Consider the following 72,089-nt stretch of genomic DNA (forward strand, 5'->3'; position numbering starts at 1 on the left):
TCTAATATATACTTTGAGGACTATAACTGCTTATTTATTGGCAAACCCTACCTATAAATTTGTTATACTTCTAAATTGATCCATCACAAAATTAATAATTACAGATTTGATCTCTACATATAAAATAAAGTTCACACTTTAATTTGATATATTACGGCATAATATACTCTTAATAGTATCAGATCACTTCTAACTAGATCCAATTAATCTGAAAGTTTTTCATGTATAGTAATTTATACATATAGACCCATATAGTAAATTTAAAACCCAATAATCTTCCACTTAAGCTATATTTGTTACCTCATAATTATGCATTAAATAACCTTAAGAGTACTCAAAATTTTGCTATCATTACTTGAATGCATCCCTAAACAATCTCGTCCACCAATCATATCAATATAGGATCAAAACAGTCTTTACTACATTTGTCGTAATTAAACCCATCAGTTGTCACGTATATCAATATAATTTAATGAGATCAAGCATAGATGTGTAGCATGGAAATTATATGCAATGTGATCCAAGTATATCTATTTCCAACTAGTCCTACTTTAACTTTACTGAGATCAACTATAAAAAAACTCAAAGATAAAATATAAACAAAAACAAAAATATTATAACTGAAATTAATTATAAAATCCATAAACCAAATCTAAAATGTAAAACTTATGACATGTCTGTATTGTAAAAACAACTATTGTATGAAATTTCCACTGAAATTGTACATCATCAAAATGTACTACACCCATACGAGTAATGTACTTATAAAAGACCTTAGATTATAATCCTTTTGTGAGCGGATCTGCATCCATGGAGTTTGTCCTGATGTGTTCTATTGATATATGTTTACTCTGAATTCTCTCTTTGACAACTAAAAACTTGATATCTATATATTTTTATTCTGTTGAGCTTCTGTTGTTATTAGAATACATAATTGTAGATTTATTATCACAAAATAACTTTAACGGTCTTTTTATGCCATCAACAATGCGCAGCCCAGTCACAAAATTTCACAATCATGTTCTATGATTAGACACCTCATAACATGCTATAAACTCTGTTGCTATGGTGGAAGAGGTTATAAGTGTTTACTTAACACTATTTCAAGAGATGGCTCCCCTAACAGGCAAGAAGATATAGCTTGATATGGACTTCCTACTGTCTTGGCATCCAGCGAAATCAGAATTAAAATAACCAATGACCTGCAACTGATCTAATCTCCTGTATGTGAGCATGTAATCTTTTGTTATATGAAAATAGTGCATAACGCGTTTGGTTGCTTTCCAATAATCCATACCTGGATTGTTTAAATATCTCCATAACATTCTAACAGTGTACATAATATCCGGATGCGTACAAACCTATGTATAGATAAGACTTCCTATAGCTGAAGTATAAGGAATTTTTGTATCTTTTTAGTCTCAAAGTCATTATTGGAGCATTGACTAAAAGCAAACCTATCTCCTTTAGACACATGGGTGTTACCTGGTTTACAATCCTACATATCAAATCTCTTAAGAATTTTTTTCAATATAACTCTTTTATGATAATCCAAGAATATCCCAAGAGTAATCCCGATGTATCTAAATCCCTAATACGAAATAAGAGTCCCCAAGATCTTTCATATGAAATTTCTTTATCAGAAATCTCTTAGTTTCATGTAATAAGCATATATTACTGCTGGCAAGCAGTATATCATCGACATATAAAACCATAAAAATATACTTACTCCCACTGAACTTTTGGTATACACAATCTTCTACTACATTCATCTCAAAGTCAAACGAGATGATAACTTGATGAAATTTATGATATCATTGACGAGAAGCTTGCTTAAGTCCATAGATTAATTTCTTTAGTTTGCAAATCATTTTCTTCGCATCGCCCGATACGAAATTTTCTGACTGCACCATATAAATCATCTCATCAATGTAACTATTAAGAAATGTTATCTTAATATTCATCTTATGTAACTCAAGATTAAAATATATCATTAAAGCCATTATAGTTCTAAAAGCGTCTTTCGATGAAACTAAAGAGAAAGCCTTTTTATAATCAGTGTCTTCTTTTTGTATAAAACCTTTAGCAACAAGATGTGTCTTATACCTTTCTATATCGCTATTTGAATGCATCTTAGTCTTAAAAATCTATTTGTAACCAACAAGTTTTGCACTTTCAAGTAATAGGATAAGATCCCAAATGTCATTGTCCTTTATGAACTCAATATTTTCAATCATGACATCAATTCACTTCTGAGAGTTAAAACTTTCTATAGCTTTTCGAAAGTTGATTGAATCATCTTCCATCATTTCAATATGAGCTCATGTTCTTGAAGAAATACAATATAATCATTTGGAATTGCACTTATCATCTCTCTAATGGATCTTCTTATGGCATTAATTATTGAGAGTGTGAAGTTTGTTATTCTAGAATAATTTCTTGAGTATGAATGGGAGGTATTGTGATATTGTCTTGATCTAGATTTGTTTCTTAAGTAATGCAAGGTATGAAAACCTGATCCTGATCATTGTCAAAAACAACTGAGGGAATATTAATAAATTCATCTTCAAATATAAGGTCCCGAACTCTCTTTCCCCTTGCAAACTCAATATCTTCAAAGAACTGGGCATTTTTTGTCTAAAAAATTGTCTTAGTAACAGGATCATAAGACTTATAATCTCTAAATCTTTCAAAATAGCCCACAAAATAATAAGTTATAGTTCTAAAATTTAGTTTCTTTTCATGTGGCCTATAAGGCCTAGCTTCAGTTGGACAGGCCCAAATGTGCAATTATCTCAAACTAGACATCTTACTTATCTAAAACTCATACAACATGTTTGTAGTTGCTTTAGTTTGAACTCTGTTGAGTAAATATGTTACAATTTTTAATGCTTCTCTGTAGAGTGATTCAGGCAAGGTAGAATGACTAATCATACTCCTCACTAATCCTTAAGTGTTCTGTTTCGTCTTTCAGCAACATCATTCATGCTAGGCAAACTCAGCATGGTGTCTGTGGGATGATACCATATTCCTCTAGGAATCTAGCAAACAATCCTGGACGTTGTTCACCCGATTCGTCATATCTATCATAGTATTCACCACCACGATAAGATTTAACAACCTTAATTCTTTTGTTGAGTTGGTTCTTAACTTTCGTCTTAAAACTTTTGAGTACATCAAAGGACTGTGATTTCTCATGAATGAGATAAATGTAGTTACATCTCAAATAGTCGTCTATGAATGTTATGAAGTATTATTGACCATTCCAAGAAGACGTAGGGAATGATCTATAAATATCTATATGAATCAACTCCAATACATCTATAACTTTGTTGGCACTCAATCTTCTGATGTTTGTCTGTTTTTTCTTGATGCAATTGACACATTTTCAAAATCTGTAAAATCAAGAAGATCAATAATTTCATTCGACACAAGTCTCTTTTTTCTCCCTTTGGAGATATAACCTAATCTCTTGTGTCACAATAAGACAGAATTCTCATGGGCTAATTTAAACTTGACACCTCATGTACCCACATGTAAGGATTCATTATAAGAATTAATTGTATCTAGCAAATAAAGATTATCATGAATTGATAAAGAACCATTACCAACAATATTGAAATGATAATAAAGACTAAATATTTTATTTCTAAAAGAATAAGAATAACCAAATTTATCTAATACAAAAATAGAAATCAAATTATGTCTAAATGACAGTACAACATAAGTTTTTTTTTAAATTCAGATAATATTCAATTCTTAATAATAATCTAAATGCGTCAATTGTTTACACCTCCACTAGTTTATCATCGCTGACATAAATGAATATGACACATTTATTTAGCTTACGGCAACGAAGGAAATCCTGTATGGACACAATGATGTGAATAATGGCACTAGAATCTATCCACCATGTGTGTCTATGTACAGATGTTAAATTAACCTCAGAACAAATAAAGTTAAAAAGTACATATTTCTTTACGCGTCGTACATGATAGTTGACTCATTACTTTTTCTGATGATCTGGAGCTTTACAAAAGAAACAGACACTGTTATTTTGTTCCTTTTGCTGTTTCTTCTGTTGCACTAGAACTACAACAGTTTTACCTATTTCTTTTTTCTTATTCTTTTTGTCCTTTAAGATCATAACTAGATGACCACTCTCTGTTTTCTCATACTTTTAACATTTCTTCCTCTTGAACACAGTATGAGATGAGCTCATTGAGAGTCCGGTATTCCTTATGATAGTTGTAGCTCACCTTGAAATGACTAAAGTGTAGAGGAAAAGAGATCAAAACCAAGTACACCAGTAATTCTTATGATAAATCCAGTATGAGTGCTTTGAGCTTAGTATGTATGTGAGATATTTTCATTATATACTCTCTTATATTTTATTTCACTTTATATCTCATGAAAACAAGGTTTTCCAAAAATGTACAGTCTTCGACCTTATCACTCCTAGTGAAACGTTGTTCGATGGATGCAAGGAAATCTTTAGCTGAAGTTATCGCATCAGACATAGTGCCCCTAAAAACTTTTGGAATGGATTTTTATATTACAAATAAACTTATACGGTTCGATCAATCCAATCTTTTAAACTCCCTCTTTTCATCAAGGGTACTATTAAGAGTAAGTGGAGTAGATGGATCAACCCGTAAAGCCCAATCCAGATCTATAACTCCAAGAACAAGCCGAATATTATTTTTTCATGTCTTAAAGTTTGTGTTGTTCAATATCGGGATGAAATTAACACTCACGGTGATACTTCCAGTAGAAAAAAAATTTGAGCTGAGAACAAACAAAATTCAGTAAATCAAAACTCACATTAACCCTTAAACTGTAAACAATAATAATGAGTTTAAATATAGTCAAATCCCATCTTAAGATATCAGATACTCTGTTAACACTCTATCCTTAGACAGAATTTTAACTTGTAAGTGATATCTTATAATAGAAATTAAATACTGACAGTAAGAACACACATCGATCAATAAATATTCTTTTGGATTGATTTATAATTCACATGCAAAAATTGAATAACTGTCACATATTTATTACCTCCAATTAGAGTGCAATTATATTAAACATTAACATTCATTTGGGTATGTTAACATTAACATAAAATATACTCATATAACTGTTTTCATTCTAAAATAAATCAACTTAATACAAGATATGTCACTTTGGTGATATGTTGTATAAATTGATTCATTTCAGAATCGATATACATACACCAACATTTAAATCCAAAATTATATCGAATTTATTCTGCATAAGAAAGAAAAATATCCATAAATAATAATAAAAATTATCCAAAAAATAGACCCCTTAAATTCTTTTTTTTTTTGTCAAACTGTTGACCGGTCAAACATTGACTGTTTGACCGGGTTGGGTCAGATCGAATCGAGTCGAGCCCCACCCAAACCCGTCTGGGCTTTAGGCCCACTCACACGCAGGCCTCCCCTCTGCTCCTTTTTCCTTTTTCCTTTATTTTTTTTTATTTGTTGTGGCTGTAGCCATAGCCCAAATAAGAAACAAAATAAATTTTACACCATTTAGGCCCACGGCCCGAAAACCAAATCAGAAGAAGAAACCTTAATTTTTTTTTTCTTCTTTTCTTTACTTTTCTTTCTTCTTCTTCTTCCTTCATGCGGCAGCCCTTCTTCTATGCACACCATGACCAGAAGGCCGCGTCTGCTTCACTGGTGCGACCTCTCGATCACATCACACCATGCAACTTCACAACTAAGACCGGGAGGCCGATCAGCCTCCCTTTGTGTGCATTCTTTTCTTCTTCTTTCTGTTATATATATATATACATACATATGAATTCATATAAATCCATTATTTATTTTTCTTAATGTATAAAACTTTAAAAGAGAAAATACAATATCTATAAAAAAAATTTCTTAATTTAAATTTTTGTTGAAAAAATTAATTTAAAAATTCAAAACTAAAACAAAATCAACACAAAAATTATATATATTCCAGATCCGAAAATAAAATACAACCACATGTATCTGAATCCGAAAACCAAAAAGAAACTTGAATCTCAAAGATCCAATACGAGATGCCTCTGATATCATTATTAAAATTAAATTAAAGTAGATCTGAAAATAAAACCGTAAACAAATCTCGTACTAAATCAAAAAGAATAAACACAGAATTGTACGTGAATCAATAGCAGAAGAAATCTACACGTCATGTGGTAGATCTTTTAAATTAGCAAATAGCCTTTTGAGTTCTAACACTCTCTCTATTTATGGTGATGAGATATCAAAATAGAAAAACCCTACATGTAATTTGAGAACAATAACTACCTATTTATAGGCAAACCCTACCAATAAATTTTTATATTCCTAATTTGATCAATCACAAAATTAAGAATTATAGATTTGGTCTCTACACATAAAATAAAGTCCACACTTTAATTTTATGTATTAAGACTCAATATACCCTTAACCGTATCGAATCACTTCTAACTGGGTCCAATTAATATGATAGTCTTTTATGCACAATAATATACACATATAAACCCCCATGGTAAATTTAAAACCCAACAATTTTAAATTAGAAAAACACAAGTTACAGTTGAACTTTACACCTTGACAGATAAGCTATAGTATTTGATAGAATATGGGTTAATATCTGAACTTGACACCTAGATAGATAAGTTGTAGTGTTCAGGGAAACATGAGTGCTATATTAGTTCTGTGCCTTGATAGGACAAGTTGCAGTGTTAGGAGAAACGTGAATGATTGGTGAATTAGACACCATGAACAACTAATTTGTTACAATACTTTGGAGAAAGTAGTGAAATCTTAAGTTGTTGCCTTGAAAAAGATGTAGGCACAAGTGGTATGGTCGAACCTCTATAAAAGAGTTTGCACTCTTTTTCCTATTCTCTTTACTTTATATTGTTTGCCATTACTTAATATCACGAATGTACTCATATCACAATATGTATTCATATCATAATACGAACTTGAGAAGAAAATAAAAACACTAGTTGTCCTCACTTATTTACATCTTTATTAATCATTTGTCAGAACTTAATTACTAAAAATTTTGTTGGATTTGCCAAAATATTCTAATCTTTTGTGCAAGTTAAGGCAATCACCAAAATTAATTCAGAGGATCCAATTAACAATTCCAAGCCGATTAATCTTTAAATCAATACCAGCAAACAAAAAAATAATCACAAAAATAAAAGGACATAGGATTTATGTGCAAAACCCTCCAAATGTAGAGGAAAAAACCATGAGATAAATTTCGAATTAACTTCACTATCACAGAATTCAAGTACACAATATTCTGGAGAAAATACACAAATTCTTCTATAACAAACTTAATTCTCTTGAATGATCACACCAAAATAATTAGAGATAATAATTCTCCAAAAACTGATTTAAAAATACCAAAGAAAAATTATAAATCTTTGTCAACAATCATTGTCTCGATTTTTGTTCATGTAACCAAACAAAATCTTCCTTTTCTGCTTCCTCGGTACCCGTATGCAGAGAAGAAATAATTTGTTTTGCTTTTTATTTCTCTTTTTTTTTTTTTTTTTGGAAAAAAAGCCTTTATCTCCTTCTCGGTTTGTGTCTGTGAGAATGAGAGAGAACCATTTTTTTTTTCTATTTTTCTAATGCTACTGTGCTGCTCTCCTTTTTTGATTTACGTGCAGCCTATATATTTGTGTGTGGGAGAAAACTGTTCCCACTAAAAAGCTTACAACCCTATTTTTTTTTATTTTTCTTTTCAAATTGACTAATTTGCCATTGTGGAATGGACACAAAAACGAACAATCTCTCCCTCTAGCCTATGAAGAGATGTCCACCATGCATACCTTAATTTTCAATTAGTCCCACTTTCTTAGTGTAAGACTGATGTTTGTCATGAGTGATCAATATAGTCAACATATCAGCTGAATTTTTATTAATGTAAATCTTTTTTAATAACATTTCTTTATTATTCACCACATCTCGTATCTAATAGTCTCTCATATCAATATACTTAATTTGACAATAATATGTGACATTATTACTCAAATTTAGAGCACTTTGACTATTACAATTCATTAGATACTCATCTTGCTTCAAACCCAACTCTTTAAGAAATCTTTTCACCTAAAGCATTTCTTTATATTCTTCAGTCAAAAATATGTACTTTATCTCAGTTGTAAGTAAACCAATATGTTTCTACAATTTAAACTACCATAATACAACTTTTCTTGCAAAAGTAAACACATACCCTGAAGTAGACTTTATGCTATCAAGGTCACTTGTCATATCTGCATATGTTTATCTCTCTAGAATTGATTCTGAGCCCCTAAACATAAACACATCTTAAAAATACCTCTCAAATATATAAAAATCTATTTTACTACTTTTCAATGACTCTTACCAAGATTAGAAAAAAACCTGCTTACCAAACCAATAACATGAGTAATATTTGGTTGGGTGCAAACCATAACATATATCAAACTCCCAACTATAAAGGAGTAAGAAATAACTGTCATTTCTTCTTTTTTCTTTTGAGTAGAAGGACATGATTTTTTACTAAGTATGAAGTGATTAGTAAACAATGTGCTACCTTGCTTAACATTTTTTATATGAAATCTGTTTAGAACCTACTCAACATACCTATCTTGTGATAACCATAACTTTTTATCTTTCTTGTCACGTATAATATGCATACCCAAAATCTATAGTGCTGGTCCCAAATTTTTCATATCAAAATAGCCAAATAATTTCTTTTTCAAACCATTAATCTTTATAGTGTTTTCTCCTATTATTAATATATCATCTATATAAAGTAAAAAAATGACAAACTTACGATACAGAAATATCCTGAAGTACACATAATGATTTATAACTATTCTAGTGTAACCATGACTAACCATGAAAGAATTACATTTCTTGTACCACTATCTTGGAGTCTGCTTCAACGCATACAAACGCTTCTTCAACTTACAAACTATGTGTTCTTTCCATTTGACTTCAAATCTCTCTAGTTGATCTATGTAGATTTCTTCATCTAAATCACCATGAAAGAATGTTGTCTTTACATATAACTGTTAAGCTTAAGATCTAAACTAGCAGTCAAACCAAGAATTACCCGAATGGAGCTCATTTTCACAACAAGAGAGAATATCTCATCAAAATCAATCACTTTCTTCTAATTGAAATCTTTTACTACCAAAAAAACCTTATATTTCTCTAGCTTTTCACTGTCCATCTTAAACTTGTATATCCACTTGTTTTTCAAATATTATCTATCTTTTGGAAGCTCAACTAACTCATAGGTATTATTCTTCTTCAAAGAACTCATATATTCTTGCATTGTTTTCAACCTCTAAGCTTTTTTTTTTTCATGGTTCTGAACTTCTTGGAAGCTTTCTAGCTCCCCTCTTTAGTAACTATAATGTACTCAAAGCTGGAATATTGGTAGAATGATGATGTATTATCATTGATCATTTAAGCTGAGGTTCTTCTATAACCTGAGGTACAAGAGGCTGTTCCCACTGCTAAACATCATATAGTATTAACATATCATCAAACCCTTGATCATTATGTAACTCTCCCTCATTTGTTGCATCTTTGTTTTAAGGAAAAATAGTACAGGAAGATGAATATCTTCACTTGTAATCTTCTCTGATGTCTCAAACTTTGACAAGGTCTTGTTCTCGTCAAAAATTATATCTCTAGATCTAATGACTTTCTTTTTCACTGGATCCCATAATTTGTACCCAAATTCCACATCTCCATAACGAAAAAAATACATAGAATTATCTTATCATCAAGCTTCTGTCTCTACTACTTAGGCACATGCATAAATGTCTTGCAGTCAAATACCTTCAAATGAGAATAACTGACATCCTTCCTAAGCAATACTCTACGAGGAATCTCAAAATCTAATAGAGTTTATGGAGATTAATTCATCAAGTAGTAGACAGTTTAGAGTGCTTCACCCCAACATAACTTTGGTAGATTAATCATTTTCAACATACATCTGACTTTTTTAAGGAGGGTTCTATTTTTTTCTTTCAGCTACATCATTATACTGAGGAGTATCAGGTACTATTTTCTCATGTCTGATTCCACGTAGTAGGCAGTAATTCTCAAACTCCTTTGAAGTATATTTACCACTATTGCCACATCGAAAACACTTATACAATGTTCCTTTCTCTCTTTCCACCATGACATAAAATTGCTTAAAATATTAAAGAACTTGGTCTTTTATTTTCAACACAAACACTCAAACCTTTCATGAAGTATCATCAATTAAAATAAAAAAAAATCTACTATCTCTTATGGTTTTCACATTAATAGTGTAACGCCCACTAATTTTATAATTTTTATTATTAATTTATTTATTTATTTTATTTTATAATTTTTGAATTTTAATTGATTTATTTAATTTAATTTAATAAAAATAAAATAATAATAATGATAAAATTGGGTAAAAATATTATTTGGATTTAATTGAAATTGATTTTGAGAAAAAGGGGTGAAAATTTAGATTATGGGGGTATTTTTGAAAAGAAAATCGGAAACTGGGGGTCAAAACGCAATTTAGAAAAATTGAGCCCCGTCAGCACCACGTCAGCAGCCACGTCAGCGGCCCAGTCAGCAGCCCTGGCCAACCAGGACCTGCCGCGTGGCAAGACCACGTCGATCCGGGAACGAGCCACGTGGGCGATCCACATGCGCGCGATCGAACGACCCAGATGCATCCCCGCGCGCACGGACGGTCCAGATCAAGCGTGCGCACGGACGGCCCAGATGCACACGCACGGACGGCCCAGATGCACGCGCACGAACGGCCCAGATGCACGCACACGGACGGTCCAGATTCAATCAAGTACGAACGGTCCAGATTCAATCAAGATAGACGGCTGTGATTAAAAGGCAAAAGGGTATAAATAAAACCCCCACACCTGACCACAAAAACTCTAGCCGCCTGCCCTCACCGGAGAAGACGAACCAGACGCCGGAGGAGCCGGCCGCCGCCACCCGCCGCCGCACCGGGGAGTTTTTCGACCGCTGATCGAGGTAAATTCATACCCCCGGCTCGTTTTTCAATGCTGAGTTCCCCTGTGGCCAAATCGGAGCCAAAATCCTGGCCAAACGGTTGAAAAACACAGTCGAAATCCAGCGGCGCCGCCGCGCCCCTCCTCGGTTTTTACCTCCGATGAGGCCTTTCCCGGCCTCCGTTTGATACAATTTTTATATCACCGTGATCACCATTCTTTTCTCTACAGGTTGATCGGAACCAAATTACTAAAACACGAACCTCGCCAGAGAGCCGCCGCACCCGAGAGCACCGCCGCCGGTAAGCTTTGGTTTTTCGTAACTTTTTGGCCCCCCGAGGGCCCTAGGGTTGTTTTATCGCAGGGACCGATGCAAGTGTGGCTGAATTCGGCCAGAAACGACCGAATTCGACCAACCCGAGGCGAATCGCCGCCGCCCGTCGCTGGAGCACGGCGGAGCTGCCGTGCCGGAATTGCGATATTGGTCGAAAGGGGCCCTGGGTCTAATTTGGGATTTTTTGGGACACGTGCAGGTACCAGTAGTGCGTTTCAGTTACCCGGAAAAAATTCAGAAAAAATTAGGGATAGCATGTAGGCGCACTGTAGAGGCAAATTCGGACCCCGAAAATAAGTAAGGACCCCTCACCTTATTTCCTATCACGGTATTAAAGTTCAATAAATGATAAAACGGTACTTCATGAATCAATAGATGTGTGAAATTGTTTAAGGTCGCTAATGGAGCCCGAGTTTGGTGTGTTTGTCGGTCAGCTGTTGTTTGGCCTATTTTACAGTTTTAAATGCAGTATGAGGTATGATGTTTTTATTTCATAGTTTCGTGTGCATATATCACTGTTTTATTGATTATGGGTTGAATGACTGAGAACCCGATGTTGTATGTTGTCTTGTTTGGCATGAACTACTGGTTTGTTTGTTTGTGTGTGATTTGATGATGCTGGCTGAGGAAAAGGGAAATGAAAGGTTATGTAAATTGATAATTGTATAATGTGGTCAGCCTGACTAGATATCCTGGGAGATGGTAGACGGACAGGGTCCGTAGGGAACCCTACCAGGATTGTGGTCTCTCATACCGGACGGGGTATGGAGACCTTATGTGTTTTGGCGCCCATACCGGACGGGGTATGGGGACGGTCCGTTTCACCCTCATACCGGGCGGGATATTGAGGTTTATAGTTTTGGCGCCCATACCGGACGGGGTATGGGGACGGCCCTGGAATCTGATTACAAGTGTTAAGGATTCACGGGTAGCGGGACCCCTATGGATCCCCATGGATACTAGTAGGCTGGTAAATAAGGAAAAATATGTTGTGTAATGATTGAATTACAAAATGCGTGATAAGTATTATGTATACAGCTCATATGATTTCATGATGATGATAACGTTATTGCTTTCGTATATTGTTTTATGAATTTCACCGAGGTAAGTGGATAGTAAAGGATTTTATTGTTGATAAAAGAATTTGTTGTAAATTATGCTCCATTGGTCTTTTTGTGTTTTCTACCCACATTTACCTCCGTGACGGTGAGATAGTGTGATGTCTTTACTGGGCTGGTGTAGCTCATTCCTTATTTAATCATTTCAGATCAGGAAGACATTGTTCCCGAGTCCGTTCCGCAGGAAGATGGCGAAGGGGACGCTTGAAGACTCTATTGTTATATTTATAGCTTTTATTTTCGAGTTTCTCTTTTAGTTAGTTTGTTCTTTTATACTTTGAGCACGTTTTTTGTTTTAGTGTAAGGGATGTTAATCAAAATTTTTATTACGCTTCCGCATTTGACCTTTTTAATACACATATTTAATTTTAAAATCCTGGGACCGTTACAGTTGGTATCAGAGCCGCATTTTCTCGGACCCATCCCTTACACAATAGTGCCTTAGAGAAATACTCACCGATAGATCGTTACTCAACCATTCCTTGTGAATGCAGGTACACGAAAATGAGGAGAGGAAGGTCCCCACTAAACCGAGCGGCCCAAGATAATTCACTTCGGGAGGATTTAGACAGACTATTTGAGATGGTGGAAGCTCTCGTAGCTGCCCAGCAAAGGTGAGAGGAGAGAAGGGAGTTATCCGGACCTCCTCCGCTATCGCAGGTTGAGCCCCTGCTACAGCAGGCTGATCTCAAGCCACCCCGGTAGGAGCCTGTTCCTCCACAGTACCACCCGGCACCACAGCCATGGTACCACCAGGCACCGCCACAGCACATTCTAGTACCCCCCACCACATCAGTAGGTGCCACCACAGGGCCCCCTAGTTCACCCTCAGCTGGCCCCAGTCCCTCTACCTCGGGACCCCGCTCCTTCCTTGATCGACCCCGGCTTCATAGAGAGGTACAGAAGACTGAACCCTTCTACTTTTGCAGGGGGATCCTCTTTTGAAGAGGCCCAATACTGGCTGGCAGAGACTGAGAGAGCTTTCGAGACCTTGGGAGTAGTTCCTGAGCAGAGGACTGCCATTGCCTCTTACATGCTGGTAGGGGAAGCAGTACGCTGGTGGGAGCTCAAGCGGACCACCCTGCCTACACCAGCTACTTGGGAGTAGTTCTTAGTGGCCTTCCACGTGGAGTATCTCCCTAAACACATCCGACACCTAAAGGAAATAGAGTTTGCTCAATTGGTCCAGGGAAACATGACAGTGTCGGAGTATGCCCGTAAGTTCCTGGAGCTGGGCCGATATGCCCCGGAGACATTGATGGATGAGGGCCGAAAGGCAAGAAAATTCCAGTGGGGTCTCCACCCGGAGATCAGATAGCACTTACTGGTAATGGAGCTCAAGACATATTCAGCAGCCCTAGCAAAGGCGTAGATCAGAGAAAGGAGCTTTGACACCCACCCTCAGCTAGCGGGGAGTTCCCGACCCTCAGCCCCGCTCCGCAGGCCAGCACCTACCGCGCTTGTCCAACCCAGTAAGAAGCCCAGACCCGCCATCCAGGCCCCTCCTCAGGCTACGGGGGCAGCACGTGGAAAGATCTGCCAGCACTGCGGCAGGGATCACGGGGACAGACCCTGCTACCGCCTCAACAACACCTGTCGCATATGCGGCAGTGCCCAGCACTATGTAAGGGAATGCCCGAGGAACCAGAATCAAAGAAGGCCTCTAATCCAGGGCAGAGTTTACAACCTTACCCAGAAGGATGCCGACGCAGACCCGGACATGGTACATGGTATGTATACTATATCTGGCCACATTGCTCATGTTTTGTTTGACACTGGTGCATCACATTCTTTTGTTTCACATGTTCTTGCTTCCAAAATTTGTGTATCACCTGATAGACTTGATTCATTGTTGCTTGTATCTACCGCTGGGGGGGAGACATTGTTAGGAGAGGTTATCTACAGGGCATGTGCCGTGGAGATAGCAGATAGGAAACTGAGGGTATACCTGATAGAGTTAGACATGGAGGATTTTGATGTAATCTTAGGAATGGATTGGCTAGCGGCGTATCACGCCACCATAGACTGCTTTAACAAAAAGGTTGTATTTAATCCTCCCAACGAGGAGCCATTTACAAGTTAATAAAGTCATTCAGTACTGATTTTCCCTGATGGCAAGTTTTCTTAATTCCTAGTGCCTTAATCTTGTATTTTCTCTAACTAGGTAAACCCAAGAAAGAAGTTTGTATCCAAGAGATTCCAGTAGTCCGAGACTTTCCAGACGTATTTTTGGATGAACTGCCCGGTCTACCAGTGGACAGAGATGTCAAGTTCACCATAGACTTACAGCCAGGTATCCAGCCCATCTCGGTTGCTCCTTACCGAATGAGCCGCATTGAGATGGAAGAATTAAGGAAACAGATCACTGAGTTACAAGACACTGGTTTTATTAGACACAGCATTTCCCCTTGGGGTGCTGGAGTCACTTTTGCAAGGAAGGGAGATGGAACGTTGAGACTGTGCATTGATTACAGAGGGATAAACAAGGTAACAATTAAAAACAAATATCCTCTTCCCCGGATTGATGACCTTTTCGATCAGTTGCAGGGTGCACAGGTCTTTTCTAAAATAGATCTATGATCAGGTTACCATCAGGTAAAGATAAGAACAGAAGACATCCCCAAGACGGCATTCTGAACCAGGTACAGACATTATGAGTTCCTGGTCATGCCGTTTGGGCTAACCAACGCCCCGGCCATCTTTATGGATCTAATGAACAGGATCTTCAGAGAGTTCTTGGATCAATTTGTCATCGTGTTCATCGATGATATCTTAGTCTACTCAAAAAGTAGAGAAGAACATGCTCATCATCTTGCCCAAGTCCTACAGGTCCTCAAGGAAAAGAAGTTGTATGCAAAGTTGAGCAAGTGTGGATTCTGGCTTGAGCAAACCACCTTCCTAGGACATGTTATATCGAAGGAAGGAGTATCAGTAAACCCCGAAAAGGTTGAAGCGGTACTTGGTTGGGAAAAGCTGACAACAGTTAAGGAAATTCGCAGCTTTCTAGGGATGGCAGGTTATTACCGCCGGTTCGTCGAAAGGTTCTCTAGCCTAGCAGCTCCTCTAACCCGACTCACAAAGAAGAATGTAAAGTTTGAATGGAATGAGGACTGCGAAAGGAGTTTTTCAGAATTGAAGAAGCGACTGACTACTGCACCCGTGCTGGCTCTACCGAGTGGATTAGGAGGGTATACAGTTTATAGTGATGCCTCCTATATGGGTCTGGGTTGTGTACTAATGCAACATGGAAAGGTTATAGCATATGGGTCCAGACAACTAAAGAATCATGAGAAGAACTATCCTACCCTTGACTTAGAGCTTGCCGCAATCATACACGCTTTGAAAACCTAGTGCCATTATTTGTATGGAGAGACCTTTCAGATCTATACCGATCATAAGAGTTTGAAGCACATCTTTACTCAGAAGGACCTCAACATGCGTCAGAGAAGGTGGATGGAACTCCTCAAAGACTATGATTGTGATATCCTATACCATCCAGGTAAGGGCAACGTGGTAGCCGATGCCCTCAGCAGGAAAAGTGCAGGCACCCTAGCCCATTTGATGGTTTCAGAATGCAGGTCAATTGGGGTCACGCAACAGGTTCAACTGCGAGATCTGAAGAGGGCCACATGTTTGGGCCACCTAGCAGTCCAACCCGAGTTAATCCAAAGAATAAAGGAAACCCAGTCAGTTGACCCCACCCTGGTCGCCCGCAAGAAGGATGTAGAACAGGGAGGGAGCTCAGAATTCCGAATATCTGCCGATGGAGTACTTCGTTTCCAAGACAGGGTGTGTGTCCCAGATGACAATGAGTTAAAAAGGGACATCATGACAGAGTCCCATGGCTCGAAGTTTGCCATACATCCAGGAAGCACCAAAATGTAACCAAGAATGCGACCCCGGTTTTGGTGGCATGGGATGAAGAAAGACATAGCCGACTTTGTATCTAAATATTTGGTATGTCAGCAGGTCAAGGCAGAGCATCAACGCCCAGGTGGGTTACTTCAGCCTTTACCGATCCCGGAATAGAAGTGGGAATATATCACCATGGACTTCGTATCGGGGCTACCCAAGGCGCGTTTAGGACACGATGCCATATGGGTAATCGTTGACCGACTTACCAAGTCTTCCCACTTCCTAGCTATCAGGATGACCGATTCATTGGACAAGTTGGTAAGGATGTATATCCGGGAGATATTCAGATTGCATGGGGTTCCAGTAACAGTAGTTTCTGACAGGGATCCCAGGTTCACCTCTCGGTTTTGGAGTAGCTTCCAGCAAGCTATGGGAACAAAGCTATTTCTTAGTACTACCTTCCACCCCCAGACTGATGGACAATCAGAGAGGACAATTCGTACGCTTGAGGATATACTCCGAGCTTGTGTCCTTGACTCCGGGGGCCATTGGGACGACCATCTACCCCTGATAGAGTTTGCCTACAACAACAGCTACCAAGCAAGTATCGGCATGGCTCCATAAGAGGCGTTATATGGGCGCCCGTGCAGGTCACCGATTTGTTGGGAGAAAGTGGGCGATAGAAGATTGTTCGGCCCGGAGTTGGTAGAGGAGACCACGTCCAAGATAGTTAAAATCAAGAAGAACATTCAGACAGCTCAGAGTAGGCAGAAAAGTTATGCAGATATCCGGAGGAGAGACCTAGCGTTTGAGAAAGGCGATCGTGTGTTTCTTAAGGTCACTCATTTCAAGGGAATTAGTAGGTTCGGCAGGAGGGAAAAATTAAACCCCCGATATATTGGACCCTTTGAAATCTTAGACAAGATTGGTACCTCTGCCTACAGACTAGCACTGCCTCCCGAGCTCTCCCGAGTTCACAACGTGTTTCACGTATCTATGCTATGTAAGTACAACCCGGACCCTTCTCATGTCTTGGCTCATGAACCGCTTCCACTCCAAAAGGACTTGTCTTATGAAGAAGTACCGGTCAGTATCACGGACCGAGAGAGCAGAATACTCCGCAACCGGGAAATATCATTTGTAAAGGTCGTGTGGCAGAACCACACGCCCAGGGAGGCTACTTGGGAACTGAAATTAGAATTTAGAGCCCAGTATCCCCATTTGTTCGACCAAGAGTAAGAGACAAATTTGGGGGACCAAATTTCTTTAAAGGGGGGAGAGTTGTAACGCCCACTAATTTTATAATTTTTATTATTAATTAATTAATTTATTTTATTTAGTTTATTTTATAATTTTTGAATTTTAATTGATTTATTTAATTTAATTTAATAAAAATAAAATAATAATAATGATAAAATTGGGTAAAAATATTATTTGGATTTAATTGAAATTGATTTTGGGAAAAAGGGGTGAAAATTTAGATTATGGGGGTATTTTTGAAAAGAAAATCAGAAATCGGGGGTCAAAACGCAATTTAGAAAAATTACGCCCCGTCAGTGCCACATCAGCAGCCACGTCAGCGGCCCAATCAGCAGCCCTGGCCAACCAGGACCTGCCGTGTGGCAAGACCACGTCGACCCCAGAACGGGCCACGTGGGCGATCCGCGTGCGCGCGTTCGGACAGCCCAGATGCGTCCCCGCGTGCACGGAAGGCCCAGATCAAGCGTGCGCACGGACGGCCCAGATGCACGCGCACGGACGGTCCAGATTCAATCAAGTACGAACGGTCCAGATTTAATCAAGATGGACGGCTGTGATTAAAAGGCAAAAGGGTATAAATAAAACCACCACACCTGACCACAAAAACCCTAGCTGTCTGCCCTCGCCGGAGAAGACGAACCAGACGCCGGAGGAGCCGGCCGCCACCACCCGCCGCCGCACCGGGGAGTTTTTCGACCTCCGATCGAGGTAAATTTCATACCCTCGGCTCGTTTTTCAATGTTGAGTTCCCCTGTGGCCAAATCGGAGCCAAAATTCCGGCCAAACGGCCGAAAAACACGGTTGAAACCCAGCGGCGCCGCCGCGCCCCTCCTCAGTTTTTGCCTCCGATGAGGCCCTTCCCGGCCTCCGTTTGATACAATTTTTATATCACCGTGATCACCATTCTTTTCTCTACAGGTTGATCGGAACCAAATTACTAAAACACGAACCTCGCCGGAGAGCCGCCGCACCCGAGAGCACCGCCGCCGGAAAGCTTTGGTTTTTCGTAATTTTTTGGCCTCTCGAGGGCCCTAGGGTTGTTTTATCGCAGGGACCGATGCAAGTGTGGCCGAATTCGGCCGGAAACGGTCGAAAACGGCCAACTCGAGGTGAATCGCCGCCGCAAGCGGCGGAGCCACCGTGCCGGAATTGTGATATTGGCCGAAAGGGGCCCTAGGTCTAATTTGAGATTTTTTAGGACACGTGCAGGTACCAGTAATGCGTTTCAGTTCCCTGGAAAAAATTCAGAGAAAATTAGGGACAGCCTGTAAGCGCACTGTAGAGCCGTATTCGGACCCCGAAACAAGTAAAGACCCCTCACCCTATTTCCTATCACGGTATTAAAGTTCAATAAATGATAAAACGGTATTTCATGAATCAATAGATGTGTGAAATTGTTTAAGGTCGCTAATGGAGCCCGAGTTTGGTGTGTTTGTCGGTCAGTTGTTGTTTGGCCTATTTTATAGTTTTAAATGCAGTATGAGGTCTGATATTTTTATTTCATAGTTTCGTGTGCATATATCACTGTTTTATTGATTATGGGTTGAATGACTGAGAACCCGATGTTGTATGTTGTCTTGTTTGGCATGAACTACTGGTTTGTTTGTTTGTGTGTGATTTGATGATGTTGACTGAGGAAAAGGGAAATGAAAGGTTATATAAATTGATAATTGTATAATGTGGTCAGCCTGACTAGATATCCTAGGAGATGGTGGACGGACCAGGTCCGTAGGGAATCTTATTGGGATTGTGGTCTCTCATATCGGACGGGGTATGGAGACCTTATGTGTTTTGGCGCCCATACCGGACGAGGTATGGGGACGGCCCGTTTCACCCTTATACCGGGCGGGGGATTGAGGTTTATAGTTTTGGCGCCCATACCGGACGGGGTATGGGGACGGCCCTGGAATCTGATTACAAGTGTTAAGGATTCACGGGTAGCAGGACCCCTATGGATCCCCATGGATACTAGTAGGCTGGTAAATAAGGAAAAATATGTTGTGTAATGATTGAATTACAAAATGCGTGATAAGTATTATGTATACAGCTCATATGATTTCATGATGATGATAACGTTATTGCTTTCGTATATTGTTTTATGAATTTCACCGAGGTAAGTGGATAGTAAAGGATTTTATTGTTGATAAAAGAATTTGTTGTAAATTATGCTCCATTGGTCTTTTTGTATTTTCTACCCACATTTACCTCCGTGACGGTGAGATAGTGTGATGTCTTTACTGGGCTGGTGTAGCTCATTCCTTATTTAATCATTTCAGATCAGGAAGATATTGTTCCCGAGTCCGTTCCGCAGGAAGACGGCGAAGGGGACGCCTGAAGACTCCGTAGTTATATTTATAGCTTTTATTTTCGAGTTTCTCTTTTAGTTAGTTTGTTCTTTTATACTTTGAGCACGTTTTTTGTTTTAGTGTAAGGGATGTTAATCAAAAATTTTATTACACTTCCGCATTTGACCTTTTTAATACACATATTTCATTTTCAAATCCCGGGGCCGTTAAAAATAGGACTACACACATCATAGTAAACTAATTTAAGAATATTCTTTTTTTATTTCAGATGAACTACTAAAAGAAATTCTATTTTGTTTACCATACAAATAATTATCACAATATTTTAAACTCATACATTTAACAAAGGGAATAAGAGACTTTTTTCCGACAATCTGCAACCCTTTTTTCACTCATATGAGCCGTCTTTTTATGCCACAAATATGGTGAATCATCATCTTCAGCTGCATTCAAAGCACCTCTAATAGTATTCACCTAAGTCTTGTAAAGTGTATGACACAATTTGCCTCTAGCAACCACAATTGAATATTTAGTGAGTTTCCATCGTCTATCACCAAATAGATTGTAATAACTATCTAAGTTAAGAGTATTAGTTGAATCAGATTAAGACGTAAATCTGACACATGCTGCCGTTCTTTAGAGTCAACATGTAACCAACATCTGTCTGCATACAAGTATCACCAATATCCACAATATCTATAAAATTGTTATTACCTATCTTCACTCTGCCAAAATTCCTTACTTTATACATAATAAAGACATCTCTTTTGGGTGTAGCATGATAGGATATTGCAGAATTAACTACCTACTCAGTATTAGAATTAATGACGTGGCTATGATCCTCAACAAATAAAAGTACAACCAGTTCTTTACAATCATCAGCTATAGTTGTAGTAATATTATGATCACTTATCTTTTTCTGATTTTTCTCACTATTATATTCTTTTTTTTCAAACCCTGCAGTTTTTTTTCTTCATATATATCTTTTTGTCGCAATGATAACAACTGAATTTTTCTTTCGACTGTGATTTATATATGGATTTATATTGCCCCTTTGAACCTCTACTTTTACTTCTACCCTGCTATCTATTGTTGTAATAAGTGTCCCTGAAGCCTCAATATCCATATCTTTTTTTTCTAATCTCTTCATTGTACAGACTATTTATTACTACATATAAAGACAAAATGTCATTTGGAGCATAATTATTAAGAGACAGTACCAAGATTTTATAACTGTCTGGCGAAGAACTCAATAGCAATAATGTCTGTAATTCATCACCTAGAGCTATTTTTATTGTGTACAACTCATTTACCAACTCTTAAAATTTACTTAAGTGTTCTGTAATTGATTGTCCATATCTCAGTTTCAGATTGACAAGCTTTCTAATGATAGAATTTTTATTTTGAGCATTTTTTCTTTCGTAAATATTTTTTAATTTGTTCCACAAAATCTGTGCATTCATTTCTTTGTTTATATAATAGTAGACATTATTATCTACCCACTTTCAGATAGTTTCTATAGTATTTCTATACATTTTCTCATAATTATTATATGATTTTTTCATTGACTTAGCAGTTTAGAAATTAATAGGATCATATAAATCTTTAGAAGATCTTTTATTTTTTATTTTCAAATTGAATAATTTGAAAAAAAAAATAATTTTATTATTGTACCAATAAATTTCTCCATCCTAATTCACAGAATTAATCGCAGACTATAAATCAATCGACAAACCAATCAACTTGGTTTTGATACCACTTGTTGGATCTATCAAAATATTCTAATCTTTTATGCAAATTAAGTCAATCACCAAAATTAATTCGAATCAATTTCACTATTATAGAATTCAAATATACAATATTATAGAGAAATACACAAATTCTTCTCTAACCAAACTTAATTCTTTTGAATGATCACACCAAGATAATTAGATATAATAATCATCAGAAAAATTGATTCAAAAATACAAAAAAAAATTATCAATATTTGTCAACAATTACTGTCTCAATTTTTATGCATGTAACCAAACAAAGTGTTTCTTTTCTGCTTCCTCGTGCATAGAGAAAAAACAATATGTTTTGCTTTTTGCTCCTCTTTTTTTTTTTTTTTTTTTTTTTCTAAAAAGGAAGTATTTCTCTCCTTCTCGATTTGCGTGCGTGAGAGTGAGAGAACCAAATTTTTCTGCTTTTTTGATGCTGTTGTGCTGCCCTCCTTTTTCGATTTATGTGTAGCATATATATATATATATATATATATATGTTGTGTGGAAGAAAACTGCTCCCACTACTAAAAAACTTACAGCTCTAATTTTTTATTTTTTTTCTTTTTTCCTTTTAAGTTGCCTTTGTGGGCTGGACAGAAAAACCAACATATTTCACTATTATTCAAATAATTTTATACATATTTTCTTATAAGTGAACTTATCGAATGTTACATAAAAGAAGAAATTAGGAAATTTGCTCAAAAGCCTTGAAAATTTTAATAACCTAATTCAATCCCTAGGGTTGTCCTATACTTGGGTAAGTAGAGATTAATTTTAAAAGTTAACCCAATATTATTTCTCAAAAATTAGATTTGAAAACAATAATGAATGAACTATTAAAATGAGATTCACTTAGAAATATAGTGATAATTTTGTAGAAATTTATTATTAGGTAATTATTTAAAATTTTAAAAAATTTAATTCATCTTCTATTCTTGAATTATCTTAGAATCGGGACAACACTAAATGATATGTAAAAAGTAATGCATGTTTTAAAATAAATTTGTCAAAAGACATGATTTATAAGATCAAATTAGATGAATATATTAAAATTTTAAATAAAATGACAATATATTTTTCTTCATTTCTTGAGCATTCCTTAATCCTTTTTATTTATAAATAAAATATTTGAAAAAATAAAATTATAATTTTTTTTTACATTTTTACGTATTATAAGTAAAGATTAGAAAAATTTTTGTTGAGGATTCTTGTATTGAACATAAATAAATGTTTAGTGAGTTAAACATTATGAAAAGCTACCTTATTTTTTAAGAAGTTAAATAAAATAATAAAAATTCAAGTAATTGGCTTCAGAAAAATGATACAAGTACAAATGGTGGACTGAATCTCTAGAAACTAAGTTTGCACTCTCTCTTAAAACTTGATATATATATATATATATTACTCGATATTGCTTTATCTTTCATTTTAACTCATATATATTTGGGAATTTGCACGTAAAGCAAAATCTTTGATTAGTATTCATAAATATAATCATTATTAATTATTATTCATCTTTTTGGGACTTGAATACAAAGTGAAGGGAAATTATTCATACATTTCACAGATATCATTAGTAAAAATATTTATACAAAGAAATTTCTTTTTCTTAAGGCATATATTACATACAAAGATTATTAAGTAATTACTTGAAAGTTTGAAATTTTGAAAAATCTAATTTATCTCTCCCTCCAGATATGTAGACCAACACTTATTTTACTTTAAAAGCATATACTTTACTCTTCTTTCAAAACAGTGAAACATATTGTTTATATTCTGTACATTATTTATTATTATTATTATTATTTTTTTTCGAAACGTAATGTAAATTAACTTGTAAAATTAGGCAAAGGTTACGAACAGTTGAAACATATGATTCTCAGTTGATTTGTGCTGTACTTTTATATTTTTAAAAATCACATATTTATTAATAAAGTTGAATTAATTTTTTTATTCAGTTGTAGCATAGAACTTGAACACGTATCATCAAAACACCATTAATAAATTTTAATTGAAAAATTGAATTAGTTTAAATTAAAAACTTGAGTGTAAATCATACCCAATAAAATTTAAACTGTATTATCTATAACTTATTTGTTATAATCTAAACTATCAATCTTACTATTTAAAAAGCTTTAAATTTTTTTTAAGAATCTAAAAAGTTAAAACTAATAATAAAAACTATAAAAAAAAGAGGCATCCAATCATAATCTTCACTTACGTGGGTGACCGGTCAACAGCTACCAAAAAGAAAATTACAACACATACGTGGAAGCATCAGGACCGTACCATAATTTATGATTTCTCCTATTTTATTTTATTTTTTGAAAATTTCTGATTTCTCCTAATTAAAATCACTGAATCTTTCTTTCTAATCGGGAAAAAAAAAAAAAAAATAAGAAAACAAAATAAGAATCTGTTTCTCTTTCCCCCTTTCAATCTGTAGATGGCAGATGTTATTCCGTTATCTTCGTCTTCGTTTCACTCACTTCGCTCCTCCACTTCGAACTCTCTGCAACCGCGTCTGCCACTCAATCTCAATGTAGATAAGAGATTATATTCGCTTTCTTCTTCTCGTGGTCTTGCTCGTTTTTCTTCTGCAACCAGGAAGCAGTTGCTCTCTTTCAAGGTTTTTTTCTCTTTAATTTTAATTTTTTCTAATCTATGTACGTATTGTTCAAATTACGGTCATATTATGAGAGCTCGTTTCTGGAAACAATTTAAGAGTTCGCTTTTCATATAGATAAGCGATTTTTTATTGTTTATGCTCCAAAGGATCGGTGCTAGAGTAAAATTAGGAAAAAAATAATCAATGTATATTAGGAGCTTCCTGTGCAAAATTTGAGCTGAAACTTGGTGACGCCTGTAAAGATTTGTGATGTTGCTTGTTTTGGCTTAGTGGTGCCTTGCTGATGCAGCTTCGGCGAGTTTTGGGCTTTGTGCTTCAGTGTTGACTATTCGTTACCTTTTGTACTCAATAGTCATGGGAATTGCAATAACAAGAAATTAACCTGTTTAGGGTCTATATAATGTTTCACTAATTCAGATTATGAAACTTCTTGCTTCCTTCCTCTTGCTAGTAATTGTTCCCACTCACTACAACTTTTTTGTTTTCAGTCTCAGCATAAAGGCTGTTCTAGGTTCTAGTTCTTTTCTTTTTTTGATATTTTGATTTTAGGATTGATTATGAGACTTTTAGTGAATGTTTCTTATTTCATCTTTTCAGATCTCTAGTTTGGTATTAAGGTCCCATTTGCTACGTTTTCCATTCTGTTTCTTGCTATTTCGTAATTATCATTTTATTTTAGTAATTTGTATTTACAGTGACAACATGATTTTTTATGTCAAGATTATCATCAGACCTACTTTATTTCGCAAAGAAGAAAAAAAAAAAACAACTTGAATTGTTTGGTACAAAAGTTCGATTCTCACTTTGGGGCTCCTGGAGGTAACTTAAATACAAAAAATTGTCACAATAATATATCAAGATTAATATAAAAATTGCAACTTGGAATTAGCTAAGAAAGAATCGGGAGATGAACTAAATGATCTATAAATGTTGAATATAAATTGTGTTCAATCATTCTAAAGGATTTATAGCAGTCGGTTAGATGCATCAGCCATTTTTGGGGGTAATAAAACAGAGTGATTCGTTATTAAATTTCATTTAACAATAATATTATGCTCTCAGTTTTGGAAATTTCTCTTTTTTTTTTTTTTTGAAATAAAGAGTGTGAAATAATATATTAACAAGGTATTAAAAGGGGATACCACTCATTTACAAAAGATTTACAAGTGTTTTTGAGTGTCAATGCATTCTCAAAATTCACATCGCTAATAATGTCATGAACAAACAAAATAAAGCCAAAGTAATGTAGTCTTTTATCCCTTAACCTATGCTCAAAAGCTCTATAGTTTCTTTCCTTCCAAAAAATCCTCGGGTATTTCTCGTGATTAACTTTTCTTCTTTACTTGGGAACAAACCTTAAAGGCCCATTGATTTAATTTCAACTAGATTCCTTTCAGATTTATTTTCTTAATTACTATATTGCTCTTGATGTATAGAATATGACTACAATTTTAATGTCCAAATCAGTTCTCTCCTACCTTCAAAATCTTGAAGATGGATTTCTAATTTTTTATTTGGCTAAGTATGGCTAATTAATTAATCAAAAAGCGTATAGCTTGAAGTGAAAATAGAACTAAAATATTATCCGCATTCTAATTCTAATTTATTTCTACTTTTCTAATTCCTATTTTCATGAAGTTAATATTTTGAATATTTTGTGACAAATATAGCGTTAAGTGGTGATCTTTACTGAGAATTTAGCTTGTAATTGTTAAATATGAATTTAATTGTAGTTGTGAGGTCTGAAATGAATTGCATTACCAAAAGGCCTGGACCAAATTTGTCCATATCTCCTCAGCTTTGTTTCTCCGACTGGAACTTCCTGTATCTTGATTTCTAAGTGATACTTACCTTTATAAATAACAAATTTACCTGTAAATAGCTGTTACTATCAATCCCCTAATAATTTTATCATTTTTTAAACTTGAAGCATGTGAAAACTAATGAACTTCATTGACTGATTTGTCATGGTCTCTGCTAAAGAGAATTTGCATGTTTTGATGCACGCTATCCCACCTTGTTACTGCTAATATATTTTTTTCTGTCATGACTTTTTGCTACAGGCACAGGCAACTGTTGCTGAAACCAACCAACCAAAGTGGTGGGAGAAGAATGCTGGACCTAATATGATTGATATTCATTCTACTCAAGAATTTTTAAGTGCCTTAAGTGAAGCTGGAGATAGGTTAGTTATCGTAGAATTCTATGGAACCTGGTGTGCTTCCTGCCGAGCATTATTTCCCAAGGTATCTCTTCTTTGTTAGTTACTATTTTCTTTATGGTATATTAACTTTTTTAGGTTATAGACTCTAACCCATCATTATTTCACTATGTGAATAACCAGTAAATAATCCAATATGTAAGTACAAGATGGCAGTGTGTGTTTGTTTTTTCCTTTCTTTTTTTGTCTGTCATGCTAGGATTAAGAGTTTGTTTGATATAGTGCAAAAAGTTGCCAAACTACAATTTGCAGAAGTCTCCTTTGCAGCATGAAAGGTACATTAGTAATAGAAAAAGGAAAATCCATAAGGTGGAAAACCAAGTGTTTCGTGCTGTCCTATAGCTGTTTATTTATTTTTATTTTATTTTTATATGTTAACCAATTACCTATAGATATAGTAGTTAGTTGTAACTAGTAACAAAAGTAGCAAACTCAGAAATCACTGCAAGTTTGGGTATTTGTTGTTCGGATTGTCCCTTCATAACTTCTTATTGTAGAAAATGCTGTAATAAATTAGGTATTTCTTATTCTCCATTCAATACACAGAATGGAATATTCTCAGTAGGTGAGGTGGTATGGTAACAACATAAATCTGTTATCCCCTTTCCTCACATTCCGGAAAAGATGCCAATTTTTCTCTATTAAAAGCACCATTTGGTGCCTGAAAGAAATAAGAGAGAAAAAATGAGAATTTCTTCACAAACTGTTCATTCACAAAACTCTTCATGGTATTAGAGCGCCATTTATGATCCGAGAGCTTCCTTCAGCTGAGCCAGAATTCAAATGACCACAGACGAACTCAATTCCTCTTCTCCCGAAGTCTCTTCGGGTTCCTACCTCCCGCAACTCCAAACCACAACCTAGTTGAGCAGGCATCATCGTTTATCACGGGGCACCAACTGAATGGACAGAACTACCTTCTATGGTCAACCTCTGTCGTATTGTTTATTCGCGGCAAGGGCCGCGATGATTACCTCACAGGTGAAACTGTTCCTCTCGCAACCAGCGATCCAAGTTTCTGCGTCTGGAAAATAGAGAATAACATGGTAATGTCGTGACTTATTAACTCAATAGTGCTCGACATTGGTGAGAACTTCATGCTGTATGAAACAATAAAGGAAATCTAGGAAGCGGCTCACGAATCGTACTCCAGCAAATATAACGTCTTCACTATCTTCGAGGTGGAGTCGACTCTCCATGAGCTGCGTCAGGGTGAGTTTTCTGTTACTTAGTACTTTAGTTTACTAACCCGAAGCTGGCAGCAACTGGATACTTTTGAGGAGCATCAATGGAGTTGTCCAAATCAGCTCGGACGTTCAAACTCTTTGTAGAACAGAAAAAAATCTTCAAATTCTTGATGGGGCTCAACAAAAGTCTGAATGAGGTTCGTGGACAGGTATTGGGAATGAAACTACTACCCAGCATCCGAGAAGTGTTCGTGGAAATCCGGAGAGAAGAGAGCAGGAGACAGGTGATAATGGGAGAAGCTCAGCCTATCTACTATGCCGAAAGTACCCCAGCACTCACCACGCGGTCTGATTCCTGTGGAAAGAAGGGAAGGCCATACTGTGATCACTGCAGGGAACTCGGCCATGTCCGCGAGAAATGCTGGAAGTTGCACGGGAAACCCAATGAGAATAAGGCCAAAAGAACAGAGAGCAATAGAAACCGTCAAGAAAATATTGCTGCTTCCACTATTGAAGAAAATGTTGCAGAAAGCAGTCCGTTCAATGCTGCACAAATGGAGGTCCTTCAACAATTATTCAAGCAAAACTGTTTACCTACTCAGCCCGTGTGTGCTTCAGTGGCACAAAAAGGTAAAGCAACAATTGGTTTGACAACATGTTCGTCAAAACAGGACACATGGGTGGTTGATTCTGGAGCATTAGACCATATGACGGGTAATGTATCCCTATTTTACAATTACAAAACATCAGATGAGGATTTCACAATTAAAATTGCAGAGGGGTCAATCTTCAGAGTGGCTGGAACTGGTTCCATTGTTTTAACACCACAGTTGACCCTTCATTTAGTGCTTTATGTACCAAAATTAGACTGCAATTTACTATCAGTTAGCAAACTTTCTGGTGATCTAAACTATGTTGCTAAATTTGTTTAAAAAATGTGTGAATATCAGGACTTGAAATCGGGAAGGACGATTGGCAATGTTAGGATGCGCTCAGGCTTGTATCTTCTTCAAACAGACTCTTCTGGAAGATAAATTCAAACGGTAGTATGTACTAACTCTGTTTCTGTGAGTCAATTAAATAATGATCATGATATCATATTATGACATTATTGCTTAGGTCATTCAAACTTTTTGTATCTACAAAAGATGTTCTCCTTAGAATAAAAATCTACTTTTGTTTCAATGTGAAGTATGTCAAATCTCTGAACATAGTCGAAACTCTTTTGCAAGTTTGCCATATAAGCCTTCCAAACCGTTTGCATTAATTCACAGTGATGTTTGGGGATCTTGTAGAGTCACCAATATATCCGGAAATAAGTGGTTTGTATCCTTTATTGATGATCACACTAGAATTACTTGGGTCTTCCTAATGAAAGAAAAATCGGAAGTAGGAGCCATTTTCAAAATATTCAATAGTATAATCCAAATCCAGTTTCATACCACTATACAGATACTTAAAACTGATTATTCCTGTGAATATTTTGAAACCACTCTTGGGAAATACTTTGAGGAACATGACATTATTCACCAAAGTTCTTGTGTATACACCCCTTAGCAAAATAGTGTAGTCGAACGAAAAATCAGACATATTCTTGAAGTTGCCAGATCCATTATATTCACTACCCATGTTCCTAAGTTCCTTTAAGGAGAAGCAATACTCACTATGACTTATATGATAAATTGAATGTTTTCCCGTATTTTGCATTTTCAAACACCTTATGATCTTCTCTTTCAGAACTTTCTTGATTCACATATCTTACACTTACTGTCACTTAAAGTTTTTGGGTGTTCTATCTTCGTTCATATCCACTCACATCTTCGGGGGAAACTTGACCCAAGAGCCCTTAAGTGTATCTTTGTTAGATACTCATCGAATTAAAAAGGATACAAATACTTTTTTTCGGATATATGACGATTCTATAATACAATGGATGTCATTTTTTTTTAGAACCAGCATTTTTATCCCATTATTGATATTCAGGAGGAACATTCTACTTAGAAATATCAAGTGTGGGATGTTAACATCCCTTCCATCTACCCACAAAATTCACCTCCTCTAAAGTCTGATCCTGAACTAGAACCTGTAGCAGAAACTGAGTGTACACTACCTGCAGTAAATGAGCTGCATGTCTATACTAGAAGGAATAAAGTTCGTGGGGAACAAGTACTGAAACTAACCAGGACTTGCCATGAATTCGTACCCACTCCATTGGTTCAGGAATCAACAGGTAATGAGGTACTTGTTACTGACTCTGCTACTGATATTGACTTATCTATTGCTGTGAGAAAATGTGCCAAATTATGCATAAAATATCCCATACAAGATTATGTATCATTTGACAATTTATCTCTAAAACATCATGCATTTGTGAGCAAACTAGATAGCAGTTCTCCGGAACCAAAGACAGTCTATAAAGCTCTTCAAATACTAGAGTGGAGAATAGCTATTCAAGAAGAGATTAGTGCTCTTGAGAAAAACGGGACATGGGAATTGTTTGAGCTACCTTCAGGAAAACGACCAGTTGGATGTAAATGGATATTCACGACCAAGTACAACCCAGATGGTAGTGTAAATCGACTCAAAGCATGCCTTGTGGCTAAGGGTTTCACTCAATCCTATGATATAGACTATTAGGAGACATTTGCTCCAGTCGCCAAGCATAACACAATAAGGGTGGTACTCTCTCTTGCATCAAATTTTGATTGACTCCTTTGTTAACTGGATGTAAAAAATGCATTTCTGAATGGTGATCTAGAAGAAGAAGTGTACATGAATATCCTACCAGATTTGGAAGTAGAAGATTAGTCTCACAAGGTTTATAAACTCAAGAAATTGCTGGATGAACTCAAGTAATCCCTAAGAGCTTGGTTTGACAGATTCACAAGAGTTGTAAAACATATTGGGTATGAGCAATGTCAATTAGATCACACTTTATTTGTCAAACATTGTATCTCAGGTAAAAGATCAATTATGATTGTGTATTTAGATGATATTATTCTCACAGGAGATCATATTGAAGAAATTCGAAAACTTAAAGAGTTTCTAGCCAACGAATTCGAAATTAAAGATCTTGGAATACTCAAGTACTTCCTAGGTATGAAAATTGTTCAGTCTAAGAAAAGAATTTCTGTATCACAACGGAAATATGTCCTGGATCTCCTAAAAGAAACAAGAATGCTTGGTTGTAAATCTGTAGATACGCCTATGGATCCAACAAAGAAACTGAGATCTACAAAATGTGAGAAGAATGTTGACAAAGAGAAGTATTAGAAATTGGTCGGGAAACTAATATACCTGGCATACACAAGACTAGACATCAGTTTTGTAGTTAGTATAGTAAGTTAATTCCTGAATCAACCGTTAAAAATACATACGAAGTCCGTGTACAAAATTTTGAGGTACCTAAAAAAGACACCGGGTCAAAGGTTATTTTTCCAAAAGAAAATAAATAGGGATATTGAAGTCTTTACTGATGCTGATTGGGCAGTGTCGATAACCGACAAGAGATCCACTTCTGGTTACTGCACATGTGTGGGGAAATCTGGTCACATGGCGCAGCAAGAAGCAGTTTGTAGTATCCCGTAATAGTAAAGAATTTGAATTTCGAGCACTTGCACATGGAATTTGTGAAGGGATATGGTTGAGAAGAATACTATTAGAATTAAAGGCATCTATTGATATTTCTATGAAAATATGGTGTGACAATCAATCAACAATCAGTATGGCCAAGAACCCAGTACACCATGACAGGATCAAATATGTAGAGATAGATCGACATTTCATTAAAGAAAAGATTGAAGATGGAACCATAGCTCTAATGCACATCCTTACCAATCAACAAGTTGTTGACATCCTAACAATAGCACTACCAAAACAGATATTTGATAATATTGTATCCAATCTAAGTTTACTTAATATATACATGTAAATTAGATTGAGGGGGAATGTAGAAAATGCTGTAATAAATTAGGTATTTCTTATTCTCTATTCTGTTATACAGAGTAGAATATTTCCAGTAGGTGAGGTGGCACGGTAACAATAGAAATCTGTTATCCCCCTTCCTCACATTCCGGAAAAGATGCCAATTTTCTTCTATAAAAAGCACCCTTTGGTGCCTGAAAGAAATAAGAGAGAAAAAAAGTGAATTTCTTCACAAAACTCTCCATTCACAAAACTCTTCACTTCTATATATATATATATATTGGGCTTGAAAGGCTTCAGGTAACTGATACTGGACAGACTCAACATATTCTGGGTGGCATCTAATTCACTCAACTGGAACAAGGGTTACAGACCTTTTCGGTTTTGTCTATCCTTCTTTGTTAAAGTATATTAATAATCTTTAAGAGGAAATTATTTCAAAAAAAAAAAAAAAGAAAATCTTGAAGAGGAAATAAAAAGACTATTTCCTGATATCTCAGGTGATTGTTGCTTGAAGAGAAAACTTCTAAAAATAACATATTACCTATCAAGATACTATTCCTGAACCTGTTCTTTGAGTATTGTCACAATGCTGACCTGATATTTTCTTGCAATGCATGTTTCAGCTCTGCAGAACTGCTGAAGAACACCCAGAAATACTATTCTTGAAAGTCAATTTTGATGAGAACAAGCCTATGTGCAAAAGTTTGAATGTCAAGGTGCTTCCTTATTTCCACTTTTATCGTGGGGCCCATGGACAACTTGAATCTTTCTCATGTTCACTAGCAAAGGTGGGTACTTTATGGTCTTTATACCTCCCTCCTACAAGCCTGCTGGGATTTGTTAATACTTACTTTAAAACCTCGGGGTTATTCTACAATGAACATTGATAAGTTAGAGAAAACAGCTGTGTTTAAGTTGGTTGGAGACAAGGTAGAATGTCATGATTGTATTAGAACTACATGCCTCCATTGGCCTATTCGAACAGTATTCATCAAAAGGACCTTTATTGACCTGTTGAATAAGAAATTCAACAAGCGGACTATTGAAATCTTTTTTCTTTTGTTTCTTTAATGTAAATTTATCTTAGCTTATATGCATGTAATACTCATAGATAAGATTTGGGGCTTAGCTTGTTATACATCTGATTCTTTTCCAAATTATCTGCAGTTTCAGAAAATAAAAGATGCAATTGAAATGCACAACACAGAACATTGCAGTAGGAGTCCACCAAAGGGGGTTGGAGATCTAAGTCTTGAATCTGTCTCTGCTCCAGTTGACAAACTATCTGGGTCAACTGAAACGTAAAATTAAGCATTTATCCTTTGACATTGAGTACCATATATATCTCAGCTAATGATCTTCCACTGTTAGATATCAACAACTAATTTGTGATTATGTTGGTATTTTTCCAGTAAAAGAATAGCTAGCAGTTATGGTTGCATTCTTTTTAAATTCTGTGCAGGCGCGTGATGTATTTAGCTTCAGACCTCGACTGGAAATGAAATTTCTTTTTCTCAATGTTTAAGTATCTAGATTTTTGCTTTCTGGAATCCTCTATGGAGTACTGATTAAGACGATGTTCTGTAAAGAATATTTTATTGGTGCCTGATATGTTGGATCTTCAGAGTGGGAGTTTCATTCATGGTGCATGTAAGAGGAGGAGCAAGAAAAAAGTGTCAATTATTGGGTTTCTTTTGAGATAAAAGTTAGTAGTGATATAAATAAGACGCCAGGGGGGCATAACTCATGTACAAGAAAAAAAAAAATTTACAGATCTTTAAGTATATCTACAATGGTATCTAGATTATCAAAAAAATTAAGGTTGTGGCAAAAAACAGTGGAGCCAAAAAAATGAAGCCACTCATCCTTGATAATAGCAAAATTAGATTCTTTGCTTTCAAAAATCCTACAATTCCTTTCTTTTCAAATAATCTAAAGATTTGTTAGGGGAATAACTCTAAGTTATCTATTGTTCATTTTGATGCCTTCCCAACCAAGTAACTCAGCCTTTAACAGACCCAGAAATGACTCAGAAAAATACTAAACAATTGTAATCATTGTTCAAAGTTCGTAGAAGAATGGGCACCAAAGGAGAAGATGGTTGTACGACTCCATATTCTGTTTACACATAGTACACCAGTTAGCCAAAACAATTCCTCTTTTCATGAGATTATCAAGCTTAAGAATAGCACCCATAGCAGCTTCCCAAGCAAAGCCAGAAATTCTAGGTGGAACGAGAGAGTTCCAAATAATTTTATAGGAGAAGTCAAATGTAGAAGCATTGTTGTCCGTCAAATTCCTGTATAGAGACTTAATAGAAAAGGAGTCTTTCTTGCATGAATTCTAGCTTAATTTAGCAGTTTTAGTGCCAGTTTTGATAGTAGACAGTAGACGAAACAGGTTTTCATATTCCACCATTTCCCAATCTTTCAAAACCCCATAGGCATTTTCAATGAGCATAGTTTTGACTCTAGCAATAGTATAAATATAAGGAAATTGGTTTCGAAAACTCATTTGACCACACCAAACATCCTGCCAGAAACGTATCTTATCACCTTTCCCAAACACCAACTTGGAGTTGTTAAGAACAAGCATACTAGAATTCCAAACGCTCTTCCAAAGACTAAGGCCGAATGGACTCTTGTCCATAGTAGCAAGATTATACACATCACTGTCAAACTATTTACTTACAATAACTTTCTTCTAAAGACTGCTTTTGTCATTCCAAAACCTCAAAGTCAACTTTTTATGTAAATCTTTGTGGAGGCCAGTAATGGATTTGAGGCCAATACCACCAATTTGTAATTTTTTTCAATTATTTCCAGTTTACCAAGTGAAACTTTTTATTTAAATCATCATCCTCCTAAAAGAAACGACATTGGATGGATTCAAGACGTTTAACAATTTTCTTAAGTATAGTGAGCACTGAAAGATAATAGATAGGAAGATTAGACAATATATTTTTTGTGAGTCAATCTTCCATCTTTGAATAAATATTTACTTTTCCAGTAAACCGACATGTTTTGAAAGGTATTAATAACTGGCTCCCGAAAAATGTTGTCTTTATAGTTGGCACCAAGAGAAAAACCCAAATATTTTAAGGGAAGATGAACAAATTTATAGCCAAGTATATTAGTAAGAAAATCATCATAATCAGAATTTTTTCCAAGCATAATTAATTTAGATTTTCCATGTTGATTTTAAGACTAGATACTGCCTGAAAACATAAGATGCATAATATTTCTGACATTAGCTTGACAAAAGAAGAAAGTGTCATCCGAAAAGAATAAATGAGAAAATTCTGTTTGCTGACTATTTTTGACCACAAGAATGCCCCTCTAACATTCCTAAGGATCGAGCTTGCAATACAAGTTTATTTTGTGCTTCTATGTCAATGATAAATAATAAAGGGAAGAAGGGGTTACCTCACCTTAAGTCTTTAGAAGCCTTAAAGAATTTTGACAAGCCTCCATTGATCATCACAGCAAAATAAGTTTGTTATAATACATTCCTTGAATCTAGCATTTCTATTTGATTCCAAACCCAAACTTCTCAAGCATATGATCAATAAAATCCCAAGAGATATGGTCAAAAGCTTTCTCCATGTCTAGCTTACATAAAACGCTTTTTTTTTTTTTAATTTCTTATAACATCATCAACTATTTTATTGCCATAAGAAAAATATCTGTAATTTGACGTCCATAGACAAAAGCTTGTTGGTTATTCCCAATGATCGAACCCATGATTTCAGACAATCTATTCGCCAACACTTTTGAGAGGAGCTTATAAATACAACTAACCAAACTAATTGGGCAAAAATCCTTAATGTTAGAAGCATTTTTCTTTTCTAGAATCAAAACCATAAATGTGGAATTAATAGATTTGACAAATGAGGAATTCATATGAAAGTTTTTGAACAATTCCATGGTATCATCCTTGACAACACCCTAAAATATTTAGAGAAATTTCATATTAAAACTGTATGGACTCGGTGTTTTATCACCCTCACAACTTTTAAGGTAATCATATATCTTAGATTCAATAAACCGAGTTTCCAATTGAGAGATGACTAAATCATCTAATTTGTTAAAAATAAAGGTTATTCAATTTCGGTCTTTAGGAAGACTCTTCGATGAACATATTCTGGAAATATTGACATGCATTGATGCGGAACCAAGGATCAATTAACTTGATCAAGAACTTTGCATATAATATTAGTATTCAAAATCATAAAACCCTCAACAAATGCTCCCTACTTGATCTACATTCAACATGTGAATGTCAATCAAGTTAATTGGAATAATTTGAATTGATTAAAAATGCCACAAGTATGAACTTGATAAGTTAGAAATCAATTCAAAAAAAAAAATTGATAAAATATCATAAGGATTTACCATGATAAGTTAAATCAATTCCTACTCAATAAGAAGGTTGACGAAACCTAACTAGTTAAAAACTAAAACTTCATAGTTTTATTATTTTCAAAATTAAATGATTATAATTGTGAATTGAAGACTTTATAAAGTAGGTCATATGCATTATAAGGAAATAAATCTCCCAAATTAATGGTAAAAATTACAAGAAAATTAAATCTTGTTTTAAATGAGAAAGTAATAAAAATTAAGAAAACTGACCAGAACAGATTAGATCTTCCATTTTTAAATGAGAATATAATAATTAATTGTGAAACAACTAGAAGAAGTAAATATGGTTAATTAAGACTGACCATGAAAGAAGCAAAGAGGCCACTCATATCTTTCCTAAAATATGAGGATTAATTATTTAAGGAATTAGATTTGATTTTTTCTTCCTTTAAGATATCACATGGTTTAGGAAGAAATTTTCTTCTTAGTTGATTCTTCTTTTAAAGAAATTATTTTTCCTTTCTTTGCTTACAGCATCCCCTTCCTCTTTAAAAATAATTTGTCCTCGAATCAGACACTTCTTATGTCAGAGTTTCACCAATTCTATTTTTTTTTTTTGAGAAAATGTCATTGGCTAAAATGTTATATAAGGCATTGCGAAAATCTGCAAGGAATGGTTAGTAAAACAATAACACTCTTTTACTAATTTCACTCGTGTTTTACTCAACCTCCTTCCTTCAAGTTGAATGTGAGAATTGAATTTTCTTGAATTAAGTTTTGTTTATGACACTTTAAGTAAATCATACGGAAAAAAAGTGGTAAAATAATTTTAAAAGTAACAGTTCAAACACACAGATGAAGATAGTGTGTGTTTTATGTATAATGTTAAGTAATTAAGGTGCAATTAATTACTTAGAGATATAATGGAACAAGAACATAATGAAAGAAAAAAAAAATTAGAGTGCAAGAAAAATAATACAAATATTATATTTTTTGTTTTTTTATGTGTAAGAAATGATGCAAAATATTTTTTTTTAAAATATGAAGAACAAAAAAAAATATAAAGATAAAAGTGCAAGATAGTAAGATTTATCTTGAGTCTAAACTTTGATACTAAATGATGTAGAATCCAGAATCAATTAACGTGATAAAAAATCCTCCATATAACATTAGTTTTGAGAATCATAAAATCCTCAACAAACTATCTCTAATTGATTGACATTCAACATATGAATATCAATCAAGGTAATTAAGATAGTTTGAATTGATTAAGAATGGCTCAAACACGAACTTGATAAGTTAAAAATCAATTCAAAAGAAAATTGATAAAACGCTACAAGAACTTATCTTGATAAGTTAAATCAATTCCCACTTAACAACAAGGTTGACGAAATCTAATTAATTGAAAACGAAAATTTCATAGTTTTATTATTCTCAAAGTTGATTGATTACAATTGTGAGTTGAAAACCTATTTATAAAATAGGCCATGTGCATTACAAAGAAATAAATTTCCCAAATTAATGATAGAAAATACAAGAAAACTAAATCTTATCTTGAATAAAAAAATAATAAGAATTAAGAAAACTTTGATTAGAATAGATTAAATAGGATCTTTCATTTTTAAATGAAAATATAATAATTAATTGTAGAGAAATTAGGAGAAGTAAAGAGGCCACTCATATCTTTCCTAAACCATGAAGAAGTCTTCCCTCTTACCTGATTCTCCCTTTAAAGATATTATTTTCCATTTCATTGCTTACATTATCCCCTCCCTCCTAAAAAATGATTTGTCCTCGAATCAGACGCTTCTTATGTTAGGGTTTCACCAATTCTGCTTTATTTGAGAAAATGTTATTAGCTGAAATATTGTATAAAGTTATTGTAAAAACCTGTAAAGAATGGTTAGTTAAAAAATAACATTCTCTCACGTATTTCACTTGTGTTTTACTCAACCTCATTCCTTCAAGTTGAATGTGAGAATTGAGTTTTCTTGAATCAAGTTTTGTTTATGACACTTTAAGTAAATCGTACGGAAAGAAAGTGGTAAAATACTTTTAAAAGTAACAGTTCAAATACACAGATGAAGATAGTGTGTGTTTTATATATGATGTTAAGTAACTAGGGTGTAATTAGTTAGTTAGAGACATAATGGAACAAAAGCACAATGAAAGAAAAAAAAACTTAGAGTACAAGAAAAACAATACGAATATTATATATTTTTATTTTTTTATGCGTAAGAAATGATACAAGGTATTTTTTTTCAAATATGAAGAATAAAAAAATATATAAGGATAAAATATGCGAGATGGTAAGATTTATCTCGAGTCAAAACTCTGATACTAAATGATGCAGAATTCAGAATCAACTAGTGTGATCAAAAATTTCGCATATAACATTAGTATTCAAAATCATAAAATGCTCAACAAAGTATCCCTAATTAATTGACATTCAACATATGAATGTCAACCAAGGTAATTGGGATAGTTTAAAAGATATCATTCTAGCCAAGATCTGAGGCAACAAATCAACGGAAAAATATTCTTAAAATCTTGGGATAACCTAAAAATCAAGGAAAAAGATCCTAATCAACAAAAAGAAGAAAACCCAAGCTCTTTTTCTATAAAAGGGGTGGTTGCCAAGTAGATCCTTCATCTTTCTTCTTCCTGACACCGCACGCAATAGCTTTTGCTGCTTCTGCAATTTTTTCTTCATCTTTCATCTTTCTTCTACTCTTCAAGAAATCATTTGTGTTAAAAAGTCCACCATGAGTGGCTAATTTATTTTTCTTTTCCTAATTGAGATTTATAAACTCTAGTGATGTATTTGTGAGGTCGAATTGGTTTAATCTATATTTTATTTAAATCTTGATATTTATTTATTTTCTATACCTATACATATTTTTGGTCTCGAACTTGTTTGAACAGGGCTCATTGAATGTTACAATGGCAGTAAGTAGCTAGCCAAAACCCTCAAATCCGTATTGTTTGAGTGGTTCCGGTACCCAGTAGCGATCAGTTCACATAGACGAATCCGGTAACTTGAATCAGGTTCTTCTAGTTCTCAAGGTCGTTGACAAGTTAAATCCTATGGACATTCCCAGGACTGTTTGACATTAAAGAACCACTAATGAACATTTCTTGGTTAGTTTAGAAATAAGAAAGGATTGCTTGTGAGAACATTTCCGATAACTATAACTAGTTTATTATAGTTTGAATAAAATAAATCCTTGCATCTATGATCAATTACCTTGCTAGAGCTAACTATTTCATCAATTAGGAATTCTTCTTATAATTGTTTTACTTTCTAATTTGTAGCTAAAAGTTTGTTTAATATTATTCTGCTCATTTTTTATTTTATATTTTGCGTATTGGATTCTATAAAAACCCTTTGTTTACTTGTTATTCATTGGTTAAGGAAGAAAATTGAATTCCAATTCCCTGTGGATTCAACCTTTCTTACCACAGTATAATATTATTTTATTGGTTAATTAAGAATTTATTTTTGGTGGATTCGACACCCATCAAGAAATCCAAATCTTCTATTGGTTTATGATAATTAAAGATATAATTGATTAAAAATGACTCAAGCACCTACTTGATAAGTTAAAAATCAATTCGAAAGAAAATTAATAAAATGCTAGAAAGACTTATCTTGATAAAATAAATAAATTCTCATTCAACAAGAATGTTGACGAAACCTAACTAGTTGAAAACGAAAACTTCATAGTTTTATTATTTCAAAGTTGATTGATTACAATTTTGAATTAAAGACCTATTTATAAAATAGGCCATGTGCATTACAAAGAAATAAATTTATCAAATTAATGGTTTGAAATTACAAAGAAACTAAATCTTGTCTTGAATAAGAAAATAATGAGAATTAAGAAAACTTTGACTAGAATAGGCTAGATAGGATCTTTCATTTTTAAATGGAAATATAGTAATTAATTGTAAAGGAATTAGGGAAAGTAAATAGAGTTAATTAAGATTGACTATTAAAGGAACAAAGAGGCCACTCATATCTTTCCTAAACCATGAAGATTAACTACTTAAGGAATGAGATTTGATTTTCTTTTCCTTTAAGATATCACATGGTTTAGGAAGAAGTCTTTTCTCTTAGTTGATTCTCCCTTTAAAGAAATTAATTTCCCTTTCATTGTTTACTTCATCCCCTTCCTCCCTAAAAATGATTCCTCCTCGAATCGGATGCTTATTATGTTGGGTTTTCGCCAATTTTGCTTTATTTTAGAAAATATCATTAGCTGAAATGTTGTATAAGGTCATTGTAAAAATCTGTAAAGAATCGTTGGAAAAAAAAATGACATTCTCTCACGTATTTCACTTGTGTTTTACTCAACCTCATTCCTTCAAGTTAAATGTGTGAATTGAATTTCCTTGAATCAAGTTTTATTTATGACACTTTAAGTAAATCTTACGGAAAAAAAATGGTAAAATAATTTTAAAAGTAACAATTCAAACATACATATGAAGATAGTGTGTATTTTATGTATGATGTTAAGTAACTATGATGCAATTAGTTACTTAGAGACATAATGGAACAAAAATATAATAAAAGAAAAAAAACTTAGAGTACAAAAAAAAAAATACAAATATTATATTTTTTTATTTTTTTATGCATAAGAAATGATGCAAGGTATTTTTTTTTTCAAATATGAAGAATAAAAAAATATATAAGGATAAAAGATGCGAGATAATAAGATTTATCTCGAGTCTAAATTCTGATGCTAAATGATGTAGAATTCAGGATCAAATAGCGTGATCAAAATTCCCGCATTTAACATTAGTATTTACAATCATAAAATCCTCAACAAACTATCCCTAATTAATTGACATTCAACATATGAATGTTAACCAAGGTAATTGGGATAGTTTGAATTGATTAAAAATGACTCAAGCACAAACTTGATAAGTTAAAAATCAATTCGAAAGAAAATTAATAAAACACTACAAAGACTTACCTTGATAAGTTAAATCAATTCTCACTCAACAAGAAGGTTGACGAAACCTAAATAGTTGAAAACGAAAACTTTATAGTTTTATTATTCTCAAAATTGATTGATTACAATTGTGAATTGAAGACCTATTTATGAAATAGGCTATGTGCATTATAAGGAAATAAATTTATCAAATTAATGCTAAAAACTACAAGGAAACTAAATCTTGTCTTGAATGAGAAAATAATAAAAATTAAGAAAACTTTTACTAAAATAGGCAAGATAGGATCTTTCATTTTTAAATGGAAATATAGTAATTAATTATAAAGGAATTAGAGGAAGTAAATATAGTTAATTAAGATTGACCATTAAAGGATCAAAAAGACCACTCATATCTTTCCTAAAACATGAAGATTAACTATCTAAGGAATGAGATTTGATTTTCTTTTCCTTTAAGATATCACATAGTTTAGGAAGAAGTCTTCTCTCTTAGTTGATTATCCCTTTAAAGAAATTAACTTCCCTTTCATTGTTAACATCATCCCCTTCCTCCTTAAAAATGATTCGTCCTTGAATCGGACGCTTATTATGTTGGAGTTTCGCCAATTTTGCTTTATTTTAGAAAATGTCATTAGCTGAAATGTTGTATAAGGTCATTGCAAAAATATGTAAAGAATGATTAGTAAAAAAATAACATTTTCTCACGTATTTCACTTGTGTTTTACTCAACCTCATTCTTTCAAATTGAATGTGTGAATTGAATTTTCTTGAATAAAGTTTTGTTTATGATACTTTAAGTAAATCATACGAAAAGAAAGTGGTAAAATAATTTTAAAAGTAACAGTTCAAACACACAGATGAAGATAGTGTGTGTTTTATGTATGATGTTAAGTAACTAGGGTGCAATTAGTTACTTAGAAACATAATGGAACAAAAGCACAATGAAAGAAAAAAAAACTTAGAGTACAAGAAAAACAATACGAATATTATATTTTTTATTTTTTTATGTGTAAGAAATGATGCAAAGTATTTTTTTCAAATATGAAGAATAAAAAAATATATAAGGATAAAATATGCGAGATAGTAAGATTTATCTCGAGTTTAAACTCTGATACTAAATGATACAGAATTCAAGATCAACTAGTGTGATCAAAACTCCTGTATATAACATTAGTATTTAGAATAATAAAATTCTCGACAAACCCTCCCTACTTGACCTACATTCAATATATGAATGTCAATCAAGGTAATTGAGATAATTTGAATTGATTAAAGATACTACAAGTATGAATTTGATAAGTTAGAAATCAATTTGAAAGAAAATTAATTAAATGCCATAAGAATTTATCTTGATAAGTTAAATCAATTCCCAATTAACAAGAAAGTTGATGAAACCTAACTAATTGAAAACTAAAACTTCATAGTTTTATTATTCTTAAAGTTGAATGATTACAATTATGAATTGAAAACCTATTTATAAAGCAGGTTATGTGTGTTACAAGGAAATAAACCTCCCAGATTAATGGTAGAAATTATAAGAAAATTAAATCTTGTTTTAAATGAGAAAATAATAAAAATTAAGAAAATTTTGACTAGAATATGATAGAATGAATTGTCCATTTTCAAATAAGAATATAATAATTAATTTGCGTAGAAATTAAGGAAAGTAAATATGATTAATTAAGGCTGACCATAAAGGAGCATAAAGGCCACCCGTAGCTTTCCTAAACCGTGAGGATTAGTTAATTAAAGAATGAGATTTGATTTCCTCTTCCTTTAAGATATCACATGTTTTAAGAAGAAATCTTTCTTTTTAGCTGATTCTCCATTTAAAGAAATTATTTTTCTTTTCCTTGCTCATATCATGCACTGTCTCTCATTTCGGTATTACTCTCAATTTTGGAATTACCAATAAATAGTTCTTCTACACAATTAATACTTCAGCGTTAATTTGCAAGATAGTGGAAATATTTTGTATTTTTGTCCCCCCTCTTTAAGCCACTTCTCCCTAACTTTTTGTTTCCAAGAAATAACTTTAAAATTGAGCTTGGAAGCTAAGTCCCTTTTGAGGTTGTTTTATCTTTTTCTATCATAAAGGATAAACCCAAGTTAGACTCGACATTTTCCAAAAAATCCAGTTCCTCTATGAGCCCACTAATATGATTCTCCTCTGCCTTTTTCACATCTTTAGCACAGATTTTTATTTTTTCTTTTAGAGTTTTGAGTTTGTAGGCAAGACAGTAGTTAGGAGTTCCTCTTCAAAATGTATTTTTCCACTCAGAATTGATCACGGACTTGAAAATTTCAGATTTAAACCATTTATTATCAATCCAAAATAGAGTAGGACCCCATTTAATACTCCAAGGATAAAGATAAATAGGAAAATGATCAGAGAGAGGTCTAGTGAGTACTTTTTGTGTGAAACCTAGTGAATTCAGGAGAATATCTTGACAAACAAGGAATTTGTCAATTCTTAAGTAGGAGGGGGTTTCTCTGTAATTGCACCAATAAAGGATTGGAAGTCTTGAGCTTCAGAAACAGAGAATTGATTGCTGCTCCTCTCCCATCTTTTGAGAATCATGTTGAAGTCCCCTCTAATCATTCCCTTATTACCCCATTTATGCATATAAACAGAAATTTCTTCTTACAGCACTGTCTACTCAACATTATTACCTCTACAATACACATTAGTAAAGAACCATTTAATATTATTAACAGAACTGTTGAAAAGACAAAAGATTGATGTTTCTCCTAGGAGCCGATCCTTATATTCCACAATGTCTTTATTCCACATAACTACAATATCTCCAGCGTTGCCCTTGGTAGGACTAGAGAACCACGTAATAGAATTCACCTTCCACAAACATTTTATGATGTTCTCATTAATATTTTTGAATTTTGGTTTCTTGAAAAAAAAGATTGTTGGTTTCCATCTAGACAGACAGCCCTTTATAATGTTTCTTTTACTTGAATCATTGATGATCCTAACGTTCTAAGAGATGATTTTTTCAATCATTTAGTGATAGATCCCAGTCAGAAGCCAAAGTATGATTGATAATTATTCTACTTGAGGTGAGAATAAAACCATTGATTTGCTGAATAAATTTTCCTTCACCTGCTATTCTCATGTTTTTTTCACCTACTTGTTCTGCTTCAGTTACGTGTCTCTGTGATCCACTTTAGACTACATATCTCGGGTTCCTTCTCGGAACTCTTTGTGATTTTCTTACTCTTAACATTATTTTCCCTTTTTACAGGAACCTTGTCTTCAAGGTTCAAATAGTTTCCTATGTGGCATCTTCCTTGTTGCTTTGACTCAGTTTTTTTTTTTTTTTTTTCCCAGAACCTCATCCATGGCTTTGATTCTCCACCCATATTTCCTAGAGAAAAAAAAAAAATAAAAATACCACATCCTCACCAAACTTCGAGAATGCTTGTTGAACACCATCCACTAAAAACTCAATGTGCAGTTATCACAACAGCTCTCAACTTCCAACACGTTTTGCCTCCCTTCCCTCTCAGACTATTTGTTTTTGTTTTTGTTTTTTAATTTGTATGGTCTTACTGTACAAGGTCATCTCATAATCAGAAATTACTTGAGCTTGAAAAAGAAGCTCAAACCTGCTCAGATAGTATGGAGAAGCTTCACAACCAAATTTCAATCAACTCTCCCACGTTCCCTCTGCCATCAAATCCAAAACCCATCACATCCTCAAGTTTTTTTCTCGTCATCTCTTTATCCCCTTCAGGACCCGCGTTCTCATCGTCAAAGCTTCCATTCCTGACGACCGTCGCCGCTGCCGCCACCATCCATAACAACAAAGGTGCTTCAATAGTGAAATAGTAAGTTTCTGTATTCAGGTTGCACCTAAATTCCCCAAATTTTTTAAAAACTTCCAAATGTCTTTCCTTTACACAACTTTGATAAAGAAGCTATTAACTCATTGAGAATATCTATGCTTAATAGACAATTCTCCTTTTCCCCAACCTCCTTAATTAAATCCCCAAAAGCATAGACTTTCCTCTTCCTCAAACTAGTACTATCACCATGAACAAGAGCTTCCGTAACAGACTTTGTCAAATTGAACTCTGGCTTCTTCATTGCTCACTTGAAAAACATAATCAAATTCTCTCCCATAATATATGGAGTTCTAAGTACTTTAACAACAAATTCTTAATGCAAGTTCCAATCCATACTATCAAGGCGGGACGCCAGACCATCGCCAATGGAGCTTTGTAAAAGAGACAGGAGATTTTCCAGTTTCTCCACGTGAATCTCATACACCTCCACTATTTTATCATCAGTACCAATAGTCTGCACTGGGCATCATCCAAACTCGCAGAAAACTGTTTAGAAATAACATCTCTTTCATCATTTCTATCAATATGGAGGTTACCATCTTCCCTAGTGCCTCCCTCTCCATGTGTAAGAGATCTCCATATATCTCTCGCGAAAGCAACTCTTTTTGTATCGGAGTAGAAAGTCGGTCAGCCCCCATCACTTTTCTCCGTGCCGTCGTCGCAGTTCGATCGCGTCTGGCCCGGTTGGCTTGGGGCATTGCTGCTGGATTCTTCTCTGTTCAACACTAAAGTGTCAGTGAGTCGTCAGAGGGTGTCCTCGAGCTGGTGGAATATGTCAACGAAACCAACCTCCATTCTGCTCAAACGGTCCTGCAACCTTCCCAAACTGATTTTTAGGTTTGTTATCAATTGATAGGTCCTAGTTAGAAGCCAAAGTGTGATTGATAATTATTCTACTTGAGGTGAGAATAAAACCATTGATTTGCTGATAAATTTTCCTTCATCTGCTATTCTCACGTGTTTTCACCTGCTTGTTCTGCTTCAGTTGCGCATTTCTTTGATCCATTTTAGACCGCAAATCTCGGGTTCCTTCTCAGAACTTTTTGTAATTTTCTTGCTCTAACATTTAGACACTGATGAATCCACCAAATTACCCCCTTCCATGTTTTTTCCCTTACTGTTATAATTTACTGAGCATTGGAGACGCTTCAATTCCCTTGACCCCACTTCCTGTTGTTGTTTCTTTCATTTACATGACTGTAGACTAGTAGCAACCTTCTTACTGTTTCTTTCTTCCGACTCAGCAAGCAGAGGTAAAGCCTTATTCTCAAAACCATCATAAGTGACGCCAAGCATTTGGCTAATGCCTTTGATATTTTGAATAACTTACGAGGAATAAATCTGAGTGTCTTTCCACTCCGCAGGCACCTGAGAGACCGGATCAACCATTACAAATTCTTTAGAGGCCAACAAGGGGGAAGCAGCAGGTTCCTCGTTAAGAGCCAAAACAAGTGATTTTTCGGACTCAGAAGGTGGGGACAACGGCTCAAAAGGTTAAGTAGACACAGAGAAAGGCAGAGCAGCTTCATTTAAAATTTCCAAGTTAAGAGAGTTTTCACAGTGAGGGATAGAATCAAGATACCTATTTTTGCCATATCATCGAGTTCTCCTTGCATAAAACGCGGCTCTAGAGGCAATCCAGTGGCATTTTATTGTGAAGTGATTCTCGATTCTGTGCATTTTTCCGTTTAACACATTGTTTAGATCGTAGTAAATTATAGAATTTTAATGTATAATATTATACGGATGTGAAAAAATCATGTTTGTTTCAACTTTCAATGGTAACAAATGGTTTCTAATTGGCAAATTTAAGATAAATTTTAAAACTACTGAATCGGTGCTATGTGACTGGTAGATTATTTTTTTTTCCTTTTATACATTCATATAATATACTTAATTTTATTTTTCTTTACATAATTTATTATTTATTTTATTAAATATAAAAATTTAATTTGTAATAATTATTTATTTAAATACAAAGATAATTATATCGGTAAATAATTTAATTTCTTTTTTATTATATATAACTTCTTAAATAATAAGTAGTATTAAATTATTAATTTAACTAAAAATATAAATATATCATCCTATCATCCAAACAAAAATATATTATTAATATATAATTATTCGAATATAAAAAAAATTTACCATTCACATCATAAGCCTCTATTTGACTTTTGGGCTTTTTATTCTGGACCCAAGTATCTTTCGGGCTTCTTTGTTGGTTCTCACATGGTCCGCGTGAAGTAGGGCTTTTTTGGAGTGGGCTTAGGTGGAATGGACCCAAGGTTCCCCCCCGCCTAATATAGCAAAATGGTTCCCTTTTTGAGTTTTGAATTTCGAAATAGCCGGGTCAGATCCTTTCTTCTCCACCTGGGGTAAAAGCATGCAGCCCGCTTTTAGAACGTCTGCGAAAGACTTCCCTCCGATTGTCTCAAACAGAACACGCACACCGCATTTGCATTGTGGACAATTAAAGAACAACGAACATTAAGGGATGTCATCCAAATCTTTGCAACCACCAGGAATGAACACTGGTCTAACTGGCTTGGCTTTTTCGAATGGATTCACCAGCGGAACTTCTATGAGTTCGAAAATGGCTTTCATCATGCGCCACCACCTTCCCGCTTGAAAACCTTCCAGGATGAAAATACGTTTGACAGATTTCCCATTTTCCTCAGACAAAACTGTTGAGTTTGTTATTTGATTTAGTCAAGTTTGTTAATAAGTCCTATTCTATAGGAAGTAGTTTCGTATTTTGTTCTAATCTATTAGCTATCTTAATGGGTTGTTAGTAAGTTAACTTTAAAAGTTCATTTCTGTGTAACAAGGCTATATAAAGGCCTGTAGTTTCCTTTAATAAAACAACTTTTACAAATCATATGAGTGTTTCTTTACATTTGGTATCAGAGCCATATAACAGGGCCTGATTGTGAGTGTTTGTGTGAATAGAAAAACTGCAGATTTTTCTATTGAGTAAATAGAGTCAAATAATATGGCAGAAGGCAGTAGCAGTGGATTTGTACAACCGGCCATTCCCAAATTTGATGGCCATTATGATCATTGGGCGATGATGATGGAGAATTTTCTTCGTTCAAAAGAATATTGGGATCTCATTGAGAATGGGATATCAGGGGAATCAAATCAGCAGACTGAAAAGTTGAAAGATTTAAAGGCAAAGAATTACCTTTTTCAAGCCATTGATCGAACTATTCTGGAAACTATTCTCAACAAGGACACCTCAAAGAGCATCTGGGACTCAATGAAACAAAAATACAAAGGCTCCAACAAGGTGAAGAGGGCACAATTGCAAGCACTTCGGAAAGACTTTGAAACACTCCGCATGAAGGAAGGCGAAACTGTTGACAACTTGTTTGCTCGTACTCTCACTATAGCTAATAAAATGAAAGCTCATGGTGAGACAATGAGTCAAACAATTATCATTGAGAAAATCTTGAGGTCCATGACCTCAAAATTTGATTATGTGGTATGCTCTATCGAAGAATCCAATGATTTGGATACAATGACGATTGATGAATTGCAAAGCAGCTTGTTAGTTCATGAACAAAGAATGAATGGCCATCGTGAAGAGGAGCAGGCTCTTAAGGTCAGTCATGAGTACAGTTACAGAGGTAGAGGTCGAGATCGTGGCTCATTCAGAGGAAGATGTCGAGGAAGAGGTCGTGGTGCCCAACAATTCAACAAAGCTAATGTTGAGTGTTTTAATTGTCATAATTTAGGACATTTCCAATATGAATGTCCTCAAAGGGATATTGGGGCCAACTATGCCGAACTAAATGAAGAAGAAGAGCTGTTATTGATGTCGTATGTTGAGCTTAACCAAGCACAAAGAGAAGGGATTTGGTTCCTTGACTCCGGTTGTAGCAATCACATGAGTGGGAATAAAGAATGGTTCTCCGATTTGGATGTCCACTTCAGGCAAACCGTGAAGCTAGGGGATAATTCAAGGATGTCAGTTATGGGGAAGGGAAATATTCGGATGCAAGTCAAAGGAATCACTCAGGTAATATCTGAAGTTTATTACATACCTGAGCTGAAAAATAACTTGTTGAGTATGGGGCAGCTGCAAGAAAAAGGTGTGTCAATTTTAATTCAGCATGGAAAATGCAAAGTCTTTCATCCTAGTAAGGGCCTGATTATTGAGTCTGAAATGAGTGCAAATAGAATGTTTGTTTTGCTTGCAAACATGAAACCTGAAGTTACTACTTGTTTTCAAGCAGTAACAGAAGATGAGAATTATTTGTGGCACCGCAGGTTTGGGCATTTAAGCTTCAAAGGCTTGAAAACTCTTCAAAACAAAAGGATGGTGAATGGTTTGCCTTCACTCACAGAACCTCAAAAGCTGTGCATTACCTGTTTAGCCGGAAAACAACACAAGGAAGCTATTCCAAAAAGAAGTCTGTGGAGGGCAACACAAAAACTTCAGTTGGTGCACGCTGATATATGTGGTCCTATCAAACCTACATCAAATAGTAATAAGAGGTATTTCCTAAGTTTTATTGATGATTTCAGCCGTAAAACTTGGATTTATTTCTTACATGAAAAATCGGAGGCTCTTACTGTTTTTAAAAGATTCAAGGCTCATGTTGAAAAGGAAGCAGATGTTTTCCTTAAATGTTTAAGGACTGATAGAGGTGGTGAGTTCACCTCGATTGATTTTGAGGCATTTTGCAAGGAAAATGGCATATCCAGGCAATTGACAGCAGCTTATACTCCTCAGCAAAACGGAGTTGCAGAAAGGAAGAATAGGACTGTGATGAACATGGTGCGATGTATACTAACAGAGAAGCAAGTTCCAAAGATCTTTTGGCCAGAAGCAGCTAAGTGGTGTGTGCACGTCCTCAACAGGTGTCCTACCTTAGCCGTGAAAGATCGAACTCCGGAGGAAGCATGGAGTGGTGTGAAGCCTACTGTACAACATTTCAGAGTTTTTGGTTGCTTGGCCCATGTGCATGTACCTGACCAGAAGAGAATCAAGTTAGATGATAAAAGCTTCAAATGTGTTTTGTTGGGAGTAAGTGATGAGTCGAAGGCTTATCGGTTGTATGATCCCATTTCTAAAAAGATAGTTGTTAGCAAGGATGTCATTTTTGAGGAGAATGAAAAATGGAATTGGAATATGAGCAAAGAGGAAAAGGCCTTGGATTTGCTGGATTGGGGAGATATTGAGGAAGGAGATGCAGTAGAAAATGGAACACCTGGGGTAGAGGAGAACAGAATAACACAAGCTGATTCAAGTGGCACAAGCTTATCATCTCTTAATCAAGCAACTGGTTCATGTAGCAGTACACCGTCATCTAACGACACAGATGATGGGAACTCTCAGAGTCAAGTTCAAGGGAGGGAAAGACGAGCTCCACACTGGATGCAAAATTACGAAAGTGGAGAAGGTTTATCGGAAGAAGAAGAAGATTTGAGCGCTATGACAGTATTGATAGAAGGTGATCCTATTACCTTTGAGGAAGCAGTAAAAAGTAAGAAATGGAGAGATGCCATGAATTCAGAAATTGCAGCTATTGAACGGAACAAAACGTGGAACTTGACTGACTTGCCTGAAGGAGTGAAACCGATTGGAGTTAAATGGGTTTTTAAAACAAAACTCAATGAAAATGGTGCTATCAACAAGTACAAAGCTAGACTTGTAGCAAAAGGATATGCACAGCAATATGGTTTTGATTATACAGAAGTTTATGCTCCAGTGGCAAGATTAGATACCATAAGGTTGATAATCGCCATAGCAGCTCGAGAAGGTTGGAACATATTTCAGCTTGATGTGAAAAGTGCATTCCTACATGGGGAGCTTAATGAGGAAGTGTATGTCCTGCAGCCTCAAGGATATGAGAAGAAAGGCGAGGAAGACAAGGTTTATAAGCTGAATAAAGCCTTGTACGGTCTTAAGCAAGCTCCACGAGCTTGGTACAACAAAATTGAAGCTCATTTTGTCAAGGAGGGTTTTGATAAGTGTCATCACGAGCACACCTTATTCACAAAGACAACGGGAGGAGGTAAACTCTTAATCGTCAGTCTTTATGTTGATGATTTAATATTTACTGGTAATGACAGCAACTTGTGCGAAGAATTTAAGAAGTCAATGATGATAGAATTTGATATGACTGATTTGGGTAAAATGAGATATTTTTTGGGGATTGAAGTGCTGCAACATTCTGATGGGATTTATATTTGTCAAAGAAAATATGCTCATGAAGTGCTAGAAAGATTTGGCATGGACAGAAGCAACTTTGTGAAGAACCCAATAGTTCCTGGCTGCAAGTTGTCAAAAGATGAGAAGGGAACTGAAGTTGATTCAAGTTTGTTCAAACAAGTGGTTGGCAGTCTCATGTATTTAACAGCCACCAGACCAGATTTAATGTACGGAGTAAGTCTTATCAGTAGATTCATGTCATGTCCTACCGAGCAACATTGGTTGGCTGCAAAGCGAATGCTGAGGTATTTAAAAGGCACAACTGATCTTGGAATTCTTTATAAGAAAGGAAGAAACAAGCAGCTCACAGGTTACTCGGACAGTGATTTTGCTGGAGATTTGAATGATCGAAAAAGTACGACAGGATATGTATTCATGCTTAGTTCTGGAGCTGTGTCATGGTCATCAAAGAAACAACCTGTGGTTAGTTTATCTTCCACCGAAGCTGAATATATTGCAGCTGCTTCATGTGCCTGTCAATGTATTTGGTTAAGAAGAATTTTGGCAAAACTTGGGTTCATACAGGAACAATCTACTATAATTTTATGTGATAACAGTTCAACTATAAAACTGTCAAAGAATCCTGTTCTTCATGGAAGAAGCAAACATATTGACATCAGGTTCCATTTTCTTCGTGAATTAGTTCGAGATGGGGTGGTGGATCTAAGGCATTGTAATACCCAAGACCAAGCTGCTGATATTCTAACAAAACCACTCAAATTGGAAGTATTTTTAAAGCTTCGTAAGTTGCTGGGCATCTGTGAAGTTCCTACTTTAAACTGAATGTACATACAGTTTAAGGGAGGGAATGTTGAGTTTGTTATTTGATTTAGTCAAGTTTGTTAATAAGTCCTATTCTATAGGAAGTAGTTTCGTATTTTGTTCTAATCTATTAGCTATCTTAATGGGTTGTTAGTAAGTTAACTTTAAAAGTTCATTTCTGTGTAACAAGGCTATATAAAGGCCTGTAGTTTCCTTTAATAAAACAACTTTTACAAATCATATGAGTGTTTCTTTACAAAAACTAGGGCACGACCCCTTCTATTTCGGAATAGAACAATGTAGAAGTGGCGGACATCACCAAGTAGTTTTTTTCCCCACGTTGCTCCCCCTTTAAGCTAATATAAGTCGCTGTGTGCCTCCTCCAGCCATTTAACCTCAGTTTTGTTCAGAGAGATTGAGGTACTCGGAGCCCCTCCCATTCTCACTTATTCTCAAGCCATCGAGTTTCTTTCCTTCACATACAACATCAACGGATTTCCGGTCAAAAAAAACAAAACGTTTATTGGAAACCGATGACATTACGAATCGGAGAGACATTGGCCGACCCCTGGCTATTTGATTGTGGGCGAGACAGAGGAGAAAAAGAAACAGAGTAGAAAGGATGGTAGTGAAGAGAGAGAGAGAGAGAGAGAGAGAGTTTTTATAACAAAAATTTCTGAAGAACATCAAGAAAACTAATCGATGATGTTCTTGATGGAGAGCCGAAAGAGCTAAGAAAGAGAGAGTAACAAATCCGACGAAAGAGATGGAGAGTCTCAATGACTGGGTTGGTTATTCTTGCACCCATTCATTTTACTGAAAGAGAATTAAATGATAGGCAAATATTTACCTTTTTATGAGTGTGTGTGTATATATATATATATATAAAAAAAAAAGGTAGCCAGATCAGGTACTAGCATATTGTTAGAGGTCATGTCTTGTACCTCATATCATATTATATATTATTTTTCAAAGCTAAAAGAGAAACTGAGAGACGATGGATAGTTGTTTTTTGGCTTGTTAGTACCTTACAAAGTGGTTGGTTACAGATTATTATATTATAAGAGGCTGTTGGAAATGAATTTTCAGGTTCTTTAAGTTGTAACGTTTTATTATTTTTGGGACAAAACTGTCACTGACATGTGTTTTATTTATTTGTCTGGCGTCTCACGTGCTCAGAAAAAAATTAATTAAATGATTTTCGTAAACGGAAAGATTAATTAATACAAAATTCATGCTGCACCTTGCTATATCAAAGTTTTAGATATTATACTAATTATGTTTTCTGTACAAAAATGGTTGCAATGCAGATTTCTATCCACCATCCATGATGAAATTCAAAAGACCGTTCTACTCATGATTTAATTATATGATTATAAATTGTATTAAATGGTACATAATTACACCCAAAAAGCAAACAATGATTTATTATATTATTTTGCTGGTTACAATTAGGAGAGGTTAGAGGGCATCCACCATCCAACTTGTGGTGTTCAATTATGTCCTCAACCCACCTTAAATCTCGATCAACCCATCACTTTTAACACCTTCAAGATTATATCATAATCATCTTCTCCAGCTGATACATAATTCAACGCCATGACAACCTACGGTACCATTCCAACGGAGTCGCCTGCTCCAGGATCGAATCTTAGCTTCCTGATACGCGCAAAAGATCAGATCCAGTCAGGTCTGGGCGGACGAAGGCCATGGCTGGAGATGATCCAGTTCGATGCTTTCACCTTCCCCACCTCCCTCAACGACGTCCTTACCAGAATCAGAGCCAATGTGGGTTTTCTCCGGGTCAACTACGTCATCATCATACTCCTCACGCTTTTCCTCAGCTTGCTCTGGTATCCCGTCTCCTTGATCATCTTCATTGTGATGATGGGTGCGTGGGTATTCCTGTTTTTTCTACGAGAGGGTCCTTTGAGTGTGATGGGGATGGTGATCGATGACGGCGTTGTTATGGTGGTCCTGTTGGTGGCTACGGTGTCCGTCTTGCTGTTGACGGATGTGAGCAGTAGTATAATGATTGGGGTGTCGATTGGGGCTGCCATGGATCTGGTTCATGCAGGATTGACAAGTCCGGAGGATTTGTTCTTTGTTGATGATGATGAAGAAAGGGTTAGTAGATCCAACGTTATTGTTGGTAGGGATGCTTCAAATATGCGTTTGAAAAATCCTGCTTCTTCTTCTTTTTCTTCTTAGTAATTTCTTGTTTAATTTCAATGGAATATACAGACCCATCATGAAAATATGCATCCAAGATCGTGTGGTTGTAATTAAATTAACAAAGTGGATTGATGATTATTCTTGCTAGGATGGATGCACCCAAAAACTCATTATACATGTATACAACTAATTATAAGAACATGAAGATTACTGTGTTTGAGGCATGTAAGATATGCAACTCAAGCCTCCATGTAATTCTTTATTATTATTTTTTTTTTAAAAAAAAGAATTTTATAAAGGATAAGAGAGTCTTTTCAAATTTATTTATTAACATTTCTATTCGAATATCTACCACAACTTAATTAAAAATATTATAATTTCTTTTTCAATAAAAAATCGTATATTTTATTAATTAAATCGCACATGTGCATTAATTATAATAAATAAACTTCTAACAACAACATAAGAGATGTATAATTGGATTAGACCCATGTAGCAAATAAAAGGAAAACCATCAACCAGAAAAAGGAGGAGTCAGATTATGGCTTTTTAATTCAGCATAAAAAAAAAAAGAGGGAACAAACTTTGTCCTTTAAATACATATAAAAACTCCTAAAATGAATCGTTGAGTATTTTCATTTAGCCATGGTTATTAGTAGTCATTAGAATATCTGGAAAACAAAAAGGAAAAAGAAAAACCTTTGTACTTCCCATATTAAGTTATGTGTAGGGAATTCAAAAACATTTTAATCATAAATCAATACGAATAGTTTTATTTGTATATACGGGAATAATGGATTTGATTTAATATGTAACTGATGCGAAAGGGTAGACTCATATTTTCTAGATCAATGAGGCAAACTTTAAATATAAGATCTATACAATTGTCAAAAGTTTATCTACTAAATAAGTTAAGATTCTTTGTTCAGTTCACGAATATTTAATAAATGTGTCTTAATTTTTATCTTTTATCAAAAAATTGAATTGAAAAATTTCTTTCAATTATTGATCATTGAATCGAAAATTTTTAGTTATAATAAAAGATAATTTAAATTATTAAAATTGATAAATCACGTTATAACACCCCAAAAATCAAACGGTAAGCCTCGGGGCATTTTTGGAGAGAATGAAGGAAATAAATCTTAAATAATTACAAAAGTAGGGGAAATTAATTAAAAACAAAAGAAGAATTGAATTGCAAAGATTTTAAAAGAGAAGAGAGGTAGATTTGAGAAAAAAAAGAGAGCTGGATTGTAAAGATTTTAAAAGGAAAGGGGAAATTTTAGAAATTTAAAAGAAACCAAGGAGTAGAAAAGAAATAGAAAGCAACTGGCCCAGATTGAATAGTTGAAGATTAAATGAGAGAGAGGCAGGAACGGAATGGAAGGTTATGATCATTTCAAATTAAATGGACAGTTGAGATCGTGCCCTATGTAAAAAAGAAATGTACGATCAAGATCGTGTGGGAGAAGATCTAATGGCCAAGATTAACTAGTATGAGAAAGGACATAAATATCCTTAATGAAACTTTAAATCAGATTACCACAATTGCAAAAAAGAAAGATGAAAATGCACTGATTTGATCCAACAATCTAGATTATAGAAATGAGATCAAATGGCAACCGGACAGAGTATTTAAGATTATATCTTGTAACCTTAAATAAGATCTTCCGTTATGAATTATATTTGGAGGAACAGATCGGGATTGAAATGTTAATAATTGATCCACCATTTTACTTGTTGTTGTGAGTTTAATTTCGGATATATCTTCCGTTGTACGTTTTATTGAAAACTTTTATTATAAGAATCAATAAAAAATTCTTCACTTTAGTATTTTGGTAATTTATGTTAAGAGTATATAACTAGATGATATATCATTCTTAACATGAATTAATTACTTGAGTTCCACTCAAGTCTTATTGGAACTCATGTCTTATTTCTTATCCTTGTCTAAAAAATGATAACAAAGACATACTTGAAAGTGTTATGAGAATGTTACAAATTAAAAAGAACATGAGATACACTAAGAAGAAAAGAAATTTTAAAGCAAAATAAGCAAAAAAATAAAGCAATTAACTTATGTGTAAATTAGTGATAAATTAGTCAGAATTCGCCATAGAGGTAAGACACAAGAAAAATTGAGATTGTTTTTTATTCTTTTTATGATTTGTTTCTTTACATTGATTAAAAACTATATAAAGATGGATAATATAACAAAGAATATAAGAAACTTTTTGAAAATTATTTTTCCCACTAAAATGAATTAAATACGCATAAACATTTGTACATCTATATAAATTTAGAATTAATACATATGATTATTACTAATATACCAAAAAAAGAAATATTAACATTTTAGATTTTGTATATTAATTGTATAATGTTTACCTTTTCATTTGACTGTACTTACCTACTTTATTTAATAGTTAATATTTTATTTTATTTAAAACATATTTTTAATTTAATCTTTTACAATTTAACATTTTTTAAATTAAGACTTTATAATTTATTTTTAGACAATTCACTACTTTATGCTTTAAATCGTTAGTCAAACTAGTCAACTCAATCATCAGTAGAAATAAGCATACACATGGTCTCTCTTTCACCACATAAGTGGATATTTTAAAAATATAAAATATTACAGATATTAATTTATATATTAAACTCATATTTATCATTAAATAAAATTTAATAGATTAAAAGTAAAAACAATTATTTTATTGAATCTCTAGGTCTTCTTTATAGAAAACGTCACATGTTATTATCAAAGAATAACAAAATTATAAAACTAGTCTTATAAGAAAACCAGTTTGAAGAAGTAAATCGAAACAATATTTGATTTCAACTTAAAACATAAAGAGATAATTCTAATGCACAATGGTTTCTAGTATTGATTTACACATAGAGAATGAACAAGAAAATCCAAGAACTAGAGGAAATGTTACTAGATTTTATTTAAACTCTTTGTTCTCTTTATTGATTTGGGTTCTAAATAAACAATCCTAAATGATCCACTGACTTCATTCAAATATCTCTCTAATTTTAAATCTATCTATTATATTTGCTCTCTCAAATTCGTAATCAACTTTCTTAAACCAACATCCTCATAGTTTATAATTTGTTTTCATTCTTCTGAAAGCATTAAGCCTAACCATCTCTTTTATATTCTTTTCTATTTATACATAATTTCTCTCCTTGGTTCCATATATTTCATATTCTCTTAATCAGTATGCTCTCTTTTATTCTCTATATGCTTAAGCGTCTCAACCTCCATTATACTCTTAGTTTCTTCCATTTCCTTTCTCCCAATCCACCTCTTCTTATAACCAAAAAATATAGGTTGGATCCTTCGTTTCTCTATTTTCTATTGCGAGTCTCGACTTAAGATGATGCAACTATTATTTTTTTGGTCATATTTTAATTGAATTTTAATTTTAATCTTGTTTAATGTCAACTACGATCTTTAATAAGTTAATTTCTTTTTTTTTTTTAATTTCGAGTGTTCATACGTGTGGCTAGAGAGTGGTCACGTGTGTTTTCACTTTCACTATTAAGAAAATCAACTAGGATAATTAACACTTAAACTAAAAAAATGAGTTGCCAAAATAAACTACAAGGTCTACTGTTACAAAATGTAATGAAATGTAAACATGGATTCACATGGAATTTCTTTCATTAGGAGAGTACAATTTATAAGTTGTATGAGTTACAAGCACAAGATTATTGATGATTTAATGGGTTCGCAGTTGAGTAATTCCCTTCTTGACGAGGATATAATAAACCTGTTACATGAAGCATAAGCATGGTTTCACATGGAATTTCTATCTTTTAGTGGAAGTAAAATGGCATATAAAAGAGAGATCAAATTACAGTATAACTGAGTTATAAACACAAGGTCATTGATGATTTAATGGGTTTAGGGTTGAAAGATCTCCTTTTTGACGAGGATATCATAAACCCAATCTATTATAGATGACATCACCTTGAACAAACAATGAGCATCAAACTTCTTTGTGATGTTGCCCCCTAAAGATCTCTTTTGAGATGACCTGCTACATCCTAAGATAGAGAGGTAGATGCAACCTATAGGCATTTCTCTTGCCCAAGATAGTTACAAGTAGGAATAAGATCAACCATTCATTTATCTTTTATAAAAGATAAATGAGAGAAACTACGGACTACATATAGTTTCATATAGTAGTTGTGTTTCAGAAAAGTCTAGTATGTCCAAATCATTAAGATAGCTTGAAGAACTTTATCTTGAATGCTTGCAATTTGCATTATTGTCTGCCGACTCTGATGCCATGAATGCATTTAGACCTCTCTGAATGCTTGTACCAACCTGGGTACTTCATTTGCCTTTTGGGAGATTTCTTCAGACTCTCTTTTCCTCCTCTGTTCAAGATATCTGTCAACTTCAGCTGATGTATGACAGCGAGCAGCTCAAGCCTCCTGCAAAAGTTTACCATAAATGCATGAAGGGAAGAAAATAAATGAAGTATTCCTTAAAAATAATGTCTTTTCTGACATTAGAATTATAGGATTTTTTATCATAAACAACAACATATTAAAGATTTAGATCTAAATCTAGAATTACATATTCAAATCTAAAACTGAAAAATAATTAACATGCTCATTTGAATCATAAAGACTAAATCTATAAATGAAAACGTACCTGCAAAGTGGAAGAAATTTGCACGTTTTGCAATAAATTTTTCAAATCAATACATTGGTGTTTTAAAGTTTTTATGCACTTTCTTTTTTAATGATAGGATGACAGAATATAAAAACCTTAACATGTGATTTTAGGACTGTATCTACCTATTTATATCATTAAAATTTCGTTATTTCTAATTTTACTAATCACAATACATGAAGTAAAGAAAATAAATGAAGTATTCCCTAAAAATAATGTCTTTTCTGACATTAGAATTATATGATTTTTTATCATAAACAACAACATATTAAGGATTTAGATCTAAATCTAGAATTACATATTCAAATCTAAAATTTAAAAATAAAATAACATGCTCATTTGAATCATAGAGACTAGATCTATAAATGGAAACGTACCTGCGAAGTGGAAGAAATTTGCGGGTTGTGCAATAAATTTTTCAAATCAATACATTGGTATTTTAAAGTTTTTATGCACTCTCTTTTTTGATGATAGGATGACAGAATATAAAAACCTTAACATGTGATTTTGGGATTGTATCTGCCTATTTATATCCTTAAAATTTCGTTATTTCTAATTTTACTAATCACAAAATCAAAATGGAAACGTACCTGCGAAGTGGAAGAAAGTTGCGCGTTCTGTAATAAATTTTCTAAATCAATACATTGGTACTTTAAAGTTTTTATGCACTCTCTTTTTTAATGATAGGATGACAGAATATAAAAACCTCAACATGTGATTTGGGACTGTATCTGCCTATTTATATTCTTAAAATTTCGTTATTTCTAATTTTACTAATAACAAAATAAAAAATTATGTTTTTAGTCTCTACATATAAAATAAAACTCACACTTTAATTTGATGTATTAAAATTCAAAATATTTTTAATCATATCAGATTACTCAAGCGAACTCAATTAAATTTGATAATCTTTTATGCACAATAAATCTGCATATAAGCAGACACCGTTTGTTAAAAATCCAACAAGAATTACACCTCTATTATTGAACAAAAAAATAGCAGCAAAATAATCTGCCAGATAAAATTAAATATAAAAGTGCAATGTGGCATACTTTCAGTTCTTTGAGTCTTTTCAAAGTACGGTGCTCTTGAATAGCACTTCGAAGTAGTGTTTGATGCTCTTCTTTAGGATGGAAACGCATGAAAACATCAACAGCTCCGACATATTGCTCTCTCTTCAGGAGACGAGTCCTTCTCAAAAGGATTTGTATACAGCAAATTTCTTTCCAATATGAAATCCTTTTTATGTTTTCGCTCATCAAGTCTGCAATAAGCTTATTTCAATTGTGGTGCCAAGTGAAAGAGGGACTATTTTCGAAAGACACTTTCATTTATTAATCCATCCAACCACAACTTATAGACACACATCAAACTCATTACAAACCACGTATTTTGTCAAAGCAAAAAATTCTTGGTTGCATTCCTCCTTGAATAAATACGCAGCACTCATAACTTTAGCTCCCGCTCTTCGTCTGTGTCTGTATCATTGAATTCCATCTAAGCCAACAACTGCCCAGCATAATTGTTATATTCAAGATCAAATTCTTGTCTTTCGGAGTTATAACCATTCAACTCTATTAGATTATCATTCCCGAAAGAGTTTGGTTTCTTTCCCTTAAATTTTCTGTCTGTTTGAGGATCTGTCGACATATGGGGTTACAGCTAGTTAGCTATTCAATCAGTTATTACCATATCATATAATGCAGGCAAGACTTTTTCTGATAACTCGAAAACATAAAACATAATAGTACGTAGTCTAGATAAGCAAACCGTATGTAACTGTTAACAGTTTATAACTCCTTTCAAGGTAAACAGTTGTTCATCATATATGTTAAATATTGCTTCAGAACTGTACATGATGTAGTGTTTCCTAATTTTTAAGAGTTTAATATTTTTTAAATTTTATATTTATAATCATGATTTATTGATTAGTTAATTTAGGATCATGAACTTAGTGGGTAATTATTTTTTAAGTTTATTTAATGTAAGTTTTTCGTTTTACTGTTGTATTCCAGTGACATCTTTCTATGAAATTTAAATTGCTCTATTTTCTTCATCTCTAAAACCTTCAACATATAATGTTTTAAAAATCAAGATATAGATTCAAAACGGTGTGGGTACATTAACTAATGGTGTTTCCATGGAACAGAGCTTGGGGACATTGCATGAATTTGTTAAAGCTTGTATTCTATAGTTGACAAGGTATTAGTGAAAGTGAAGAATAGAAGAAGAAGAAACCAAAAGGTTAAAAAAGACAAACAGACCTTCCATTTTAATGATGCTGGAGCCATCTTTAACCTGGGTCATGTCATCAGTTGCTTCCATGCTTTTGTTGCCAGAAAGAATCACAGAATCTAACTCTAAGGTCAATAAAACAAGCAGAGAATCGGAGGGTCATATTTTCTATGGTGAAATAAATCAGAGATGCCGCAAAAAAGCATGTAGAAGCTCACCTGTTTTCCCACCAGAGAGTAAACGACCAGATGGCCCATCCTATGTATTTCTTCAACTCTGTATAGATAGAAATATTTGGATATCAAGGTGTATGAACAAAGTATGAAATAATGACATACGTGCAGAAGAATAGCAATCCCACTTCACGCTTGAAGGTGAAACGGGGCATTCTTCCTTCATGTTAAGCTCCCTAAACATTAAAGAAACTGCAATAATCACAAATATGACAATCAGAAAATTAGCAGAACAAAAGCATATGGCTATAAGAAAAATAGCCTACTACAATTAATCAAAAGAAGATGAATGCAAGTAGAAGAAGAAGAGTATAACATTATTACAAACCTTTCTTATCCTCACAATGTCCTTTGGCCATAGCTAGAAGCTCTTTTCTATTTTTTCTAACGACATGTGACATGTCCTAGAGAAGAAAAATGCTCCATATCTAGTTATTTTATGAAGTTTGCTACTAAAAAGAAAGTGAGATTTTATGGGAAATGCCATACTGGAAGAGAAAAATACAGTGAGTTCCAATAAACACTTGTGTAGTGTCCAACACAACTTTCTTTACTCTTTGTTTCTACATGCTCAGCAACCTCTACCAATTCCCTAAGCCATACATTTCAATTCCCTGAAATTAGAAATTATTTGATTAAAAAACAGGTTAAAAATTTAGTCCAGACATGAAATACTGCACTTGTAGGATTTTTATTTTAAAGATAATTTGGGTATTTGTTAGAGAAAATTTGGATTTAGAAGGCAGAAATCTGTATTTTTTTTGGAAAGAAAATGAAAAATTACCAGCCTGGATGGTTATCTTTTAATTTGGAAACATCTTTTTTTTTGTTTTTGTTTTTTGGAAGGGAAATGAAGGTTAAAAGAGGATTTTAATCTTTAGAACAAAAAAAGAAGAAATATATGTGCTCTTTTGGAAAGAAAATGAAAGTTATGAGTTCAGATTTTAAAAAAAAAAATTATGCCAGGAATTATCTATACTTCTTTGAAAAAAATAAAAAAATTAAAGATTTAGATTATTTTCTTCTTCAAGAAATAAAATCATTGAATGTGTTACGAGAATGTTACAATTGAAAGGAATAAAGATACAATAAGAAGAAAACAAATTGTAAAGCAACATAAGCACAAAAAAATGAAGCAATTAACTTATAAATAGATTAATGACAAATTATTTAAAATTTGTCGTACAGAAAAATAATGGAGAATATAATGAATATTTTAAAAAATTATTTTTCCTACTAAAAAAATGTATATGCGTTAATATTATTACATTTATATAAATTTAGAATTAATACATAAGATTATTACCAATCTATCAATATAAGAAATATTAGTATTTTAGATTTTATACATCAACTTTATAATTCTAGCTTTTTATCTGATTATATCTATTTACTTTCTTTAATAGCCGATATTTTATTTTATTTAAGATAAAATTTAATTTGATTTGTCTAGTCTATTATTTAGTTATATTTATCTACATTCTTTAGTAATCGATATTTTATTTTATTTGAAACGAATTTTAATTTGATCTCTTATAATTTGATATTTTTTAAATTAAAATTTTGTTATTTTTTTTGGAGAACTAACTATCTTATGCTTCAAATCGTTAGTGAAACTAGCCAATGATTCAATCATCAGCAAAATTAAGCACACAAGTGGCCACTCTTCAGCAACAAATGTGGACACTTGAAAAAAAAAAATTAATGATATTAATTTATCTATTAAAAATATTAAAAATTAATGTAAAAATTATAATTTATTTTATCTATTAGTTTGAATTCAAATATGATTTATTTTTTAATTTGATTTAGTCCATATTTATTTTTTAAAAATTATGTTATGTTTATCACTTAAATAATGATAGATTATTTTTTAGAAAATTGATTTTGATGTAAGCTTATTAAGAGCACTTTAAATTGTTAATTTAGAGAGAGTAAAATCTATAAAAATTTAAGTTTTTTTTCACCATAAAAAAATCCAACAAATAGTATCAAAACTTTCTTGATCCTAGGTATGTAAGGAAAAAAAATATATAGAGAAAACAAGAGAGTTTCATATATTAAATATTGTTTCAAATATTTTTCATTTAACTTCATCTTTTATTTTTACAGGAGAAAGTTATCAATTATGGTATGTGAAAATACAAACATATTACAATCCTGCTAAAAAAAAAGAATTTATTTTTTAAAAATTAGAGAAAAGTACTCTAAGGGAATTAATTGCAAATTTTGATGAGAAATGTATCGAATAATTGAAAATTAATAAAAAATACGTCAATAACCAGAGGTTAGTGATAATTGTATCAACAATTGAAGAGAAATACTTTAAATATGAAGATCAAATAAGAAATATTGGAAAGAAGTACTCCAACAAAACAAATATGATGATTATAATTTCTAAATTAAGGAAGAGTGTTGAAAATTAATATAGAAATTATAACTTATTTTATTTATTAGTTTGAATTCAAATATAATTTATCTTTTAATTAGTTTTAACCCATGTTTATTTTTTAAAAATTATGTAATTAGTTAGAGTTTATATTTTAGGAGATTTGATTTATGTTTATTTCTTAAATAGTGATAAATTATTTTTAGAAAATTTGATTTTGATGTAACCTTATTTAGGAGCACTTTAAATTATTAATTTGGAGAGAGTAAAATCAATAGAAATTTAAGTTTTCTTCATTTAAAAAAAAACCAAACGGAAAAACATATTTATCATTAAACAAAACTTAATAAAATATAACCAAAGAAAATCATAAACTATAGTTTTATTGAAGTTCTAAGTCCTCCATACAAGAAACCTCACATGTTATTCGTTAAAGAAAAACAAAATTATCAAATTACACCAATTTTTAAGAAAATAAATGTAAAGAAGTAAACCCAAATAGGATTTGATTTCAACCTAAAACATGAAGAGATACTTCTAATACATGATTATTCTTAGTATTGATTTACATATAGAAAAAAAAAATAAGATCATCCAAGTGCTAAATAAACTGTCATTGGATTTTATTAAAGCTCGCAGTTCTCTTTACTAATTTTGGACACACATCAAATATTGTAGATCATTCATTGACTTCACTCAGATATCTCTCTAATTCTAAATCTTTATTTTATATTTATGCTCTTAAATTCGTAATAAACTGTCTCAAACTAATATCCTCAGAGTTCATAATATGTTTCCATTCTTCTAAAAACCTTAAGCCTTTCTCTTGTATAATCTCTCCCATTTGTCCGTAATTTCTCAGCTTTTTTCCCTATCTACTCAAGCCCTTAATCGATATACCCTCTTCTATTCTCTATATGGTCAAACCTCTCCTCCTTTATTCTACTCTTAGTTTCTTCCTTTTCTTTTGTCCCAATCGACATCTTTTTATAACAATAATAGATAAACTAGTTCTTTATTTTCTTGTTTCCTACTACTAGCCTCAACTTAAGATTCTAGTATAAATCTCCTATTTCATGCTTTCTTTATCATTCTCGAGTTAATAAACTTTATTTTTGTTACTTCTTCTGTTCTATTGCTCCTTCTTGAGCCTAGTTAGGTTAGCTTTGGTTTTTTTTTTTGTTAACCAAAAAATAATATGTAGAAGCAAAGAAGATGAAGAAGCAAATGTGATTTATATTATTTTATTTTAATTAAATTTAAATTTTGTTCTATGTTAACTGTGGTTTTTAATAAGTTAATTTTTGTTTTTTAATTTTTAGGTGTTCAAGTGTGTGGCTGAAAAATGGTCATGTGTGTTTTTATTTTTACTGTTATGAAAATCAGCTAGTGTCATTGATATATAAAGTTTAAGATAATGAGTTGTCAAAAAATAAACTATAAGATCTTAATGTAGAAAGAGTCAAACCACTTGGAGAGAAACTAAAATTCACTTTTTAATTTATAAAGACAAATTACAAAATTATTTACAATGTTAGACATTATTTGCAAAAACATAACTCCATAATAAAATCATATAAAAATAATCAGATTAAGTTTGACCATCAACAAAAAGATTATGTCAATTATAACATAAACTTAGTCTATTTTTATAGCAGCAAAGTGTTAGTCTTAAGCCTTAGGCTTAGAATATACTTGGTGTAGCATCCTTTAGAGAGAGGAAATATATAAAAACAAAACAATGTAGAGAGAGAAAGAGAGAGAGAGAGTGAGATAGTTAAAGAGAGAAAGGGCAATGTGTTTCACTTGTTTGGAACTTGGGCTTAAATATGGGGTAGGTTGGTCATTTACTCAACTTTTATATATTAATGTTCTTGCATAGTAGATTTAAAATAACTCTCTACTGTGAGTCTCAACTTAAGATTCTACTTTATTTAACTTGGTAGTATGTAACTTTTGATTAAGAGATCAAGGGATGTTGGGTTTGAATATGTTTTTCTTGTTTCAAAATATAGGCTTAGTTCTTCGTTTTTCCATTTCCCTATTTGTTTTCCCAATCACTCTTGATACTTTTAGGCACTGATCGAATACTGATTAATTAATTGATTTTCTTTCATTTTTCTAGAACAAGATGCATATAAAGAAGACATCTTTTGTTATTAATCTATTCTAGAGTCTTGTAATTTTTATTTTAAGTTCTACAAGATCTTATTGGTCTTATAATTATTTATTATTTGTATAACGTTTTTAAAAATATATCTATAATTTATTTCTTTTGATAAAATTAAAACTTTGAAATATTTGATGAGATTATTTCATTTGATGAGAATAAAAATTATTTATAAGTTTCTTTTGAAACTTTTATTGTGTCTACCATTGGATCAAACTGAACTAGAGGGCTCGAAGCCTAAGCCTGATATTTTTGTGTACCAAAACGCAGCATTTCATTAGAGCTGCTTATGTTTTATTTATCTGTTATTGCCACACGTGAGCTCGTCCAGGCAGGTATAAAAACATCATTTCTCTAGTAATCGATCATTCTGGAAATTTCTCTTTGAAACCCTAATAGGGTTTCTGGTGTTGCAGCTTCCATTCTTTGTCTTCCTCACTGATTCAAGGTATTTTTCAGCTTCTTTTCTTCATATTTGTGATAAATCTTGAGTAGATAGGAAGTTTAATCGGTGAAAGTTCATATTTTGTTGCATGGTATTAGAGTAAACTTAGATATGGAGAGCGAAAATTCAAATCAGACTACAAACTGAAACCCTAGCCCATTGAACAGAATAAACTTAGATTTATGAATCCTGATAGCCTGTACTATATAGAGAAGATTCTAAACTCTAGTACTATTCTAGTTCCTCAACCCTTGGAAGGAAATAATTATTACACATGGGCTCACTTTACGAAATGAGCATTAAGGATTCAAAACAAGCTTGAATTCATAGATGGAACCCTTACCAAGCCAATGGATCCCACTAATATGCTCAATGAACAATGGTTACGATGTATTGACATTGTAATCACTTGGATACAGAACACTTTATCTTGAGAGATCAAGGCTAGCACCTTTTACGTTGACACTGCCCATCAGCTATGGCTTGATCTTGAACAAAGGCACATGTAACAGAACGTGTCTAGGATGTTTAATCAAGCAATTAATAATCAATCTCTTATAGAGTCAAGACCTAGTTAGGGTTTATTTTGCTAAGTTAAAGAATTTAATTGATAAAGTGGTGAACTATGAACCAATGCCCAACTATACTTGTGGAATGAAGACTATGGTGGAATATCAAGATAGAGACTATATAATGAAATTCCTCATGGGTTTAGATGATTCCTACAAAGGAATGATAGGATAAATCCTCATGATGAGGCCTTTTTCTGGCATGAATGAGGTCTTCTCAATTATCGAGTAAGAAAAAAAATAAAGGCAAATATCTCTGGATTTTACGGCCAACAGGGCCATGACTTTTAGCATTAAGACGAATGACAAACCTATTAAGCCCATAATTTCCAATAAGGAGAAATACTTTTGTAGCCATTTTAAGATGACTGGGCACTCGCTGGAAATGTGCTACAAAACCAACCCAAATGCACTTGTATGCTCCCATTATAATAAATTGGGACATACAGTTGAGACATGTTACAAGTTGAAAGGTCAACCCAAGGGGCAAAGACAACAATAAAAAACTAGACAAGTAAATGTTAACTAAGTTTCCACTAATGAATCAGTTAAACAACAAGGTAAAAATGAACCTCCCTCACTAACCAGGGAACATTACAACTAGCTGATGTCCCTCATCCAGTAAAACAAACCCACTGTTAACATGGTGCATTCCACTTGTGAGTCTTCTCAGGATCCTAATATGGCTGCATTCACTGGTAAGCTTTGTTGCTTTAATACAAGTTCAATTAACATGGATGAGAACACACGCAATCCTTGGATTATAGACATAGTGGCTTTAGATCATATGATACATGTACCACACTTGTACACTCAAATCACTTCAAATATTGAATCTGACGTAGTTTTACCAAATAAGGAAATAGTTAAAGTATCGCATATTAGGAAAGTAAAAAGCTGAATGATAGATTAGTGTTGAATGATTTGTTGTATGTTCTCATTTTTAATTTTAATATGATATCAACTAGAAGAATAACATCTGATGTCAAATACTATTTAATTTTTTCACAACAACACTGTATTATTCAAGATATTATGAACTAGAAGACTTTTGGAGTGGGGGAAGTTAGAAATGGGCTGTATGAGCTCAGGGATTTTAAAGGCTTGAAAGATTCAGGCCACCATTGTTTTGTGGGATCAGTTGCTTCAGGATCCATAAAGGAAGAAAACCTTTTTGGCATTTGGCACTACAGGCTCGAACATCCCTCCTTATCTAAAACAGTTACTAGTTTGAATGTACATCAATAAAAAAATTTTAAATTGTGCATTGTATGCCCCTTAGCTAAGGTGTGCATAGGTTGCCTTTTTGTGATAGTACCAGTAGAGCCTAAAATTGTTTTAATTTGATACATTGTGATGTATGAGGACCTTATAGCAAAGTTTCACATGATGGATATAAGTATTTTTTAACCATTATGGATGATTATAGTAGATATACATGGATATATATGATGAAATCTAAGGCTGAAATAGGTCATAGTTTACGACGCTTTTGTATCTTTGGTGAAAGGCAAGTTGATAGAAAAGTGAAGGTTATCAGAAGTGATCATGAGAAAAAATTTGAAATGGGAAACTTTTATGATGATCAAGGAATAGTGCACCAAAGGAGCTATGTGAAAACCCCTCAACAAAATAGAAGAGTAGAACGGAAGCATCAGCAGATACTAAACACAACAAGGGCATTGAAATTTCAAAGGGATTTGGATGACAAGTATTGGAGTGATTTTGTCTTTAGTGCAATATATCTAATAAATAGAATCCCTTCATCTGTTATAGAAAATAAAATTCCCTTTGAGATGCTGTATAAGAAGAAGCCCAGGTATGATCATTTAAAGGTTTTTGGATGTTTGGCTTTTGCTACTACTTTGGCAAGTGATAAATTCAAGTTTGATGCTTGAGCTAGAATATGTATATTGCTTGGATATCATTTTAAAACAAAGGGTATAGATTGCTTGATGAAAGGATAGATAAAGTCTTTGTATCCATAATGTAATTTTTCATGGGAAAATTTTCCCATGCAGAAATAGAAGAGAACAAAAAAAACAGTCCTAAAGAATGCTACCTCTTGGTGATTACACTAGCACAAAACCCTGGCGACTTGCACTTGTGCATGAAGAGATAAGAAACAGTAGAGTGGAAGAAGCAAATGGAAAAATTAATGAAGAGGACCAGAATGCTGATAGAGAACATAATCTTGAAGAACAGAAAGATAACCTGGAATCTAGAAGAGAAGATACAACCACCATTAATAACATATCAAGGAAAAAATCCACTAAAATGAGAAAGAGACCCGAATACTTGAAAGATTACATCTATGAATAGATTTTAAATCATAATCTAGAATTAGAAAATGAAAGATAGAACCAAGAAGCTAATTTTGTGATACCTATATCCATGGCCGTTGGGCACTGCAAGGTTAAGGGGGGATAGAGAAAATTTTTACACAGCATGACTTTGCAAAGGGAACCAGAATCCTATGAAGAAGCCAACCAAAACACAACTTAGAAGATTGCTATAATGAATGAGCTACAAGCTTTAGAAGAAAACAAAACATGGGAAATTATAGATTTTCCACCTGAAAAGAGAGTCATCCAATGCAAGTGGGTCTAGAAAACCAAATACAAGGCTGACATATTAGTTGAGAGATATAAGGCTAGGTTGGTAGCTAAAAGTTAAGCACAAAAAGAAGGTTTAGATTACCATGAAACCTTCTCACTCGTGGTAAAAATTTCCACTGTCAGGATGCTTCTAGCTCTTACAATAGTGAAGGAATGACACTTACATCAATTCGATGTGAATAATACATTCCTACATGGAGATCTAAAAGAAGAGGTGTACATGGAGTTACCATAAGGGCATTCAAAAAGGAAAGAAGGAAATGTGTCATGGACCACACCTCGTCTTATAGGGTAATGACCAGAGCATACTTACTTAAATCATAAAGATTCGAGTTAAGTAAAATAATTTAACTTTATTAATCATAACAGAATCGCAGAACATTACATCCCTTAAATGTAAAACATAAATATATGTATGAGGCTCAAAATTTCTTTGCTTACATTACTAAATAAAAGTACGAAACAGTAACCTTAATCTTAGAGTCTAACTTTAAAATTTTTCTCCCTATCATCGCTCACTCTACAACAGTATCTTCAGTATATAGAGGGTAAGATAAAATATTCTAATAAGCGATATTATAAAATCACAGCATAATACATGCAATATATAGTTTTTTTACACACAACAAAACATATATCATATAAATTTTCTAGAACAGATATATGAATCAGAAGATGAATACACAAACCAGAAAATAGATTCACAATTATTTCATTGTATACTTCATCACTATTATGGTGGATCAATTAGTTACCATACATTATGTATAGGTACACATACTTATCATTGATTCTTTATATACCGAACACGGAACGACATACATGAGTATCTTGAAATACTGCTACTCTCTGAACACGAAATGATTAAAGCACACAAATCAGACTGTTTTCCCATACACCTGAACATGAAATAGTTATGTATGGGTAAACATTTATCACTTCACCAATACATCTATGCATATAATGGTTATGTATGGCCATATTAAAGTCTAGCATAATGCAGGTGTTTTTGGAATAACTCATTTCCATAATGAGTAATGCACACATATCAAAATGACATTTTGAAAACAAAAGGCGAAATAATACTCATATTAAAGTAAAACTTTAACAAATATTTACTTAGTAAATACAAAAGATAAATGGAACACTTCCACATTTTTATATTGAAAATACATAAAATACTTCAAAATTATGTAGGCTGTGAATTCATAATATCCATTAACCTTAGATTCTTAGCAGTCATAATCTTAATTTTAGTAGAGTTCCAGCTTTATTTATAACTCTTTTCTTAAAAATTTGGCAGAGTTTTAGGATGATTTTTTGTCACTTTTTTGACTAAAAAATATTCAACACAGTACTCAAAAACTAGTCCAAAAAATTAAAGAGAAGTCAAATTTCAAAACTTAAGAAAAAACTTACCTTTCTAATAGTTTATAACCTTTTTTTGACCGTGAACCTTCTTTCTCTTCTCTTCCTTTTCCTTTACTCTCACGACTTTAGTAAAGTTTTTCCAAAATATTTATCTAAAACCTTACAGTACTCTTAAAAATCACACATTTTGTATTCTTTTTTTCCTCACATTTACGCTTCTCACTATTTTCTCTTATCCAGAATGTCTTTTCCTCACTTCTCCCATCCTCTATTTATAGCAGTGAGGAGCTATAAGAGATAGGTTGCCACCATTCCTTCATACCATTTCATCTAAAAGTTGTCACCTTTCATCATATCATTTCATCTAAAAGATTATCACTTTTCACATGTTGCTTTATTTAAAAGGTCTTTTCATATGTCACTTCATTTAAAAGTTGTAACTTTTCGTTATGTCACTTTATTTAAAAGTTACCACTTTTCACATGTCACTTCATCTAAAAGTTACCACTTTTCATCATATTACTTTATTTAAAAGGTTCTCACATTTTTTCATGTCTCTTCATGTTTATTCTAGCTCCTTCATCCTTATCCATCTTTTTTTTTGTTTCACTCTAAACTATATTCTTGATCTTATTGTATATTTTTAAATACATATAAAGGCCAAATTAAATATATCAAACATAAAAAATTAACTGGGGAATATTTCGAGGTAGCACATCCTCCCCCCTCAAAAAAAGAAATTTGGTCCTCTAAATTGGACTTACTAGTGGTCACAAATAGATCTGGGTATTTGGCCTTTATTTCATCTTCTAGCTCCCATGTAGCTTCTTTAGTCGAATGATGCTGCCATAGTACCTTTACTAAAGAGATTACCTTAAATCGTAATGTTTTTCTTTGCGATCTACTATCTACTAGGAAGCTTAATGTAGGATAGGTTGTCCTGAAATACAAGGAGTTCATATTGAAATATATGCAATGGATCTTGGTGATATTTCTTCAGCTATGACACGTGGAAGACATTGTGTTTGTTGGCTAACTCAGGTGGTAATGCTAAACGGTAAATGACAACTCCCACTCTATCAAGTATCTCAAAAGGTCCGATAAATCTACGACTGAGTTTTTCTTTCCTCCTAAATCTCATGATCCCTTTAATTGGTAAGATTTTTAAAAACACATGCTCGCCTATTTCAAATTCTAAATCTCTTCTTCGATTTTTAGCATAACTTTTCTTCGTACTTTGACCTGTTAGAAGATGTTTCTTAATCAATTTCACATTCTCAATAGTTTCTTCCACTAATTCAGGTCCAACTAGTTTTCATTCCCCAACTTCTTCCAAACAAATAAGTGATATACAGGGTCTTCTATACAAAACATCATAATGCTATTTG

At 33.6% G+C, this 72,089-nt stretch overlaps 3 protein-coding genes, 1 long non-coding RNA gene and 1 pseudogene across 4 annotated transcripts; 3 read left to right on the forward strand and 2 right to left on the reverse strand.

Moving 5' to 3' along the window:
• The first annotated feature begins 24,040 nt into the window (after positions 1-24,040).
• Positions 24,041-33,153, forward strand: ACHT2 (atypical CYS HIS rich thioredoxin 2). Its single transcript, XM_088207641.1, has 4 exons — positions 24,041-24,300; positions 26,364-26,546; positions 32,259-32,423; positions 32,803-33,153. Exons 1-4 carry the CDS (start codon positions 24,118-24,120, stop codon positions 32,938-32,940), a joined length of 669 nt encoding a protein of 222 aa, XP_088063767.1. The 5' UTR covers positions 24,041-24,117; the 3' UTR covers positions 32,941-33,153.
• Positions 33,154-33,696: 543 nt separating this feature from the next.
• On the reverse strand, positions 33,697-34,284 carry LOC148253007 (uncharacterized). The gene is made up of 2 exons (XM_088208509.1): positions 34,022-34,284; positions 33,697-33,934 (listed from the first exon to the last, which is right to left on the reverse strand). The coding sequence occupies exons 1-2, from the start codon at positions 34,282-34,284 to the stop codon at positions 33,697-33,699; spliced, it is 501 nt and encodes a 166-aa protein (XP_088064635.1).
• Positions 34,285-45,420: 11,136 nt separating this feature from the next.
• LOC148253008 (uncharacterized) lies at positions 45,421-46,614 on the forward strand. Its single transcript, XR_015813635.1, has 2 exons — positions 45,421-46,068; positions 46,180-46,614. It is a non-coding gene; the product is annotated as an uncharacterized LOC148253008 (long non-coding RNA).
• Positions 46,615-53,238: 6,624 nt separating this feature from the next.
• PRA1.C (prenylated RAB acceptor 1.C) lies at positions 53,239-54,122 on the forward strand. Its single transcript, XM_022037608.2, has one exon. The coding sequence runs from the start codon at positions 53,400-53,402 to the stop codon at positions 54,009-54,011; it is 612 nt and encodes a 203-aa protein (XP_021893300.2). The 5' UTR covers positions 53,239-53,399; the 3' UTR covers positions 54,012-54,122.
• A 3,769-nt stretch (positions 54,123-57,891) lies between these two features.
• On the reverse strand, positions 57,892-67,364 carry LOC110811195 (transcriptional adapter ADA2b-like; annotated as a pseudogene).
• Between the last annotated feature and the right edge of the window lie 4,725 nt (positions 67,365-72,089).

Source organism: Carica papaya, chromosome 7, assembly GCF_054855325.1.
Source record: "Carica papaya isolate Zhongbai chromosome 7, ASM5485532v1, whole genome shotgun sequence".
In the NCBI taxonomy this organism is placed as follows: Eukaryota; Viridiplantae; Streptophyta; class Magnoliopsida; order Brassicales; family Caricaceae; genus Carica; species Carica papaya.

Bases quoted from the DNA above. Each gene is read 5' to 3' on its own strand.
- ACHT2 (XM_088207641.1), top strand. From the start codon at position 24,118: ATGGCAGATGTTATTCCGTTATCTTCGTCTTCGTTTCACTCACTTCGC. The intron at 26,547-32,258 runs GTATCTCTTCTT...TGCATGTTTCAG, and splicing joins GCCGAGCATTATTTCCCAAG to CTCTGCAGAACTGCTGAAGA. The intron at 32,424-32,802 runs GTGGGTACTTTA...AATTATCTGCAG, and splicing joins TCTCATGTTCACTAGCAAAG to TTTCAGAAAATAAAAGATGC.
- LOC148253007 (XM_088208509.1), bottom strand. From the start codon at position 34,284: ATGGACAAGAGTCCATTCGGCCTTAGTCTTTGGAAGAGCGTTTGGAAT. The intron at 33,935-34,021 runs GTCTACTATCAA...GTCTCTATACAG, and splicing joins GAAAACCTGTTTCGTCTACT to GAATTTGACGGACAACAATG.
- PRA1.C (XM_022037608.2), top strand. From the start codon at position 53,400: ATGACAACCTACGGTACCATTCCAACGGAGTCGCCTGCTCCAGGATCG.